This window comes from Mus musculus, chromosome X, assembly GCF_000001635.26.
Source record: "Mus musculus strain C57BL/6J chromosome X, GRCm38.p6 C57BL/6J".
NCBI classification, from domain to species: domain Eukaryota; kingdom Metazoa; phylum Chordata; class Mammalia; order Rodentia; family Muridae; genus Mus; species Mus musculus.
This window is the reverse complement of record NC_000086.7, coordinates 29,763,392-29,835,480: the sequence shown is the minus strand read 5'-3', so window position 1 is coordinate 29,835,480 and position 72,089 is coordinate 29,763,392. Positions and strand designations below refer to the sequence as shown.

Sequence of the window (72,089 nt, the reverse complement as noted above, 5' to 3'; positions counted from 1 at the left end):
AGTTATCAAAAAAGACAAGGAGGGACACATCATATTCATCAAAGGTAAAATCCTCCAAGAAGAACTATCAATTCTGAATATCTATGCTCCAAATGCAAGGGCAGCCACATTCATTAAAGACACTTTAGTAAAGCTCAAAGCACACATTGCACCTCACACAGTAATAGTGGGAGACTTCAACACACCACTTTCATCAATGGACAGATCGTGGAAGCAGAAACTAAACAGGGACACAGTGAAACTAATAGAAGTTATGAAACAAATGGACTTAACAGATATCTACACAACATTTTATTCTAAAACAAAAGGATATATCCTCTTCTCAGCACCTCACGGGACCTTCTCCAAAGTTAACCAAATAATTGGTCACAAAACAGGCCTCAACAGATACAAACATATTGAAAATATGCCATGCATCCTATCAGATCACCATGGACTAAGGCTGATCTTCAATAACAACATAAATAATGGAAAGCCAACATTCACGTGGAAACTGAATAACACTCTTCTCAATGATACCTAGGTCAAGGGAGGAATAAAGAAAGAAATTAAAGACGTTTTAGAGTTTAATGAAAATGAATCCACAACATACCCAAAACTATGAGACACAATGAACGCATTTCTAAGAGGGAAACTCATAGCTCTGAGTGCCTCCAAAAATAAATTGGAGAGAGCACACACTAGCAGCTTGACAACACATCTAAAAGCTCTAGAAAAAAAGGAAGAAAATTCACCCAAGAGGAGTAGACATCAGAAAATATCAAACTCAGGGGCTAAATCAACCAAGTGGAAACAAGAAGAAATATTAAAAGAATTAACCAAATGAGGAGTTGGCTCTTTGAGAAAATCAACAAGATAGATAAACCCTTAGCTAGTCTCACTAGAGGGCACAGGGACATCATCCTAATTAAAATCAGAAATGAAAAGAAACACATAACTACAGATCCTGAAGAAATCCAAAACACCATCAGATCCTTCTACAAAAGGCTATACTCAACAAAACTGGAAAACCTGGACGAAATGGACAAATTTCTAGACAGATACCAGGTACCAAAGTTATATCAGGATCAAGTTTACGATCTAAACAGTCCCATATCCCCTAAAGAAATCGAAGCAGTCATTAATAGTCTCCCAACCAAAAAAAAAAAAAAAAAAAAAAAAAAGCCCAAGACCAGATGGGTTTAGTGGAGAGTTCTACCAGACCTTCAAAGAAGATCTAATTCCAGTTCTGCACAAACTATTCCACAAAATAGAAGTAGAAGGAACTTTACCCAACTCATTCTATGAAGCCACGTTTATTCTGATACCTAAACCACAGAAAGATCCAACAAAGATAGAGAACTTCAGACCAAATTGTTTTATGAATATCAATGCAACAATACTCAATAAAATTCTTGCTAACCGAATCCAAGAACATATTAAAGCAATCATCCATCCTGACCAAGTAGGTTTTATTCCAGGGTTGCAGGGATGGTTTAATTTACAGAAACCCATCAATGTAATCCATTATATAAACAAACTCAAAGACAAAAAAGACATGATCATCTCCTTAGATTTGGAAAAACATTCGACAAGATTCAACACCCATTCATGGTAAAAGCCTTGGAAAGGTCAGGAATTCAAGGCCCACACCTAAACATGATAAAAGGAATCTAGCAAACCAGTAGCCAACATCAAAGTAAATGGTGAGAAGCTTGAAGCAATCCCACTAAAATCAGGAACTAGACAAGGCTGTCCACTCTCCCCATACCTATTCAACATTGTACTTTTAGTCCTAGCCAGAGCAATTCGACAGCAAAAGGAGATCAAGGGGATACAAATTGGAAAAGATGAAGTCAAAATATCACTTTTTGCAGATGAAAGGATAATATATATAAGTGACCCTAAAAATTCCACCAGAGAACTCCTAAATCTGAAAAACGGCTTTGGTGAAGTAGCTGGATATAAAATTAGCACAAACAAGTCAATGGCCTTTCTCTACACAAAGAATAAACAGGCTGAGGAAGAAATTAGGGAAACAACACACTTCTGAATAGTGACAAATAATATAAAATATCTCGGCGTGACTCTAACTAAGGAAGTGAAAGATCTGTATGATAAGAACTTCAAGTCTCTGAAGAAAGAAATTAAAGAAGATCTCAGAAGATGGAAAGATCTCCCATGCTCTTGGACTGGCAGGATCAACATTGTAAAAGTGGCTATCTTGCCAAAAGCAATCTACAGATTCAATGCAACCCCCATCAAAATTCCAACTCAATTCTTCTACGAATTAGAAAGCGCAATCTGCAAATTCATCTGGAATAACAAAAAACCTAGGATAGCAAAAACTCTTCTCAAGGATAAAAGAACCTCTGGTAGAATCACCATGCCTGACTTAAAGCTATACTACAGAGCAATTGTGATAAAAACTGCATGGTACTGGTATAGTGACAGTCAAGTAGACCAATGGAATAGAATTGAAGACCCAGAAATGAACCCACAAACCTATTGTCACTTGATCTTCGACAAGGGAGCTAAAACCATCCATTGGATAAAAGACAGCATTTTCAACAAATGGTGCTGGCACAACTGGTGGTTATCATGTAGAAGAATGTGAATCGATCCATTCCTATCTCCTTGTACTAAGGTCAAATCTAAGTGGATCAAGGAACTCCACATAAAACCAGAGACACTGAAACTTATAGAGGAGAAAGTGTTGAAAAGCCTCGAAGATATGGGCACCGGGGAAAAATTCCTGAGAAGAACAGCAATGGATCGTGCTGTAAGATCGAGAATTGACAAATGGGACCTCATGAAACTGCAAAGGTTCTGCAACAGATTAGGAAAGGATCTTTATATATCCTAAATCAGATATGGGACTAATATCCAATATATATAAAGAACTCAAGAAGGTGGACTCTAGAAAATCAAATAACCCCATTAAAAAATGGGGCTCAGAGCTAAAAAAAGAATTCTCACCTGAGGAATACCGAATGGCCGAGAAGCACCTGAAAAAGTGTTCAGCATCCTTAATCATCAGAGAAATGCAAATCAAAATAACCCTGAGATTCCACTTCACACCAGTCAGAATGGCTAAGATCATAAATTCAGGTGACAGCAGATGCTGGCAAGGATGTGGAGAAAGAGGAACACTCATCCATTGTTGGTGGGATTGCAAGCTTTTACAACCACTCTGGAAATCAGTCTGGTGGTTCCTCATAAAATTGCACATAATACTACCGGAGAATCCTGCAATACCTCTTCTGGGCATATATCCAGAAAATGTTCCAACTGGTGAGAAGGACACATGCTCCCCTATGTTCATAGCAGGATTATTTATAATAGCCAGAAGCTGGAAAGAACCCAGATGTCCCTCAACAGAGGAATGGATACAAAAAATTTGGTACATTTACTTAATGGTGTACTACTAAGCTATTAAAAGGAATGAATTTATGAAATTGCTAGGCAAATGTTTGGACCTGGAGGGCATTATCCTGAGTGAGGTAACACAATCACAAAAGAACTCACATGATATGTACTCACTGATAAGTGGATATTAGCCCAGAAACTTAGTATACCCGAGATGTGAGATACAATTTGCAAAACACATGAAACTGTAGAAGAATGAAGACCAAAGTGTGGACACTTTGCCCCTTCTTAGCATTGAGAATAAACGCCCATGAAAGGAGTTACAGAGACAAAGTTTGGAGCAGAGACGAAAGGATGGACCATCTAGAGACTGCCATATCCAGGGATTCACCCCATAATCAGCCTCCAAACGATGACACCAATGCATACACTAGCAAGCGTTTGCTGAAAGGAACTTGATATAGCTGTCTCTTGTGAGACTAGGCTGCGGCCTAGAAAACACAGAAGTGGATGCTGACAGTCAGCTATTGGATGGATCACAGGGCCCCCAATGGAGGAGCTAGAGAAAGTATTCAAGGTGCTATAGAGATCTGCAACTCTGTAGATGCAACAACATTATGAACTAAGTAGTTCCCTGTAGCTCTTGACTCTAGCTGCATATGTATCAAAAGATGGCCTAGTCGGCCATCACTGGAAAGAAAGTCCCATTGGATATGCAAACTTTATATTCCCTAGTACAGGGGAACGCCAGGGCCAAAAACTGGGAATGGGTGAGTAGGGGAGTGGGGGGAGGGTATGGAGAACTTTTGGGATAGCATTGGAAATGTAATTGAGGAAAATACTTAATAAAAAAATGAAAAAAAAAAGAAAGATACTGGTGAAAAAGGATGATAAACCTTATCCACGTTTCTTCAGACACTTTGCTTTACTGATCTTAACATGGGTCCCAGTGGCAGCAGGGATCACTGACAACAATGTTGCCAAAAGAAGTATGGACTATGGGCAATATATACCATGGTGTCTATTGACAGGTATATACATGTGACATCAGCATAAATTTGGTGAAAACAAATTTATGGGCATAAACTTCTTCTCCAGTGGCAGGATTGGTAGTAGACATCACTACTAATTCTAGGGGCAGTGGCGATTTTATATACTACATGATCAACAGGAGGAAGTACATGCATGCATCAGGAACATCAATTGAATTTCCTGTTAAAGATAGGATGTGACATCAATCTGATCTCCATTGCCAGCTAAGAACACTTACCTCAGTATGCCTTCAGCATTAATTAGTAGGGACCTTGGAATTTTTCAGATTCTCAAGTAGCAACACAGATCATAGTCATCACCAGGATCTCCCTCACCAATAGGAATAATGGACTTCTGCACAGTTGTTGTCCAGAGAATGCACCACTGACATCAGCAAGGCTTCTTGTTACACGTATAATCATAGGCATCAAAATAAATTATATGTTTGACTTTGGTGACTATATGCATGGATAAGGAACATCAACAGAATTCCCTTTGACACTTTGGATCTCCAGTGCCAATTCTTAATACTTACCTCAATATGACCTCTTGTGTCAGTACAGACCTTGGAATTCAGCATGTTATCCAAAATCAAGATAAATCATAGCCTTTACCAGGGTCTCCATCACTAATAAGAACAGTGACTCCATCATGATTGCTGATCACAGCTCCAGCACTTACATAAGAATAGCTTCATGTTTTAGGTAGGGTCACAGGCATCAAATTCCTCTCCAGTAGCAGCACATAGCACTTACATCATTGTGATTTAGGCAGCACTACTGATCATGAATTACAGAAAAGACTCCTCTGGTTCAAAGATCTCACATATCAAGGAGCTCTTCCAGGACAACACTGACTTTGGTTCTTTACATGGGGACCAGTGGCCTCACTGATGAGTGACACCAATATATTTCCCTTAGCAGTTGGGATGTGGTCCAAAGTGGCAGTAAGGTCCAAAGTGGCAGTAAGGGTAACTCATGACCTTGGTGCCTATGGCAGCATTTATCTGGGTATACCATCTTATCTTTGCCAGGAAATATCATGCACATTCAGACATTTTCAGATACCTAGTAGGACCTTGTAGAGAAACCTCTTCTCTAGTGGTAGGATGCATCATGACATCAAAATGGTTAGGCTGGGTGTACTCTTCATCTAAAATTGACAGGAACATGGATAACTGATGTAAGTAAATTTCCATTGATATTCAGAGACACTCATATTATTATGGTTCCACATGGGAGCAGGGATAACTGACATCATACCTGCTGAAAACCCTAAGTCTAATGGATATACAATGGTGATAGTTGCCACTATATATGTTACTCAAAATAACATCTCAGACCCCAAAAATAAAAATATTCTGAGAAAACTGTATTGTTAAATTCTCTGTGGACGTTGCTGGCCTCAGGGATCCTTGACATTAACAATCTCCCCAGAATCATCATGTACTATGGGTTTAAACGGGGTTTCTGGATGATGATTGACATCAACATAGTTTCTGTAGGCACTTTGGATTACTGTTATTAAAATGGCTCTCAGTAGCACAGTGATCACTGACAAAGTGGTTGCCAATGACATCGTGTCATGGTATCTGTTGCCAGGTATACAACACTATGTTTAATATCGATTAAGAGTGCAGAAGATATTATGGCCATGCACATCCAGTGGCAGGATAGTTTTTTTTTTGTTTGTTTTTTGTTTTTTGTTTTGTTTTGTTTTGTTTTGTTTTTGTTTTTATTTTGTTTTGTTTTATTTCTTTTTTGACATCTCTGTCTCTTTTGGTAGTAGTATAGATCTTATAAATTACATGGTTAACTATGGGCCAACATGAATGTAGTAGAGTCTTCAACAGAATTTCCTGTGGAATGCTTGATCTCAAACATCAATTGGATTGCAAGTGCTAGCTCAGAGTTACTTACCTCAATATCAACTTGAGAATCAGGATGGACTGTCAAATTCACCAGATCGCACCAACACAGATCACCACCATAAATTAGGTCTCCATCATCAATAGGAATAGATTCCATCATTATTGCCATTCCTATCATGCCACTCTGACATTAATATAGCTTCATGTTTCAGGTAGTAACATAGACATCACAGTACATTTCATTTTTAACATCTGGGGCTATATCCATTCATCAGTAAACATAAAGAGAATTTCCTGTATCAGGTATTATCTCAGACATCAGTCTGATCTTCAGTGCCATCTAGGAAAATTTACCTCAATATGAATTCAAGCATCAGTAAGGACTTTGGAATTTATCAGATTCTCAAGCAGCAACACAGATCATAGCCATCATCAGCATCTCCATCAGCAATAGATATAATGGACTCCTGCCCAATTTCTGTTCACAAAATGCATCACTGACATCAGTATAGCTGCTTCTCACAGGTAGGACCACAACATCAAAATACATTGTTTGCTTGAAATTTAGGGTGAAATTGATAAATCAAGAACATCAACAGGATTCCTTATGATATGTAGAATCTCAGCCACTGATCTGTTATCCAGTGCCAGCTCAGAATACTTACCTCATAATGATCTTGTGTATCAGTATGGACCATGGAATTCAGCAGTTTCTCCAGAAGCAGTACAGATCATAGTCATCACCATGATCTCCATCAGAAATATTAAAAAATAGACTCTATCTTGTTACTGGTGACAGCATCCAGCTGGTATGACCATGACTGAAACCTCTTATCTAGTGACAGAATGAAAATGGACATAAAAAAGTTTATAAATGGCAGAACACTTATCATGAATGTGGCAGAATTATACATAATTGACATCAGTAATTATTCTAATTCAGTACAAGACTGTCATATTAATTTGGTCCAATAATGCTGCAGGGATCACTGACATGATTGCTGCTAAAGGCCTAAAGTATCATGGCCATACATTGTCTCTTGCCAGTATATATGTGACCTCAACAAAACATATCTCAGAACATTTAACTCAACATGACCTGAGGGAACAGTACTGACTGTGAAGTTCACTGTAAATTCTGATGGTTTCTGGGATCCTTGACATTAACAATATCTTCAGAAGCAACATGAAATGTGGGTTTCAATATGCTACTGATGGCAGCATGGATAATTGTGATTGTCATAATTTCTGGAGACACTTTGGAGAGTCAGGTTCTAATGAGAAAGATTAATGTAGAAGGAATAGGGAAGAAGGTAAGATAAACTAAGAATATCTGCAAAAGTCATAAAAATCTCACTACTAACTTCATAAAATCCTATACCTCACATAAGCTATAAGTAAATGAGCATGCACAGTTTAATTAGAACTTTACAGTTTCAATTTACTTATTAAACCAATGTATGCAATTGTTTATGTATCTTTTATTTCAAATTATATAACATTTTCTATTTATATATGTTTTGCTTCAAATAATAAAATTAGGTTCATATTAGTGCTAAATATTACCCAAATATGCACGATGCTTTTTGATGTGGGGATTTATTGATACTGTATACATATAGCTAAAAATAATAACAGTAGGTTCTCCCCTATGTCCTATCACACCCTGAGCTATTGCTTTTTGGTCAATTTTGCATTAATGAGCATGGTTCCTCTCCTGTGTAGTGAGTCTTGAATCTAATAAGAAGCTTAATATCTATTGACTAAAGTTACTTAATTTTCTTATTCTGAGGTCAAGGGTGTTTAGGTTCCACTCCCTGTTTTATCCTTACTATTCCTTCCATATCCCTGTAGGAGTAAATGTCTCCTTCATATTTCATGTGTTCTTTCTGTTAAACCCAATATTAGTTCCTTTCCAGCTGCTATGATAAAATAACATGACCAAGGCACCTTACAGAAGGAATAGTTTTTGACCATAAACTTTCAGATAGAAAAGACTTCATGATGGTAGGATTGTATGTCAGCAAGTGTCAGGAATAGAATGAGGAGGAAACACTGAGCCCTCTTCTTTAACAAGCACAAAGAAGGGTACTAAATTGGAAATCCAGCAGTGTTAAGTATTCTCAATGCCTGCCTCCAGTTACACACTTCTTCAGCTTCTTCAGGCATCACCATAAATAACTGCACATCCGCAAATACCAGAAACAAAGTAGGATGAAGTATTCAAATGCCTAAGCCTATAGGAGACATTTCTCATTTAACCCACCATATTGAGGTTCTGCTGTCATTAGGTGCATGCTTCATATCCTGAAAAAAAAAAAAAAGCTAATTTCCATCTCCCAATAGTGACCAGAAAAATAAAAAGTGGTTACAATTCCTTAGCTAGCAGTGGGATGTTCTAAAGATCTCACCCCTAAATGCTGGGCTTTGTCTGGCTTGATGTTGAATTTGTCTTCTACATATAATTATAGTCACTATCATTTCACATGTACAAATGCCTTATTGTTTCTGGAAAACAGACTTTCTTTGTAGTCATTCACTACCTTTGGTTCTTGCAATCTTTCAACTATCTTCTCCATGGTGACCTCTGAACCTTGAGAGAAGAAGGTAGTGTTGTGATTTAAGTAAGAAATATTTCCCATAATCTTTAGAATTTATACAATTGGTCCCAAATGGTTAATGTTGCTTGCAGGTTTAGAATAGGGGTTTGGAAGGAGTACATTATTGCAGGCTGAATATCAGGGCAATTATCATCTCACTACCACGAATTAATTCTCTCTGCTTTCTGCTTTCAGTTCATGATATGAGCTCTCACTATCCTGATATAACGTGTATAAGCAAATGAACCTAAGAAGCAACTTGGTTTATCCATTCTAATATCAAAGAGAGAGAGAGAGAGAGAGAGAGAGAGAGAGAGAGAGAGAGAGAGAGAGAGAGAGAGAGAGATTTCAAACCAAAATAAAATAATGCAAACACAAAAAGATACTTCATATTCATCAAAAAAAAGTTTCACCAAGGTAATCTTTTAATTTTTAGCATCTGTGCCATAAATTCAAGGGTACTGGCATTTGTAAACAAAATGAACAGCATTAAAGCTTAAATTATACAAATTCTTATCAGACTGCTAAAGGACTGATAATGCCAATACTACTGGAATCCATTCACAAAATATAAACAGACAGAATATTTCCATGTTCATTTTATGAGGCAACATTTATCCTGACACCTAAACCACACAAATATTTAACAAAGAAAGTATATCACAGAACAATTTCCCTCCTGAACATTAATGCAAAAATACTCATAATAAAATACTCACAAAACAAAAAGACATTATGTCACGCATCATGATAAGGTACATCTCCTCCCAAAGATGCAGAGGTGATTCAACATACAACAATCAGAAATGTAATCCATCATATAAAATACTGAAACTGTCATGGTTCCCTGTGAAGCAGAAAAGATTCTGTAAGGCAGAGAAAAACACCGAGTGGCAAAACAGTAACCCACAGAATGGGAAAATATTTTCATCAAGCCCAAATCTGACTGAGAGCTAATGTATAAGAAACTCAAGGAACCAGATATTAAGAAACCTATTAATACAATTAAAAATGGGTTACCTTACCTAAAATGAGAATTCTCAAGAGGATATCAAGTGGCCAAGAAACACTTAAAAATTCTCAATGTCTATAGCCGTCAGGAAAATGCAATTTAGAACTACTTTGTGATTCCATCTTACACCTATCAGAATGCCTAAGTTCAAACCACAAGGAATAGCAGATGGTGGCAATCAGTTGGAACAAGGGGAATATGTCTCTATTGCTGATGGAAGAGCAAACTAGCACAGTCACTATGAAAATCAACATAATGGTTCTTCAGACTGTTGGAAATTGTTTTGTCTCAAGATCCAGATATACCTATCTTGAGCATACACCCATAATACTCTCCATATTACCACAAGGACACTTCCTTAATCATCTTCATTGCAGCTATACTCATAGTGGCCAGAAATTGTAAACAACCTAGATGTCCCTCAACTGAATAGTAAATAAAGAAAAAGTGGTGAATATACACAATGGAACACTATTCTGTGAGGAAAAAAAAAAGATACCATCCTTAAATTTGAAAACAAATGGATGGAACTAGAAAAAATTATACTGAATGAGGTAACCCAGACACAGGAAAACACACATGGAATGTACTCATTTATATTTGAACATTCGTTTTTCTTTAAAGGAAAATAATACTACAATCCTCAGATACAGCGAGCCTAAGCAAAACATTAAGAGCTCAAGGAGGGAGAACTTATTGATCTCCTTAGGAAGGGAAACAAATTTTGTAGGTAGATTTGAGTCAGGTGCGGATGAAAACAGGAGGAATGAGTGAGTGCATGAGAAAGATGGAGGAACAGAGTACCAGGAGAGAAACTGATAAAAATACAAGAAAAATGAACACCATTGAAATCATTTGACAGTAATGAAAAATGAAATGTCATTAAGGTACTTTGAAAACCAAAGGATACTTAATACTACTCTTACACTAATAAGCACTTATGGGAAAACAATTGAAGTAATATTTATCTAAATTTAATTCTTAATAAAGATATGTATCTTAAGGTAGCAGGTTCCACGAATAAATAATAAAGCTTATATTGATAAAACCAAACCAACATTGCATATATTATTATATTCAACATGTACATTAAAACCACGAAAAGAACTTCATTGGTAAATAAAATATAAAAGTTTATATAATAAAGGAGTGGGGGTAGGGGAAGAATTGGCACAGTTACACAACAATGGGCAATTTAAACATCAGAGAGTAACTATAAAGGGAGGGTGTTTATCTTGGTGGGCAGGACATCTGGCTAAGCTCAAACCATATCAGCAGGTGGTCCACTACTCATCTTGAGCTTGTCTGGGGGATTATCCTTGCATGCCTTTCTTACCTCAAAGGCTAGTTGGTTCCTGGGATGACTTTACATCCTTTGTTCTTTGCTCTAAGCCCAAAAAGCCCTCCTAACTAGCAAGCTGCATGAGACATGGACCTTGAATAAACTTTCTGGGTAGGGCTTTAAAGTCTTGAATTTAGTTTTCTTTGTTTCAATAGGAACCAAATTTGAGATATTAACATAGTCTTTCCTTTTATGGTTACATTATAATTGGCTATAAAGGAGTCTCCATTCTTCTGCACAAACTTGATAAAACATTTTACCATGAACAAATGTAACAATTTTTTTTAAAAAATTACAATTATAAAAGAAGCAAGAAATATATATATATATATATATATATATATATATATATATATATATATATGTTTGTTTGGGGTGACCACAACATAAGGAACAGTATTAAAGGATTGCCAGCATTTGGAAGGTTGAGGACAACTGCTATAAATGGTACAAATAAGCTACCAGATGCAAGGTAATAACAAGTGAGTTTATAGTAATAGTCCTCTGAAAATACTACAGGCCTTGATACAATGGTCAAAATATGATTACATATTTCCTAATAAACAGACTAGTTTTATCTAGTTGAAGTAAGACTACACACACTAACATTTTCTGTACCTTGCTTTTTGTCTTGTTGACAGTGTCCTTTGCCTTACAGAAGTTTTGCAGTTCCATGAGGTCCCATTTATGGATTGTTGGTCTTAGAGTCTCAGCTATTGGTGTGTTATATTCAGGAAATGTCTCACTATGCCATTATATTCGAGTTTATTTTCCACTTTCTCTTCTATTAAATTCAGTGTATCTGGTTTCATGTTGAGGTCCTTGATCCACTTGAATGTAAGCTTTGTTCATGGTGATAAATATGAATCAGTTTGCATTCTTCTACAGGCAGACTGCCAGTTAGACAAGCACCATTTGTTGATGCCTTATTTTTTTCCACTGTATGGTTTTAGCTTTTTTATCAAAGATCAAGTGTCCATAGGTGTATGTGTTTATTCCAGGGTTTTAGTTTTTTATCTCATTGATCAACCTGTCTGTCTCTGTACCAACTCCATGTGGGTTATTATTATTATTATTATTATTATTATTACTTTTTCTTAAGTGATTCTTCTAGATATTCTTTTATTGTTCAGAATTGTTTTGGCTATCCTGGTTTTTTGTTTTCCCATATGAAGTTCAAAATTGTTCTTTCCAAGTCTGTGAGGAATTATATTGGAATAGTGATGGAAATTGTATTGAGTCTATACATTTTCAACCTAACATTGTTCTTATGTAAAAGAAATGCAGGGGGAAATGGAGTAATAACTAAAGGAATGGCAGACCAGTGACCAGCCCAACTTGGGATCTATCCCATGGGCAGGTACCAAACCCTGACAGTATTACTGATGCTCTGTTGTACTTTCAGAGAGGAACCTAGCAAGGATGTCCTCTGAGATGCTATACCAACAACTGAATGAGACAGATGTAGATGCATATATCCAACTACTAGACTGAGGTCAGAGACATGTATGGAAGATTTAGGGGGAGGAATGAAGGAACTGAAGGGGTTGGCAACATGGAAGACCAACAGTGTCAACTAATGTGTACCACTGGGGGCTCCCAAAGACTAGTTCACCAATCAAAGAGCAAATAAGTCTGGTCTGAGGCCACCAATATATATGTAGCATTGGACTGCCTTGACTGGCCTTAGTGGGAGAGGTTCTGCCTAATCCTGTAAAGAGTTGCTGACCCAGGGAAGGGGGATGCCCATGGTGATACCCATCTCAGAGGCAAAGTGAGAGGGAATAAGGTGAAGAACTGTGCAAGGGGGTGCAGGAGCAGGACAATATTTGAGATGTAAATAAAACAATGATAATGGTAATAATAATAATAATATGCTCTTTAAATAAAGATGAAAAATAACATTTTTCTGACTTCACTGGATCTCAGAACAAAGGAAAAAAAGGACCAATGAAAAAAGAATAAGAAAATATTATGGAAACATAGAAAGACAGACTATGTGTGAAAGAGAACTTGTTTGGCACAGCTGGAGACATTGAAGTCTCAGTATATTTCTACTGTGTCATATTTGATCATTTCTGGGGGAATCTAATCTTCACCTTTATCCAACAGAGTCCTTTGAAAATATAAAAATTATGCCTTTTTTAATAATAATAATCACATAACATATATGCACAGTATGTGAATAAATAGAACCAATTGATATGAAATAATGATTATTAATTTTTAGGCGGATAAGGTAACAAAAGACCAAACAGTTAAAATAGTGTGTTCCTGGAGACATTAAAGCCTGAGTACCCTTGGCCTTAGGAGGATTGCATCATAATACATTGTGACTGGTGCAAAAGCTAGAAGGGAAATTGGGGTTGGTATAAAATAAAAATAGATGATAAAAAGATAGTAGGGGATAAAGAGGGAGTATCCAAATACCACTCATGCATTTTGCTTACTGAGAGATTAGACCATGATTGATAGAGATTACACAGGGATTGTCAATCTTCTCCAATTTTTAAAAAGCACCACAGAAAGACATAGGAATCATTGATAACTTGTGAGTTTGGACATTTGATGGAATTCACTTTGGGAGTTGAAAGTGTAGTGTGTACATGCTAAGTGTATAGTTCCATGAGAGAGATAAACAAATAATGCAAGAATAAAGCCAAAGCTCCTGAACAACAAACTATATTAACTATTCTGCTTCTAAGTAACTAACAAAATACACAGGCTTGATCTAGGCCTCTCAGCTTAAAGGTAGTAGATGTACAGCTTGGTCGTCATGCGGGTCCTGAAGAACTAGAGTGGGGGTTATCTCAAAAGAAACAACAATTTGAAAATTCATTGGGAATAACAAAAAACCTAGCACAGTGAAAACTATTCTCAACAATAAAAGAACTTCTGGTGGAACCACATTCCCTGACCTCAAGTTGTATTACAGAGCAAACGTAATAAAAAAAAAAAAAAACTGCATGGTATTGGTACAGAGACAGGCATGTAGACCAGTGGAATGGGATTGAAGAACTAGAAATGAATCAACACACATATGGTCACATATTCTTTGACAAGGGAGCTAAAAATAATCCAGTAGAAAAAAGACAGCATTTTCAACAGATGGTGCTGTTTCAAGTAGAAGTTAGCTTGTAGAAAAATGCAAATTGATCCATTTTTGCCTCCTCGTACAAAGCTCAATTCCAAACGGATCAAGGACCTCCTCATAAAACCAGATACATTGAAACTAATAGAAAAGTAAGTGGGGAAGAGTCTTGGGCACATGGGCACAGGGGAAAAATTCCTGAACAACAAGAGTTAACAAATGGGACCTCATAAAATTGCAAAGCTTCTGTAAGGCAAAGGACACTGTCAATAGGACAAAATGGAAACCAACAGAATGGGAAAAAAATTTTAACAATCCTACATCAAATAGAAACCTAAAATCTAGTATATACAAAGAACTCAAGAAGTTAGATGCCAGAGAAAAAATGACCCTATTAAAAATGGGGTACAGAGCTAAACAAAGAATTCTCAGCTAGGGAATATCTAGTGGCTGAGAAGCACCTAAAGAAATGTTCAACATCCTTAGTCATCAAGGAAATGGAAATCAAAACAACCCTGATATTCCACCTCACACCATTCAGAATGGCTAAGATCAAAAACTCAGGTGACAGCAGATGCTGGCAAGGATGTGGAGAAAGAGGAATACTCCTCCATTGCTGGTGGGGCTGCAAGCTGGTACAACCATTCTGGGAATCATTTTGGTGGTTCCTCAGAAAATTGGACACAGTACTACCTAAGGACCCAGCTATACCACTCCTAGGCATGAACCCAGAAGATGTTCCAATTTGTAATAAGGTCACATGCTCCACTATGTTCATAGCTGTCTTATTTATAATAGCCAGAAACTGGAAAGAACCCAGATGTCCTTCAACAGAGGAGTGGATAAAGAAAATGTGGTATATTTATACAATAGAGTACTACTCAACTATTAAAAATTAATTTATTAAATTCTTAAGCAAATGGATGTCTCTGGAGGATAACATCTTGTGGGAAGTAACCCAATCACAAAACACATGATATGCACTCACTGATGAGTAGACATTAGCCCAGAAGTTCTGAATGCCCATGAAAAAATTCACAGACCACATAGGTGTAGATGAGAATGAAGAATTTCAACTTAAAGATCCAGGAAATATCATCAAAAAATATATAAGAAAACTTCCCATACCTTAAGAAAGAGATGGCCATGACCATACAAGAAGCATACAAAACTCCACATAGACTACACCAGAAAAGAAATTCCTCCTGACACATAATAATCAGAACAACAAATGCACTAAATGAAGAAAAAATATCAAAAGCAGTAAGGGGAAATGCTCAAGTAACATATACAGGCAGAACTATTAGAATTACTCCAGACTTCTCACCAGAGACTGTGAGAGCCAGAAGATCATGGACAGATGCTATACAGACACTAAGAGAACACCAATGTTAGCCTAGGCTACTGTACCCAGCAAAACTATCAATTACCATAGATGGATAAACCAAAGTATTACACGACAAAAACAAATTCACACAATATCTTTCCACGAATCTAGTCCTTCACAGGATAATAATGGGAAAACAACAACACAAAGATGGAAACTACACCCTAGACAAAGCAAGAAAGTAATCCTTCAACAAACCTAAAAGAAGACAGCCACAAGAACAAAATCGCAACTTTAACAACAATAATAACAGGAAGCAACAATTACTTTTCTTTAATTTCTCTTAGCATCAATGGACTCACTTCCCCAATAAAAGACATAGACTAATAGACTGGCTACAAAAACAGGACCCAACATTTTGCTGCTTGCAGTAAACCCACCTCAGGGACAAAGACAGACAGTAATTCAGAGTAAAAGGCTGGAAAACAATTTTCTAAGCAAATGGTCCCAAAAACAAGATGGAGTAGCCATTCTAATATGGAATAAAACTGACTTCCAACTCAAAGTTATCAAAAAAGACAAGGGGGTGGGAATCATACTCATAAAAGATAGAATCTACCAAGATGAAATCTCAATTCTAAACATCTATGCTCCAAATGCAAAGGCATCCACATTCATAAAAGATATTTTAGTAAAGCTCAAAACACACATTGCACTGCACACTATAATAGACTCCAACAACCCTCTCTCATCAATGGGCAGATTCTGGAAACAAAACCTAAACAGACACACAATAAAAGTAACAGAAATTATGAAACAAATGGATTTAGTTGATGTCTATAGAACATTGTATCCTAAACCAAAAGGATATCCCTTCTTCTCAGCACCTCATGATGCCTTCTCCAAAATTGACCATATTATCAATCACAAAACATGCATCAACAGATATAAAAATATTGAAATAATCCCATGTATCTTATCAGATCACCACAGACTAAGGCTGATCTTCAATAAAAATACAAATAATAGAAAACTCACATACACGTGGAAGGTGAACAACAATCTACTCTATGATAACTCTGTCAAGTAAGAAATAAAGAAAGAAATTAAAGACATTTTAGAGTTTAATGAAAATGAAGCTACAACATACCCAAACTTATGGGAAACAATGAAAGCAGTCCTAAGAGGAGAACTCATAGCTTTGAATGCCTCTAAAAAGAAACTGGAGAGAGGATACAGGAGCAGCTTGACAGCACAACTAAAAGTTCTAGAACAAAAGGAAGCAAATTCTCCCAAGAGGAATAGAAGGCAGGAAACAATCAAACTCAGGACTGAAATCAACCAAGTGGAAACAAAAAGAACTATACAAAGAATCAACCAAACCAGGAGCTGGTTGTTTGAGAAAATCAACATGATAGACAAACCCTTAGCTAGACTAACTACAGGGCACAGGGACAGTATCCAAATTATCAAAACCAGAAATGAAAAGGGAGACATACCAAAAGAAACTTAGGAAATCCAAAAAAATCATCAGATACTACTACAAAAGCCTATACTCAACAAAACTGGAAAATCTGGATGAACTGTACAATTATCTAGACAGAAATCACGTACCAAATTAAAACCAGGATCAGATAAACCATGGAAATACTCCCATAACCCCTAAAGAGATAGAAGCAGTCATCAATAGTCTCCCAAACAACAACAACAAAAAAAGCCCAGGATCTGATGGGTTTAGTATAAAATTCTATGAGATCTTCAAGAAGACCTAATACCAATACTATTCAAAATATTATGCAAAATCAAAAGAGAAGGAACATTATTCAATTTGTTCTATGAAGCCAGAATTACATTTATACTCTAAGCATGCAAAGACCCAATGAAGAAAGGAAACTTCAGACCAATTTCCCTTATGAATATCAATGCAAAAATACTCAATAAAATTCTTGCAAACTGAATCCAAGAATACATCATGATCAAGGAGTAGTCTTCATCCCTGCGATGCGGGGATAGTTAAGTATACAGAAATCCACCACCTTAATCTACTAGAAAAACAAACTGAAAGACAAAAACCACATGATCATCTCATTAGATGCTGAGAAAGCATTTGACAAAATACTACACCATTTATAGTAAAAGTTGAGGAAAGATCTGGAATTCAAGGCCCATACCTAAACATAATAAGAGCAAGAGACAGCAAACCAGTAGCCAACATCAAACTAAATGGTGAGAAACTTGAAGCAATCCTACTAAAATCAGGGACTAGACAAGGTTGCCCACTTTCTCCCTACTTATTCAACATAGTACTTGAAGTCCTAGCCAGAACAAATCAACAACAAAAGGAAAACAAATGAATACAAATTGGGAAGATGGCAAAATATCACTATTTCCATAAGATATGATAGCATGTATCCGTGACCCCAAAAATTACACTAGATAAATCCTAAACCTGATACACAACTTCAGTGCAGTAGCTGAATATAAAATTAACTCAAACATGTCAGTGGCCTTTCCCTACACAAAGAATAAAGAGGATGAGAAAGAAATTAGGGATACAACACAATTCACAACAGTCAAAAAATATAAAATACGTTGGTGTGACTGTAATTAAGGAAGTGAAAAGTCTGTATGACAAGAACTTCAAGTCTCTGAAGAAAGAAATTGAAGAACTCAGAAGGTAAAATGATCTCCCATACTCATGGATTGGCAGGGTTAATATAGTAAAAATGTCTATTTGCCGAACAAAATCTACATATTCAATGCAATATTCATCAAAATTATAACTCAATTCTTCACTGAGTTAGAAAAGGCAATTTGCAAATTCATCTGGAATAACAAAAACAAAAACAAAAAACAGACAAAAAAAACAAAAACAAAAAACTAGGATAGCAAAAACTATTTTCAATAATAAAAGAACTTCTGGGGGAAACACCATGGCTGACCTCAAGCTGTACCACAGAACAATTGTGATAAAAACTGCATGGTACTGGTACCGCAACAGACAGGTAGATCAATGGATTAGAATTGAAGGCACAGAAATGAATCCACCCTGAGATTCTACCTCCCACCAGTCAGAATGGCTAAGATCAAAAATTCAGGTAACAGCAGATGCTGGCCAGGATGTGGAGAAAGAGGAACACTCCACCATTGTTGGGTTTGCAAGCTTGTACAACTCTGGAAATCAGTCTGGCAGTTCCTCAGAAAATTCGACATAGTACTACCAGAGGATCATGCAATTCCTCTCCTGGGCATATATCCAGAAGATGTTCCAACCAATAAGAAGGATACATGCTCCACTATGTTCATAGAAGCTTTATTTATAATAACCAGAAGCTGGAATGAACCCAGATGACCTTCAACAGAGGAATGGATACAGAAAATGTGGCACATTTACAAAATGGAGTACTAATCAGCTATTAAAAAGAATGAATTTATGAAATTCCTAGGCAAATGGATAGACCTGGAGGGCATCACCATGAGTGAGGTAACCTAATCACAAAAGAACTCACACAATATGTACTCACTGATAAGTGGATATTAGCCCAGAAACTTAGAATACCCAAAATATAAGATACAATTTGGGAAACACATGAAACTCAAGAAGAATGAAGACCGAAGTGTGGACACTTTGCCCCTTCTTAGAATTGGGAACAAAACACCCATGGAAGGAGTTACAGACACAAAGTTTGGAGCTGAGATGAAAGGATGGACCATCTAGAGACTGACATACCCGGGTATCCATCCCATAATCAGCCTCCAAACACTGACACCATTGCCTATACCAGCAAGATTTTGCTGAAAGGACCCTGATATAGCTGTCTCTTTAGAGACTATCCCGGGGCCTAGCAAACACATAAGTGGATGCTCACAGTCAACTATTGGATGGATCACAGGGCCCCCAATGGAGGAGCTAGAGAAAGTACCCAAGGATCTGGGGGTATCTGCAACCCTATAAGTGGAACAACAATATGAACTAACCAGTAACCCCCGGAGTTCATGTCTGTAGCTACATATGTATCAGAAGATGGCCTATTCGGCCATCAGTGGAAAGAGAGCCCATTGGTCGTGCAAACTTTATATGCCCCAGTACAGGGTAACATCAGGGCCAAGAAGTGGGAGTGGGGGAGGGGAGTGGGGGGGGGAGTGGGTTGGGGAGCGTTGTGGGCGACTGTTGGGATAGCATTGGAAATGTAAATGAAATAAATACCTAATAAAACTTAAAAAAAAAAGAAATGAACCTACACACCTATGGTCACTTGATTTTTGACAAGGGAGCTAAAACCATCCAGTGGAAAAAAGACAGCATTTTCAACAAATGGTGCTGGCACAGCAGGTGGTTATCATATAGAAGAATGAGAACTGATCCATTCTTATCTCATTGTACAAAGCTTAAGTCAAGTGGATCAAAGACCTCCACATAAAATCAGAGACACTGAATTTTATAGAGGAGAAAGTGGGGAAAAGCCTCGAAGATATGAGCATAGTGGAAAAATTCCTGAACAGAACGGCAATGGCTTGTGCTGTAAGATCAAGTATCAACAAATGGGACTTGATAAAATTGCAAAGATTCTGTAAGGTAAAAGACACTGTCAATAGGACAAAAAGGCCACCAACCGATTGGGAAAAGGATTTTTACCAATCCTAAATCTGATAGGGGATTAATATCCAATATATACAAATATCTCAAGAAGCTGGACTCCAGAAATTCAAATAACACAAAAAAATTGGGTACAGAGCTAAAAAAAAATTCTCAACTGAGGAATACCGAAGGTTTGAGATGCACTTGAAAAAATGTTCAGCATCTTTAACCATCAGGGAAATGGAAATAAAAACAACCCTGAGATTCTACCTCACACCAGTCAGAATGGCTAAGATCAAAAATTCGGGTGACCGTAGATGCTGGCGAGGATGTGGAGAAAGAGGAGCACTCCTCCTTTGCTCGTGGGATTGCAAGCTTTTACAACCACTCTGTAAATCTGTCTGGCAGTTTCTCAAAAAATTTAACATAGTAATATCTGAAGATTCAGTAATTCCTTTCCTGGGCATATACCCAGAAAATGACACCTGCAGTAGTATGTTCATGGCAGCCTTTTTTATAATGGCCAGAAGCTGGAAAGAATCCAGATGTCCCTGTACAGAAGAATGGATACAGAAAATGTGGTACATTTACACAATGGAGTACTACTCAGCTATTAAAACAGTGGATTTATGAAATTCCTAAGCAAATGGATGGACCTGGAGGACATCATCCTGAGTGAGGTAACCCAATCACAAAGAAGTCACTTGAAATGCACTCACTGATAAGTGGATATTAGCTCAGAAACTTACAATACCCAATATACAATTTGCAAAAAAAAAAAAAAAACACAAGAAAATCAAGGAGGAAAACAACGCATGGACACTTCATACTTCCTTAGAATAGGAAACAAAATACCCATGGAAGGAGTTACAGAGACAAAGTTTGGAGCTAAGTCAAAAGGATGGACCATCCAGAGACTACCCCACCCGGGCTTCCATTCCATAATTAGCCACCAAATGCAGACACTATTGCGCATGCCAGTAAGATGTTGCTGAACAGACTCTGATATAGCTGTCTTGTGTGAGGATATGCCAGTGCCTGGCAAATACAGAAGTGGATTTTCACTGTCATCTATTGGATGGAACACAGGGTCCTAATGGAGGAGCTAGAGAAAGTATTCAAGGAGCAGAAGGGGTCTGCAACCCTATAGGTGGAACAACAATATGAACTAACCAGTATCCCCAGAGCTTGTTTCTCTAGTTTCATATGTAGCAGAAGATGGCCTAGTCAGCCATCACTGGGAAGAGAGGCCCGTTGGTCTTGCCAACTTTATATGCTGCAGTATAGGGGAGTGCCAGAGCCAAGAAATATGAGTGGATGGGTAAGGGAGCAGGACGGGGAGGGGAAGGGTATAGCGGACTTTCAGGATAGCATTTGAAATGTAAATGAAAAAAAATATCTAGTAAAAAAATTGAAAACAAACAAAAAACAAAGAAAAGGAATACACCTCACAAGGAAGTTGTACAAGTCGTGAAATAGGACAAAAGGAGTTATAGAGAAATATGCAAATTAAAAAATATCAGTGGTTTTTGTGTGTGTGTGTGTGTGTGTGTGTGTGTTAGGTCAACATAAATTTAAACACACCAGATGCATGCCTGGTACCTGAAGAGGCCATAGGAGTGCAAATAAGTGCACAAAACAGTGGTTGTGAAAGACCCCCGAAGGGAGACCCTCACTCAAGCCTCGGGACAGCCGCGGACCCAAGAAGACACTGAGACCGAACTCAAATTTTAGTTGGCAAGGTTTAATAAAGTAACAGCAAGAAAGCACATAGACCAGAGCTCTGGGGTCGAAACTCATACACCTAGTATGGTGTAGAGGAGAATCGACCTCAAGCCAAATTTTTCACAGGCTTATATAGGAAAAACTCAAGGGGGGAGAGCAGGGCAGGGAAAGTACAAGTTTGCAAAACTAAGGGGTTCTGCCAAGGGACAAGGGGTTCTGCCAAGGGAATTCTACGTAACTAAGGGGTCATGTCCTATTATTTGGCAATGTACCCGGTTCATTCTGAGGTTGTTCCAGGAGGCCCTTATCTCAAAAATGTTCTTGGAACAGTCTTTAGTTGGGAGGGTTCGAACTCTAGGATGAGGAGTTCAGGAATGCATTCTGGGGTGAAGAGTTTAGGAGTGTTCTGGGAACAATCTCTAGATGGGAGGGGTCGGGCTCTGGGGTGAGGAAGAGTTCAGTAATTTTTTATCTTTATTCTTCATTCCCCACTCCTTTTAGAAAATAGCTCTAATCTTAGAGCCAGTTTTCAACCTCTTGGAGGACCCGATATTGTTGCCTTAGTACCATAACTTGTACTGCATTTTTCCTTTCTCTAATAAAAGCTACCAACTTAGTAAGGATGCAGGGGCCAAAAGTAAGCAAAAGCATAAGTGTAATTAAAGGTCCTGCTATGGTGGAGAGGAGAGTGGTGAGCCAAGGGGACTTATTAAACCAGCTTTCGAACCATCCTTGTTGGCTTTCTCTTTCTCTTTTACGTATATCTAGGCGTTCTCTAAGTTTGGCCATAGAATCTTTGATTACTCCTGAATGGTCAACATAAAAACAACATTCTTCTTTTAGGGCAGCACAGAGTCCTCCTTCTTTAAGGAATAATAAGTCTAATCCCCTTCTATTCTGTAGCACCACTTCGGACAGGGAAGTTAAAGATTCTTCTAATTTGGTTATAGACTGTTCTATAGTTCTAAGATCAACATCCATAGCTGCACGTAGTTCTTCATAGTATTGGGGGGTCTTAATTAAGGCAGCGGTTCCTGTACCTACTCCAGCCGCTACTCCCAATCCTAATAGAACTGCCAAAGTTAAGGTAACGGGTTCTCTTCTTCAGCGGACCCGATGCTCAAATTTGTCTAAAAAGGAGCTATCATCATGATACAGGAGTCTAGGAATAAGCTGAACCAAAATGCAGAAATCTTTGGAACTATTAAAAACAGACATAGACACACAAGGAGTGAGACTGGTATTGCAAGCCCACACTGTGTCTGGGGGGGGGCACTAGATACTGACCACTTTGACTAGACTGGATGTTCTGGGTCTGATTACAGAGGTGCCCTTTATCCTGAGGTACCTGGCCCAGACAAAGCCCTCTTCCTGAAACTGCTGCTAGAGTCAACTTTCTGTTTTCTCCCCAAAGGCATTGAGAATGATCTGAAGTAATATGATAAGTCCTGATCTGAGCTATTCCTTCATAATAAGGGGGGCTCGAGGCATAGCATAACCAGCATGATTGAGTCATATTAGGGTTAGTCCTATTTAAAGCTAAAAACCTCCCTGGACTAGACTGACCAGACGGCTCTCTGTATCTAGGGGTGGTGGGGAAGCCAAGGTAGGCTTTATGAGGGGAGTATTAGTCCCTAGGAAGGGTACCACCGTGTTGGGCTGTGGAGTTGGTGGAGCTGGTACGGCCGGGACCTTTAGGGGAGCCGGTACGACTGGGGGGCTTGGTTCTATAAGGACCTTGTTGGGCCCTACGAGTGTCACCGCCGGGACTCTCACTGTCAGTCTGATCGTGAAAATGAACCCAGGATCTCTTAGTGGAATGTATACTCGCCAACCCCACCTATTTCCTTTAAGCCAACTCAGACGGTGTTGTTTCCCTTTCTCGGTGAACTTTATAAGTAGGGGGTTGCAGTATTTACCTTTGCATGATCCTGGGGGGCTGTTTTTAAAAGCGCACCCATTCTCTGGATATTTATAGGGGTTTCTTTCTCCTTGGTTTGACTTATCATAGCCACTACTTCGTTTTACCGTGATTAGGTCCCAGTCAGAGGAGGGCTTCCAGTAAGCTTCCCCTGTCGTTTCACATGTCCATTTACCACAAAAGTAATCTGATGCCCCCCCCCCACATTCTTGTTGAAGCCTTTTGCTCCGACCCTGACCAGGGCAAACATAAATTGTGCAGCTCTAAGATTAGCTCGGTAGAACTGCCCCGAACATCCATACGAGTTCCCTATCCCGCCTGGGACACATCGCTGTTCAGAGGGTGGGTTACTAAGATCAGTATGATCGGGGAGGTCCCAATTGGGGGATCCTGCCGCTAACTTACAGATGTCAGGTGTGAGATCAGGCCACCAAGTCCAGAGGGGATGGACTGCAGTGGTTGCCCATACAATGTTTCCCTCCTCATTAAGCACTTCCCAGGACTGTTGAATTAGAGCATGAGGGTTGTGGTTCCCTAGGCTCAGGGTGGCACCTACGGTGCAAACGAAGCTTAAGAGGATTGTCAGTGGCTGCCACTGTCCAATTGTCTTCGTGGTTTTCTTCATCTTGACTGGCGGCCCTCTTGACGTGGGAGGCGTGGATCCAGGAGGCAATCCCGTCAACTTTTACCGCAGTAGGGGTTGTCAGTAACACCAAATAGGGTCCCTTCCACCATGGCTCGAGGCTGCCGGTTCGATGCCGTCTGACCAAGACTTTGTCTCCAACTCGGAACCCGTGGGGTACTGCGGTTGTCCCTGGGGTATAGGCTGCCTTCAGTTGGTCCCAAATTTGGGTCCTAATCACTTCTAGGGCCTTTAAATGAATAAGCAAAGAGGAGGGTAAGACAGGGTCAGAGTCGGAAACCAATGTTCCACCAGCTTCCATTAAGGGGGGAGGTCCTCCATACAGAACTTCAAAAGGAGTGAGCCCGAAACGTCCAGGGGTGTTTCGGGCTCGGAAGAGCGCAAGAGGGAGGAGAGCCACCCAGTCTTTCCCGCCGGTCTCAATGGCTAATTTAGTCAAGGTCTCTTTTAAGGTCCTATTCATCCTCTCTACCTGTCCTGAGCTTTGAGGGCGGTAAGCACAGTGTAATTTCCAATCGATGCCCAACTGAGTGGCCAAGCCCTGACTTACCTGGGCAACAAAGGCTGGTCCATTGTCAGACCCGATTACCTTAGGGATTCCAAATCTTGGCAGGATTTCTTCAAGGATCTTCTTGGCCACAATCTGGGCAGTCTCAGTTTTAGTGGGAAACGCCTCAACCCATCCTGAAAAGGTGTCTACAAATACTAACAGATACTTGTTACCATACATTCCAGGTTTAACTTCAGTAAAATCTACCTCCCAATACACTCCAGGACGGTCTCCCCGTTGTCTCTTTCCAGGTTCTTTGTAGGCTCTAGTCGCATTAGTGAATGCACATGGTTTGCAGGAGTCTATAATCTTTTGAGCCACTGACTTCAGGTTGGGGACTTGGTATCGGGAATTTTTAATTAGTCTCATCATCTTTTCAACTCCCAGGTGGGTGAATTGGTGTAGTCCTTTCACAAATTTTATTCCTTCTTCGGGAGTCAATTCTATTTTCCCTTCAAAAAAGTATGGGAGGGGATCACTGGTCCACAATAGCTCTTTTATGTTATACCTCTCATCCTCAGGGCTTTTGGGCAGATCACCTTTTTCAGTTAAGATCATGGCCCCTTGAGCAACTTGTTTTGCCACTGAGTCTGCCATTCGGTTGCCCTTGGCCACCAAGTCTTCTCCTCTTTGGTGGCCGGGGCAGTGGATGATGGCTACCTTCTTAGGTGCATGTATGGCTTCCAACAGGGCCAGAATTTCTTCTTTGTTTTTAATGTCTTTACCAGCCGAAGTCAATAGCCCTTGCTGCCTGTAGATGGCCCCATGGATGTGTGTGGTAGCAAAAGCATAGTGGCTGTCAGTATAGATGTTAACGATCTTACCTTTAGCCTCTCGGAGGGCTTGTATAAGCGCTATAAGTTCAGCCTTTTATGCCGATGTTCCTTCAGGCAAAGCGCTTGCCCAAATTACCTTTTTCCCGTCCACCACCGCAGCTCCAGCCTTTAGCTTCCCCTCTATCAGGAAACTGCTGCCGTCCGTATACCAACTGGGAGCTCCAGGCCAGGGTTGGTCAGTCAGGTCCCTTCTGGTCCCAGTTTCTTCAGCGAGGATGTCTGTACATTGATGTACTGGGACTGAATCATTTGTTAGAGGGAGAAGGGTAGCTGGGTTGAGGATGGCAGGGGGGCGCAAAGGTTACACGCTCATTTAGCAGCAGGCTCTGATAGTGTGTCATTGGGGCATTTGTCATCCATCTGTCAGGTGGCTGCCGCATGATACTTTCCAGGGCATGAGGGGCTACAACAGTCACCTGCTGTCCCATTGTCAATTTGTCAGCATCTTTGATCAGCAGGGCTACTGCTGCAATAGCTTTCAGACATGTGGGCCATCCACTAGCAACGGGATCTAATTTTTTTGACAGATAGGCTACAGGTCTCTTCCAGGGTCCCCGTGCTTGTGTCAACACTCCCCTGGCTACCCCCGCTCTCTCGTCCACATATAGGACGAAAGGCTTAGTCAAGTCTGGTAATGCTAGCGCGGGGGCAGTCATTAGAGACGACTTGATAGCCTCAAAAGCTCTTTGGTGCTCTTCTTTCCACTCAAAAGGAAGCCCTTCTTTAGTCAAAGGATATAGAGGTGCCGCTAGGGTTGCAAAGCCTGGAATCCAGAGTCTACAAAAGCCAGCAGTCCCCAGAAACTCATGTACTTGCCGTGGGGTGGTTGGCGATGGGATCATCATAACAGTCTTCTTCCGGGCTTCTGTGAGCCATCTTTTACCCCCTCGGAGGGTATACCCCAGGTAGGTTACCTCAGTTTGACAAATTTGTGCCTTTTTAGCCGAAACTCGATACCCCAAGTCACTCAGTTCTGTGAGGAGCCTCTCAGTTCCCTGGTGACACAGCTCCTTCGAGGCCGCTGCGACCAAGAGATCATCCACATACTGTAGTAGGGTAAGCTGAGGGTTTCGAGCGCGAAAAGGCGCGAGATCCCGATGGAGGGCCTCGTCAAACAGGGTGGGGGAATTTTTGAACCCCTGTGGTAGCCTAGTCCAGGTTAGTTGACCAGTCTGTCTTCCCTCTGGGTCCCTCCATTCAAAGGCAAACAGGAGCTGACTCTTAGGGTGCAAGCGCAGGCAAAAGAAGGCATCTTTTAAGTCCAGGACTGTATACCATGTTCTCTCGGGTGGGAGAGAGCTTAATAAATTGTACGGGTTCGGGACTGTGGGGTGAATGTCCAGGACCCTTTTGTTAACTTCCCGGAGGTCTTGCACCGGGCGATAGTCATTGGTCCCTGGTTTTCGAACTGGCAGAAGTGGTGTATTCCAGGGGGACTGACAGGCCACTAAAACTCCTTGGTCTAGCAACCTCTGGATATGAGGCCGGATGCCCTCCCTAGCTTCCTTGCTCATGGGGTATTGTCTTACCGAGATGGGGGTGGCATCAGCTTTAAGTTCTACCACAACCGGAGGCACTTGTTTAGCCAACCCCATTCCTGCTTGTTCTGCCCAGACATTGGGGAACGCAGTTAGCCAGCCTGAAGAGACTGCATTTTTGGGTTGCTCTTCATGCAACCGGTACTCTTCCTCTGTGTTGAGGACAAGGCAGGCAACGGGGGCTTTTCCCCAGCTTACTTGTGGGCCTTCTGAAGTAAATTGGACTTGAGCCTTTAGTTTGGTTAGCAAATCGCGCCCCAAGAGGGGAGCAAGACACTCAGGTATCACCAGGAAGGAGTGGGTCACTATGTTCTTGTTTATCTGTAGGGCTCATTCGGTCGTCCAGGGGTAAAATTTACTACCAGTGGCTCCAATCACCATGGTCTTTTTAGAGCCTAGCTTGCCTCGGGGGCTAGTGAGTACTGAATGCTCTGCTCCGGTGTCTATCAGGAAGTTGACGGGGGTCCCCTCCACGGACAAAGTTACCCTAGGCTCAGGGAGGGGGTCTGAGCCCCGACTTCCCTAATCATCTTCTAGGGTCAGGACCTTGGATTGCTCCCGGTTTTTAGGGCAGTCTCTAGCCCAGTGTCCTTTCTCTTTGCAATAGGCGCATTGGTCTTTTTCCAGTGGTATCTTTCTGCCACCTGGCGGTTTCACTGCCCTGTTGCCCAGGAGCCCTGTTTTACCTTTTCCTGACTGTCTATCATTTACAACTGCGGCCAAAATTTTACTCAAATTTCTCTCCTGACGGCGATCCCGTCTATTTTCCCTCTCCTCCATTTCTTTCTTCTCTCTCTCCTGCCTCTCTTCTTCTGTTTCCCTCTTATGATAGACTTTCTCTGCTTCTTTTACTAAATCTTGGAGCGTATGATCTTGGAGCCCCTCCAGCCTTTGCAGCTTTTTCTTAATGTCGGGAGCGGACTGACCAATGAAGGCCATGGCTACAGCGGCTTTCTGCCCCTCTGACGAGGGGTCAAAAGGGGTGTACCTCCTATATGCCTCCATGAGACACTCAAGGAAGACTGAGGGTGGTTCAGTCTGCCCCTGCAAGACCTCTCTTACCTTAGCCAAATTGGTGGGCCGTCTAGCGGCCCCTCTGAGACCTGCCACTAGAGTCCGGCGATAGACAAGGAGGCGTCCCCTACCTTCCGCGGTGTTGTAGTCCCAGTTGGGGCGGTTCAAGGGGAAAGCCTCGTCCACAAGATTAGGGAGGGCAGTGGGTGTGCCGTCCTCTCCTAGAACATTTTTTCTCGCCTCCATCAGGATTCTTTCTCTTTCTTCTGTGGTGAAAAGAACCTGCAAAAGCTGCTGACAATCATCCCAAGTGGGTTGATGGGAGAACATAAGTGACTCAAGGAGCCCAGTAAGCCCAGAGGGGTTCTCAGATAAGGGAGGGTGGTTAGTTTTCCAATTATATAAATCAGAAGAGGAAAAAGGCCAGTATTGTAAAGGAATGAGATCATTAGGTCCTGACGCTGGCCCTCCCACATGTGCTCTAAGTGGCAAGGCAACTGTTGAATCCGGCCCCCCTTCCTCCCCGGGGCTTCGGCCTCGGCGGCTGCGAGTGCCTCCCGCCGGTCCCTGAGCCCCTCTCGCTATTGGTCCCTGTGGTGGGGCGGCTGCAGGTGGCTGCTGGGGCAGGGGGTAAGGGGGAGGTTGGGAGTCCATCCAGAGGAGGTCGTCAATCTCTGGATAAATCTTGGGGGGTGCTGACGGGCCGGACTTTCCAGCTGCATCAGACTGGGCAACCACGACCGTCAGTTTCAAAGAATTTGGGGTCCAAGGCTTGACCCATGGAGGTGGGAATTGGACGAGATTCTGCCAGGTCACAATGTAGGGGATCTGATCAGGGTGACCCCCTTCCTCCTGAAAAACAATTCGCCTGACGGCGGCGATTAGTGACAAGTCAAAAGCACCTTCTGGTGGCCAGCCCACTCCAAAGGTCGGCCACTCGGAGGCGCTAAAGTTCTGCCACGGACCCTTTCTGACCTCCACCGACTGGTTGAGGGCTCTGACCTGCACCTCCTTCCAATGCTCCAGAGTTAGAGAAAGGGGAGTGGACACAGATTGTCCCATTTCTAGAATAATAGTAGACACAACAAGAGCGAACACAAGACTAAGACAAAAAAGAAACCAAAAACGGCGGCGACTTTGCGTCAACCACAAGCAACTCAAAGAATCAGATGGCCTTTCTAAGGCCGGCCGATTGAGACCCTCTGCGCGAGGTGGGACTCGAACCCACGATCTCGCAACAAAACACGAGGTGGGACTCGAACCCACGGTCTCGCAACAAGGCGCGAGGTGGGACTCGAACCCACGATCTCGCAACCCCAGATGGTCTCTTGGCCTCCAAAGGGGTCCACCAGGCGTCACTGGTCCTACCCTGTTCCTCCTGGGACGTCTCCCAGGGCAAACGGACGGTGGACACCTGGACACGTCTATCCTTATCCACCCCGCGTTCCCTCTCGGAGCGCGGTCTCACTGAGCGTCCGCAAAACCGAAACTGCGATCGCACCAAACTTAGAAACAGAACACAGACACCAGACCAAGGCAGGTCAAAGAATCTTACCTTAAAGTAGGTCTATGACCTCTGGGTGGTCGCGCTAATCCCGGACGAGCCCCCAAATAAAAGACCCCCGAAGGGAGACCCTCACTCAAGCCTCGGGACAGCCGCGGACCCAAGAAGACACTGAGACCGAACTCAAATTGTAGTGGGCAAGATTTAATAAAGTAACAGCAAGAAAACACATAGACCAGAGCTCTGGGGTCGAAACTCTTACACCTAGTATGGTATAGAGGAGAATCGACCTCGAGCCAAATTTTTCACAGGCTTATATAGGAAAAACTCAAGGGGGGAGAGCGGGGCAGGGAAAGTACAAGTTTGCATAACTAAGGGGTTCTGCCCAGGGACAAGGGGTTCTGCCAAGGGAATTCTACGTAACTAAGGGGTCATGTCCTATTATTTGGCAATGTACCCGGTTCATTCTGAGGTTGTTCCAGGAGGCCCTTATCTCAAAAATGTTCTTGGAACAGTCCTTAGTTGGGAGGGTTCGAACTCTAGGGTGAGGAGTTCAGGAATGCATTCTGGGGTGAAGAGTTCAGGAGTGTTCTGGGAACAATCTCTAGATGGGAGGGGTCGGGCTCTGGGGTGAGGAAGAGTTCAGTAATTTTTTTATCTTTATTCTTCAGTTGGAAAAATGACTCATCTGTTAAAAGCACCTGTTCTATGCAGATGACCGGGCACAAAACACCCACATCGTGGCTCACAATTTATGCACAGCTAAAGTTTCAGAGAATCAGTGCACACTTCCAGCCTCTGTAGGCAACAGAGGCATAAGTGCGAGAGAAGGCCAGAAGGGTCTAGCACGTTCTTGTAATCAAGGTCAGTACTAGGAAGGTGGCGACAGGAGGGTACCAGGGGATATAGGGGATCTGGATGCTCCCTTCTGATCTCTTAGGACAGAATAAACTCTTGTGGTGTGCGTATGTACATTCAGAAAGAGTCCACACACATTCAATGTTACGCACATGAATAAATACAAACCAAAATGGCATGCAAGAGACTCTACAGTTGAAATAAAGTAGTGCCGTTTGCAGTGTTTCATGTTTCACGTTTGTTCAAGTTTTTCAAGTATGTAAGGGCTTATGAACCTAGAATTTGTCTTAAAGCCAGTAGTAGCTCATTCCCACCTCCTGAAAACTCCCTTTGAAGCGATGGTGCCTGGTACTCCATGTACGCATGAGCAGGATATATTCAGCCAATCAGCACAGACCTGATTTCTCCAGCTTGCATCACAAAGGGTCCTAAGAATCCTCAGTCCAGGCATCTCTGCTGACAAAGGTTTTTATACCATTGAGGAGTTGAGCATGGAAGGGTGCAGTTGTGAAGGTGTTCACCTCTGAGATAACCTGTAAGTGATAATCGGCTCTGCTCAGGGTTGTTGGACAGTTAATCAAGGTATGACAGGGTGGGGCATATCAGGCCCAGGTTGCCACTAGGTGAGAAAATGCCTCATGATCGCCATTTCCTATGGCTTCTGATTGTTAAGTGAAGGTGGAGGACCATATTCATGGCAGAGGATTGAACAGGTCAGGGCCTTAGAAGATTGTGAACCCTTGGAGGACACAATCATGGGGCCTTGGAATAGGATCAGAGAGCTGGCTGCAGGATTGAGGGTCGGGGGAGCATGGGGCTGTGAGTGAGGATCCTTGGCGCTTGTCCTGTGTGCTGTAAGGAGCCTTAGGGTCCAACTTGGCGCTTGTCCTGTGTGCTGTCCGGGATCCATTAGAAACACACTGAGGATTCCTCCCTCTTCATTGTCTTCTCTATGGTGTGTTCCTTTGGTATAGACTGTATGGACATTGCAGAGAGGGGAGTGACGTAGGAAGAATGAATGAAAAGAAGAAGAGGAGACATTACAAGAGATTAATAAGTAATCTGGGAAGGATTCTGAACAGGGATCCTCCTGTCTAATCGCCCATGTATTGGGATTAAAGACTTGGACCACCAAGTTCAGGTTTTTCTCTCAGTTTTTGTTCTGTAGGATGGGATCTTCCTTTGTAGCTCAGGCTGTTCTGGCTTGGGCTGGCCTTTAACTTACAATCTTCAGATGTTTGAAATCCTCGGCTTCCCCCAATCCCAAATTTCTCCAATATAAGGATTTTCTGTGTGGGTAATGGTGGTGAGTGTTTGTTGTAGACTGAGCATTGGGTATTCTTGACATGAATATATAGTTACCATGTTCATCATCTTTCTGGATAGTACTATGAATTTACTTTAAAACAGAGATATACTGAAAATCGGAATTGCTGATGTTTTGTTTAAAAAGAATCTTTGGGAGATAGTACCAAAATTCAGATGCCTCAAAGTTTAAATGCAAACACATTTTGCTCATCATTTTTGGTGAGAAAGGGAGGACTCACGTATTAAAGGCTGACCTGTTTTTGCCTTTTTTAAACTGAGAAATGACAGATTGTTAACTTGGGTTCTAAAGAAGGATTTAAAATAAGTAAGTTAAAGAAGATTTTAAAACAAAGTTGGGAGGGAGAGGGACATGATAAATGGGATACATGAAGGAAATTGTAAGGGGAAGCATATATATATATGTGTGTGTGTGTGTGTGTATGTATATATATACATATACATAGACACATACACATACATATACACATACACACACATACACATATACACGTGTAACCATATTGAATATGTATGCAAAACTCTCTGATAAAGACAAATTATTAAAAATATAAGTGTTAAAAAACAAAAGAAACAATCTTTCAATGAGCTAAAATAATTATTTGACTTTTTGACATTTTTAACTATTTAAATGATACCTTTGGATTTAGATAACTATTTTTTTTTCTTTTTTCCTTTTTATTTATATTTTTTAACTAAGAAGACAACTGAGCGCTTAATAGAAAAATGTCTATTAAGAAACTGCGGGTGATACCAAAGGAAGGTTACTTATTACTTTTTGACTTTGATTCAGATGAAGAAGAAGAGCAGGCTCATTCTGAAGGTATCCAGTCTTCAGTATTGATTGTGTCCTGCAGTTCATTAGACTTTTCCCAACTCACCTGCAATGGAAGAAGTCTTTTCTAAGTTTTCATGTACTTCATTTCTAATTTTACCTATATCTATATATTCCTATACCCGAGTTTTACCAGTGCATATACCTACTCTTGGCACTTTAGACATAATATGTTGAGAAACAATAACTTGCTATGATTTTACCCCAGAAAAAGATCTGAACGGTGTTCCTATATGTTAGCAAAACATGAATTTATTTCATAAAACCTGCAAATAAATTATTTCATTCCTTTTTTCTATTATATATTTTCTTTATTTACATTTCAAATATTATCACCTTTTCTATTTCCCCTCTGCAAATCCCCTCTCCTCTCACCTCTCCCCCTGCCCCCAACACACCCACCCCCAATTCCTGGCCCAGGCATTCCTTAATACTGGGGCATAGGACCTTTACAGTACCAAGGGTCTCTCCTCCCGTTGATGACATACTAGGCCATCCTCTCCTACATATGCAGCTGGAGCCATAAGTCCCACCATCTGTTTTATTTGATTGGTGCTTTAGTCCCAGGGAACTCTGGGGGTACTGGTTAGTTCATATTGTTTATCCTCCTATGGGGCTGCAAACCCCTTATGCTCCTTGGGTACTTTCTCTAGCTCCATCATTGGGGACCCTGTGCTCAGTACAATGGATGTCTGTGAGCATTCACTTCTGTATTTGTCAGGCACTGACAGATCCTCTCAGGAGACAGCTATATCAGTCTCCTGTCCCCAAGCTCTTGTTGGCATCTGCCATAGTGTCTGGGTTTGTTGGTTATTTATTGGATTGATCCCTGAGTGAGGCAGTCTCTGGATTCATTCAGTCTCAGCTGCAAACTTTGTCTCTTTAACTCCTTCCATGGGCATTTTGTTTCCCATTCTAAGAAGGAATGACGTATCCACACTTTGGTCTTCCTTCTTCTTGAGTTTCATGGGTTTTGCAGGTTGTGTCTTGGTTATTGTGAGCTTCTGGCATAATATCCACTTATCAGTGAATGCATATCCTGTGTGTTCTTTTGTGATTGGGTTATCTCCCTTAGGAAGATATCATCAAGATCCATCCATTTGTCTAAGAATTTCAAGAATTCATTGTTTTTAATAGCTGTGTAGTATTTCATTATGTAAATGTACCACATTTTCTGTATCCATTCCACTGGGGAGGGACATCTGGGTTGTTTTCAGCTTCTTGCTATTATAAATAAAGATGCTATGAACATAGTGAAGCATGTCAGTATTACAAGTTAGAATATCTTCTGAGAATATGCCCAGGAGGAGTATTGCTGGATCTTCCAGTAAAACTATGTCCAATTTTCTGAGGAAACACCAGACTGACTTCCAGAGTGGTTTTACCAGCTTGCAATCTCACCAGCAATGGAGGAGTGTTCCTATTTCACCACATTCTCGCCAGCATCTGCTGTCATCTGAGTTTTAGATCTGAGCCATTCTGACTGGTATGAGGTGGAATCTCAGGTTTATTTTGACATGCACTTCCCTGATAATTAAGGATGATGAACATTTTTTAGGTGCTTCTCTGCCATTCGGTTTTCCTTAGTTGTGAATTCTTTGTTTATCTCTGTCCCCATTTTTTAATGGGGTTATTTGATTTTCTGGAGTCCAGATTCTTGAGCTCTTTATATATATTGGATATTAGTCCCCATCTGATTTTGGATTGGTAAAGATTTTTTCCCATCTATTGGTTGCTGTTTTGTCCTATTGACAGTGTCCTTTGACTTATAGAAGCTTTGCAATTTTATAAGATCACATTTGTCTATTCTTAATCTTACAGCACAAGCCATTGCTGTTCTGTTCAGGAATTTTTCCCTTGTGCCCATGTCTTCGAAGCTCTTCCCCACTTCCTCCTCTATAAGTTTCAGTGTCTCTGGTTTTATGTGGAGTTCCTTGATCTACCTAGACTTGAGCATTGTGCAATGAGATGAAAATAGATCAATTTGCATTCTTCTACATGCTAACTGCCAATTGAGCCAGCACCATTTGTTGAAAATGTTGTCTTTTTTTCCACTGGATGGTTTTTGCTCCTTTGTCAATGATCAAGTGACAATAGGTGTGTGGGTTCATTTCTGTGTCTTCAGTTCTATTCCATTTATCTACCTGTCTATCAGTATACCTGTACCATGCAGTTTTTATCACAATTGCTCTATAGTACAGCTTGAGGTCAGGCACGGTGATTCCAGGAGAGATTCTTTTATTGTTGAGAATAGTTTTTGTATCCTAGGTTTTGTTCTTATTCCAGATGAATTTGCAAATAGCCCTTTCTAACTCAGTTAAGAATTGTGTTGGAATTTTCATGGGGATTGCATTAAATCTGTAGACTGCTTTCGGCAAGATAGCCATTTTTACTACATTAATCCTGCCAATCCATGAGCATGGGAGATCTTTCCATCTTCTGAGATTTTCTTTGATTTTTTCTTCAGAGACTTGACACTTTTATCATACAGATCCTTCTTTCACTTACTCAGTTAGAGTCACACCAACGTATTTTATATTATTTGTGACAATTCTGAAGGGTGTTGTTTCCCTAATTTCTTTTTCATCCTGTTTATTCTTTTTGTAGAGAAATGCCATTGATATGTTTGAGTTAATTTTGTATTCAGCTACTGCACTGAAGCTGTGTATCAGATTTAGGATTTCTCTGGTGTAATTTTTGGGGTCACTTATATATACTATCATATCTTCTGGAAATAGTGAGATTTTGTCTTCTTCCTTTCCAATTTGTATTCATTTGTTCTCTTTTTGTTGTCTAATTGCTCTGACTAGGACTTCAAGTACTATGTTGAATAGGTAGGGAGAAAGTGGGCAGCATTGTTTAGTCCCAGATTTTAGCGGGATTGCCTCCAGTTTCTCACCATTTAGTTTGATGTTGGCTACTGGTTTGCTATCTATTGCTTTTATTATGTTTAGGTATAGGCTTTGAATTCCTGATCTATCCTGGACTTTTACTATGAATGGGTGCTGTATTTTGTCAAATGTTTTCTCAGCATCTAATGAAATGATCATGTGATTTTTGTCTTTGAGTTTGTTTCTATAGTGGATTAAGTTGATGGATTTCTGTATATTAAACCATCCCTCATCACAGGTATCAAGTGTACTTGATCATGATGGATGATCATTTTTATGTATTCTTGGATTCAGTTTGCAAGGCTTTTATTGAATATTTTTGCATCAATTTTCATAAGGGAAATTGGTCTGAAGTTTCCTTTCTTCATTGGGTCTTTGTATGGTTTGAGTATAATTGTAATTCTGGCTTCATAGAACAAATTGAATAATGTTCCTTCTCTTTAGATTTTGCATAATGGTTTGAAGAGTATTGGTATTAGGTCTTCATGAAGATCTGATAGAATTCTGTACTAAACCCATCAGATCCTTGTCTTTTTTGTTTGGGAGACTATTAATGACTGCTTCTATTTCTTTAGGGGTTATGGGAGTATTTCTAGGGTTTATCTGATCCTGAATTATATTTGGTACCTGATATCTGGCTAGAAAAGTGTCCATTTCATCCAGATTTTCCAGTTTGGTTGAGTATAGGTTTTTGTAGTAGGATCTTATGATTTTTTGGATTTCCTAAGTTTCTGTTGTTATGTCTCCCTTTTCATTTCTGGTTTTGTTAATTAGGATGATGTCCCTGTGCCCTTTAGTGAGTCTGGCTAAGGGTTTACCTATCATGTTGATTTTCTCAAACAACCAGCTCCTGGTTTGGTTGATTCTTTGTATAGTTCCTTTGTTTCCACTTGGTTGATTTCAGTCCTGAGTTTGATTGTTTCCTGCCTTCTATTCCTCTTGGGAGAATTTGCTTCCTTTTGTTCTAGAGCTTTTAGTTGTGCTGTCAAGCTGCTCCTGTATCCTCTATCCAGTTTCTTTTTAGAGGCATTCAGGGCTGTGAAGTTTTCTCTTATTACTGTTTTCATTGTGTACCATATGTTTGGTTATGTTGTAGCTTCATTTTCATTAAACTCTAAAAAGTCTTTAATTTCCTTCTTTATTCCTTCCTTGACCAAGTTATCATTGAGTAGGTTGTTGTTCACATTCCACATATATGTGGATTTTCTATTATTTATATTATTATTGAAGATCAGCATTAGTCTGTGGTGATCTGATAGGATGCATGGGATTATTTCAATATTTTTATATCTGTTGAGGCATGTTTTGTGACTGATTATATGGTCAATTTTGGAGAAGGCCTCATGAGGTACAGAGAAGAAGGGATATCCTTTCGATTTAGGATAAAGTTTTCTATAGATATCAACTAAATCCATTTGTTTCATAACTCCTGTTGGTTTCACTGTGTCTGTTTTTAGTTTTTGTTTCCAGGATGTGCCCATTGATGAGAGAGGGGTGTTGAAGTCTTCCACTATTATAGTGTGCAGTGCAATGTGTATTTTGAGGTTTACTAAAGTTTCTTTTATGAATGTGGCTGCCCTTGCATTTGGAGTATAGATGTTCAGAATTGGGAGTTCCTCTTGGTAAATTTAATTTTGATGAATATGAAGTGTTCCTCCTTGTCTTTTTTGATAACTTTGGGTTGAAAGTCAATTTTTTTTGATATTCTAATGCCTACTCCAGCCTGTTTCTTGTGACCATCTGCTTGGAAAATTGTTTTCTAACCTTTTACTCTGAGGTAATATTTGTCTTTGTCTGTGAGATTTGTTTCTTGTATGAAACAAAATGCTGGGTCATGCTTACACATTAAGTCTATTAGTCTATGTCTTTTTATTGTGGATTTCAGTCCACTGATATTAAGAGATATTAAGAAATAGTCGTTGTTGGTTCCTGTTATATTTGTTTTTAGAGATGGAATTTTGTTCATGTGGCCATCTTCTTTTAGGTTTGCTGCAAGATTACTTTCTTGCTTTTTCTAGAATGTAATTTCCCTCCTTGTTTTGGTGTTTTCCCTTCATTATACTTTGAAGGGCATGATTTTTTGGAAGATATTGTGTAATTTTGCTTTTGTCATAGAATACCTTGGTTTCGCCATCTATGGTAAAAGAGTTTTACTGTGTATAGTAGCCTTGGTTGGCATTTGTGCTCTCTTAGGGTCTGTATGTCAACTGTCCTGGATCGTCTGGCTTTCATAGTCTCTGGGGAGAAGTTAGGTGAAATTCTGATAGGTCTGCCTTTATATGTTACTTGAACTTTTTTCCCTTACTGCTTTTAATATTCTCTTTGTTGTGTGCATTTGGTGTTTTGATTATTATGTGATGGTAGGAATGTCTTTTCTGGTCTAAAGTATTTGGGGATCTGTAGGCTTCTTTTATGTTCATGGGCATCTCTTTCTTTAGGTTAGGGAAGTTTTCTTCTATAATTTTGTTGAAGATATTCACTGGCCCTTTAAGTTGGAAATCTTACTTCTCATCTATACCTATTATCCTTAAGTTTTGTTTTCTCCTTGTATCCTCAATTTCCTTGATGTAATTATTTCATTTATAAAAGCTGTTTCAAAAACTCACGTGGGCAGTTTTTCCAGAGAAATGCAAATTGAAAATACTTTATTAACTATTACTTATATAGCATACTTTCAAATGTTTCCATTTTCTATTGTCAATATAGTAAAAAGGCCAGCATTTGGCAAACATGAGAATATGCCGCCTCACGTAGAAGCAGATGAAGATATAAGGTAATATTTTCAATTTTTCCCAGTTCAATAGAGTACTTCAAAAGTAGTGTTTGTGATCCCTTCACTGGAGGAGTAGATTCAGGAAAATCAACAATTCATGGTCAGATGCAACTATATATTGAGTTCAAGCCCTGCTTGGGGTCCTTAATTCCTTGCCATCACAAACACATAGCAACTTGGACAATATAGCCACCTGCATGGGATCTTCCCAGAAATAAACACAAACAAAAGGAGAAACATCATAAAAATAAGAGGGGGACCATCTGGGAAGAAGAAGGGTCTCAGCAAGTGTGGGAGAGTTATGAATAAACTACTGTGGGGTATAAATGTATGAATTGTTAAAAGTAAATAATTCAGGTTCACTTTGGTTGTCTACCATGTATTTTATATGCATATGACATTTGTTCCAAACCACACATTATATATCTATTCTAAATAATTAAAAGAAGTTCCTGTGTAAAGTTTTTTTGTGTGTGTGTGCTAGGCAAATGCTCTACCAGTCCACTATATTTCTAGCTTTAAAATTTTATTGTCCTTTCTTCACAGAGATGAACAAGACAGTATGTTGGATAAATCTGGAGGTAGGTGTTTTTGGAGATATTTGCCTGTTGTTTGAAGAGGACAGAAGATGGCATCAGATCTCTATAAACCCTATAGCATAGGAGGATAATTTTAGGTTTCACAATAATTGTAGTTTTCTTTAAAACACATACAGATGACTACTCACCCAACATTCAGAAACAAAGATTAGCTGAAGGTGTACCTCAGTGGTACAGCACCATGTAAAAGCTATGAGTTTCATCTTCAGTGGTGAAAAAAAAAACCCAACCAACACACGAAATTAACAAAACACCTACCAAACAAACAAAAAACAACAATAAGCCTCGCAAATGAAATGTTAGTTTTTCCAGTTTGCCCAATTAACTGAAAAGTGAGCAAGAAATGCAATTGGCTATTGTAAGGAAACAAACAAAACCAGCATTAAGCATTTTAGGAACTTAAATTTAGGCATGATTAGAGAAATATGCACCCCCCCCCCAAAAAAAAAAGACAGTGGCTACAGCAACATAACAAACCCTGCAGAGGGGCTAGAATTATGGCTCATTTGGTAAAGTGCTTTCCTTGAAAATATATGGACTTAAGGTGGGGGCCTAGAATCCACTTTAAAAATGCAGGCTGCAGTCCAGTGCTGAGTAGGTAGAGATAGCTAGCTGGCTAGCCAGGCTAGTGACGTCGGTGAGCTGCAGATTCAGAGAGACCCTGTCTCTGAAGATTTAAGTTGGATCAGGCAGTGGTGGCGCATGCCTTTAATCCCAGCATTTGGGAGGCAGAAGCAGGGGGATTTCTGTGTTTGAGGCAACCCTGGTCTACAGGGTGAGTTCCAGGACAACCAGGGCTATACAGAGAAACCCTGTCTGGAAAAACAAACAAACAAAAAATGTAAGTTGGAATATGATTGAGAATACAGTCTTCTTCTGCACACATATACTGAAATGTATACACATCATTTTTGCTGAATCTCTTTTTATGATTTACAGAATCCTTTAAAATTATGTTTTTTTTTTTCTTTTTCTGGAAATAGACAATATGAGGAAAGTGTCATATTTCTATAATCTCCACTGTATATTAAAAATAAACATCTATCGAGAGAAATGATCCAGCATACCTTAAAACACACACAGGACAGGGATGGAAAGATAGCTTTGAAATTAAGACCACTTGTTGCTCTTGGGGAAAACCAAGGTTTAGTTCCTAGGACCCATATAATGGCTCACAACCATTTGTAATTCTAGATCCCGGGGATTTGGCATCCTATTCTAGTTTCTATGAGCACCAGACATGCATGTTGAACAAATACAAACATGCAAAAGCACGTTAGTTAAATAAATAAAACAAATCCGAAATACACATAACAGCCCCTTCAACTGAAACAAAGTAGGAGAGTCTTCTTTGGGGTTCATTTTATTTTAACTTTCAAGTTAGTATTGCAAACTTGGAAAATGGAAAACTTCTGGGTAGTAGTGGCAGCTAAAATACTATCTCTTATTTGCTGCTTGGATGACAGATGACTGATAGAGCCTCTCTCACTTTAGTAAGCATGTGCAAACACGGCCAATCAGCAAGGGGCTTGGCTGAGATTGTTTTCCAGCTGCCCAATCCCTGTTACCCAGTATGCTTTGTGGTGGCCACGAAGCTGAGTTCTTGAGGAAGGGAAGTTTCTTGAGGAAGCATGGTAGGGGGAAGTCTCTGTGGAGGTAGTCAGTGACCTGTTAAAAGATGGTTAATAATGGTTCAGGTGGGGGTCCGGATGGGGTGAAGGTGGAGGGGCAGAGGTGTTACTTCCAGAGTAAGGAGAGGAGATGACCCTCCCTGGACTCCAGATAGCACTGCTGCTGGGTTCACAATCGACTTTACCCACTTAGACCTCTGCGGTGAAAAACGGAGAACTTCACTAAGGGCAGGAGTTTGAACAGCCTAGTATCTAGCAGAAAGCAGGAAGGCCAGGGAATTGGAGACCCCGAAAGTCATCCTTGGGCCTGGGGATGTGAAGTGTGAGTAAACTGGGGGTCAGTTAGTGGCAGAAACAGACTAGAACCTTTTCTGTGCTGCTGCTACCCGCCAGAAATTCATAAAAAACAAACTGAAGACGAGTCTTCATTTTCTTCTACCTGGTGTTGAAAGGCCAGATTGCCAAAATTTGTATATATAGGATCCAAACGGCCTCAAAATCCCGAGGCTCCTCTCAGCCTCTGAAGTGCTGGAACTTCAGACATACTTCAGGCCAGGCTGTGTTTATTTATGTATTGTTTTGGTTTAGGAAAGTAAGCTCTAACTCTGTATCTCAGGAGTGTCTGAAACCTCATGTGCAGCTTGAACTGGCCTTGAAACTGAAGTCCTCAGCCTTACAAATGTACTGGGGCCTGAGGAAACATGCTTGTTTTATTTTTTATTTTTAAAATTTGTGGGGGTTTTTCATAGTTGAAGATTGAACCCAGAGCTTCTTGCTGTAGCAGTGAAATATATGTCCAGACAGACAGAACTTTATAATTTAGACTTGTATTTCGATGAAAAAGATTGAGGAGCTTGGTTGTGATAATAGCAACTATGATTTTACTTGGAGATTGAGATGCAGACACATTTGCTCTAACTCATCAAAAACCTTGCAGGAATGGGACCAACATGCAGATCCTCTTATGTTTAGATATAAACCCACTTGAAGTCACAGTTAAAGCCATCATAATGTGTGTGTGTGTGTGTGTGTGTGTGTGTGTGTGTGTGTGTGTGTGTAAGAGAGAAAGAGAGAGAGAGAGAGAGAGAGAGAGAGAGAGAGAGAGAGAGAGTTTTAAACTGAAAAATAACAAACCTCTATTCTTTTATAGTAAGGAAGACCAAGATACTTTATTCAACTTAAATAATTCTTTTTAAAAATGTGTACATATTAAAGTTAAGGTTATTAATGGCTATCTTTGAAGCCAACTATTATGTTCCATGTTTAAATACTAAAGTCTTTAGTATTAAATCAGAGGGTAATAGAAATATGGTTTTATCTTTAAACCCTTCATGCAATTATGAAGTGCTGTTTTTGTAAAAATCATTCCTTAATGTTATTTTATATTTCAATTTTATTAGTTTAAGTGATTTTTTTAAATTCAAATGGCTTGAGAAAATTTCTTTTTATTTTAAATCAGAAAACGTAAGTTTCTCAGAGGAATGGCAGCGTTTTGCACGTTCTGTAGAGACACCAATGGAAAACTGGAATTTGTTAAGTGGTGAACAGCAAGTTAGGAATGCTTCAGAATTGGACCTTATGGAAGGTACCAAATATTTAATGATGGGCATTGATGTTACACTTCCTTTTTTCTCAGTTGTTCTTCTTAGGCTTGTAAAGGAGATCAAAAATCTCATATTGTATCTCTTGTCTTTAATCACAACATATAAATAAACAGCTTAAAACATATTTTTAGATGACAATTAGACATTACTTGATTTTGTTTAACTTCTAGGCAAATAATAGATCTGCTTTAAAACCTAATGTTGGCACTATGCCTGAATGATCACAAAGTATTTCATTAAAATTTGCAAAATAACATAATTGTTTTAATATCTTGTTTTATTACGAACCCAGTACAGAATCCAGTAACTCATGATGATGGGAATGCAAATCCTGAAGAAGTAGTTGGAGATACATGGTAATGTGTTCAAACTTATTATTTCCTTCTTAGTGTAAGTACTTCCAGAAAAATTTAATTGATTGTATAGCAAGTAATGTATATTAATAATTGGAATATGATATATACTATAAACAATATTTCTATAAGATTAATCCTTAATTTGAATGGTTTTCTTGGAGGGTGTAATGTTGTGGGTCAAACTCTCATCGTCCTGCTTGTAGGACAAAAGCTGAGCAATCAAACAGTATCCCCAGCATCCTTACTTTGTAAAGCTTTAATTACTTCACAGATCTCCAGTACAAAATATACTGGGAAATTTTGAAGGTACATTTTTGGATATATAATTTGTTTAAACTATATAGTATTAACATAATTTATATATTAGGAAGTATTGATTAATATACTATATGACATCTTAATGACTTATTTATATGTAGTATTTTGTGAATATTTTTTTTAATTTAATTTATTTATTATGTGATATTATCTTTATTTACATTTCAAATAATAGCCCTTTCCTGGTTTCACCCCAGAAACTCCCTATTCCATTACCCCTCCCTGTGCTTCTATGAGGGTGTTTGCCCACCCACCCACTCCCACTTCCCCACCCTCGCATGTGGGTACACTGGGGCATTGAACCTTCACAGGACCAAGGACCTCTCCTCCCACTGATGTCTGACAAGGCCATCTTCTGCTATATATGCACTGGAGCCATGGGACCCCCTCTTTTGTTGATGGCTTAGTCCCTGGGTGCTCTGGGAGGTCTGGTTCGTTCATATTGTTGTTCTTCCTATAAGGTTGCAAACCCCTTCAAATCCTTCAGTCCTTCCTCTAACTCCTCCACTGGGAATCCTATGATCAATCTGATGGTTGGCTGTGAGCATCAGCCTCTGTTCTTGCCAAGCTCTGTCAGAGCCTCTCAGGAGAAAGTCATATTAGGCTCCTGTCAGCAAGCACTTGTTGGCATCCACAATCGTGACTGGGTTTGGTGTCTGTATATGGGATGGATACACAGTTTGGGCAGACTCTAGATGGTCATTCCTTCAGTCTCCGCTCTGTACTTTGTCTCCATGTTTCCTCCCAGGAGTATTTTGTTCCCCATTCTAAGAAGGACTGAAACACCCACACTTTTGTCTTCCTTCTTCTTGAGCTTCTTTTGGTCTGTGAATTACATTTTGGGTATTCTGAGCTTTTAGACTAATATCCACTTATCAGTGAGTGCATACCATGTTTGTACTTTTGGGATTGGGTTACCTCACACAGGATTATATATTTTAGATCCATCCATTTGCCTGTGAATTTCATGAAGTAATTGTATCTGTACCATTACCATACATTTTTATCATTATTTCTCTATAATACAGCTTGAGGTCGGGAATGATTCCCCCTGAAGTTCTTTTATTGTTGAGAATAGTTTTTTGATATACTGGATTTCTGTTATTCCAAATGATTTTTCAAATTGCTCTTTCTATCTCTATGAAGAATTGAGTTTGAATTTTGATGGAGATTGCATTGAATCTGTTGATTGCTTTTGGCAAGATGGCCATTTTTACTAAATTAATTGTGCCAATCTATGAGCATGGGAGATCTTTCCATCTTTTGAGATTTTCAATTTCTTTCTTCAGAGACTTGAAGTTCTTATCATACAGATCTTTCACTTGCTTGGTTCGAGTCACACCAAGGTATTATAATTTGTGACTATTGTGAAGGGTGTTGTATCCATAATTTCTTTTTCAGCCTGTTTATCCTTTGAGTAGAGGAAAGCTACTGATTTGCTTGAGTTAATTTTATATCCAACCACTTTGCTGAATTTGTTTATCAGGTTTAGGGGTTCTCTGTTGGAATTTTGGGGGTCACTTACATATACTATCATATCATCTGCAAATAGTGATATTTTGAATTCTTCCTTTCCAATTTTTATCCCTTTGACCTCTTTTTGTTATATAGTTGCTATGGATATAACTTCTAGTACTATAAAATACTACTATATTATATACTACTGTGAATAGGTAGGAAGAGAGTGGTCTTGTCTTGTCTGATATTAGTGGGATTGCATCAAGTTTCTCTCCATTTATTTTGATGTTGGATACTGGTTTGTTCTATATTGCTTTTACTATGTTTAGGTATGGGCCTTGGCTTCTTGATCTTTCCAAGAATTTTATCATGAAGAGTTGTTGAATTTTTGCAAATGATTTCTCAGCATCTAATGAGATAATACTGTGTTTTTTTTTCCTCAAGATTGTTTACATAGTGGATTACGCTGATGGATTTCCACATATTGAACCATCCCTGTATCCCTGGGATGAAGAACATTTGATCATGAAGGATGATCATTTTAACGTGTTCTTTGTTTGGGTTTACCAGAATTTTATTGAGTATTTTTGCATCAATATTCATAAGTGAAACTGGTCTCAAGTTTCCTTTCTTCATTTGGGTCTTTGTATGTTTTGGGTATAAGTGTAATTGTGGCTTCATAGAAAATTGAATAGTGTTCCTTCTCTTTTGATTTTGCATAAAAGTTTGAAGAGTATTGGTATTAGGTCTTCTTTGAAGGTCTGATAGAATTCTGTACTAAACCCATCCGATCCTGGGGTTTTATTTTTGGTGAGGGGGTGGGAGCCTATTAAAGACTGCTTCTATTTCTTTAGGGGTTATACGAGTGTTTACAGGATCTATTTGATCCTGATTAAAATTGGTACCTGATATCTGTCTAGACAGTTGTCCATTTCATCCAAATTTTCCAGTTTTGTTAAGTATAGGCTCTTATAGTAGGATCTGATAATTTTTTTTGGGGGGGGGGGTTCCTAAGTTTCTGTTTTTATGTCTCTCTTTTCATTTCTGGTTTTGTTAATTTGGACTCTGTGCCCTCTCTTTAGTCTACCTAAGGGTTTATCTATTTTGTTGATTTTCTCAAAGAACCAGCTCCTGGTTTGGTTGATTCTTTGTATAGTTCTTTTTGTTTCCACTTGTTTCATTTCAGCCCTGAGTTTGATTATTTCCTGCCTTCTACTCCTCTTGGGTGAATTTGCTTCCTTTTGTTCTAGAGCTTTTAACTGTGCTGCCAGGCTGCTAGTGTATGTTCTCTCCAGTTTCTTTTTTGGAGGCACTCAGAGCTATTAGTTTTTCTCTTAGAATGCTTTCATTGTGTCCCATAAGTTTGGATATGTTGTAGCTTCATTTTCATTAAACTCTAAAAGTCTTTAATTTCTTCCATGACCAAGTTATCGTTGATTAGACTGTTGTTCAACTACCACGTGTATATATATATATATATATATATATATATATATATATATATATGGGTTTTGTATAATTTATATCATTATTGTTGTTGTTGTTGTTGTTGTTATTATTATTATTATTATTATTATTTGGGGGGTTAAGACAGGGTTTTTCTGTGTATCCCTGGCTGTCCTGGAACTCACTTTGTAGACCAGGCTGGCCTTGAACTCAGTAATCCACATGCCTCAGTGTCCCAAGTGCTGGGATTAAAGGCATGTGCCCCCATGCCTGGCTTATTTATATTATTATTGAAGATAAGCCTTAGTCCGTGGTGACTTGATAGGATGCATGGGATTATTTAAATATTTTATATCTGTTGAAGCCTGTTTTGTGACCCATTATATGGACAGTATTGGAGAAGGCATCATGAGGTGTTGAGAAGAAGGCACATTCTTTTGTTTTATGATAAAATGTTCTATGATATCTATAGATATAGATATCTGTTAAAACAATTTGTTTCATAACTTCTGTTAGTTTCACAGTGTCTCTCTTTTGTTACTGTTTCCAGGATCTGTTCATTGCTGAGAGTGGGGTGTTGAAGTTTCCCACTATTATTATGTAGGGTACAATATATACTTTGAGCTTTAGTAAAGTTTCATTTATGAATTTGGTTGCCCTTGCATTTGGAGCATGGATGTTCAGAATTGTGAGTTCATCTTTGTTGATTCACCCTTTGACAAGTATAGTGACAGTCCTTATCTTTAAAAAACAAAAACAAAAACAAAAGAAAAACAATAAAAAAAACAAAAAAAAAAAAAAACAATAACAAAAACCTTTTGGTTGTAAGTTGATTTTATTCCATAGTAGAATGGCTATTCCATCTTGTTTCCTGGAAATATTTGCTTGGAAATTTTTTTCCAGACTTTTCCTCTGAGGTAGTGTCTGTCTTTGTCACTAAGGAGGGTTTCCTGTATGCAGCAAAATCCTGGGTTCTGTTTATGTATCCAGTCTATTACTCTATGTCTTTTATTGGGGAATTGAATCCATTTCTATGAAGAAATATTAAAGACCAGTGACTGTTGGTTGTTTCCTGTTACTTTTGTTGTTTGAGGTGGAATTATGTTTATATTGCTATCTTCTTTGGGGTTTGTTGAAAGAAGATTTCTTTCTTGATTTTTGTATGGTGTAGTGTTTCCCTCCTTGTGTTGTAGTTTTCCATCTATTTTTTTGAAGGTTTCGATTCGTGGAAAGATATTGTGTGAATTTGGTTTTATCATGGAATACTTTGGTTTCTCCATCTACGGTAATTGATAGTTTTGCTGGGTATAGTAGCCTGGGCTGGCATTTGTGTTCTCTCAGGGTCTATATAACATCTGTCCAGAATCTTCTGGCTTTTATAGTCTCTGGTGAGAAGTCTGGTGTATTTCTAACAGGTCTGCCTTTTTATGATATTTGACTTTTTTCCCTTACTGCTTTTAATATTTTATCTTTAGTGCATTTGTTGTTCTGATTATTATGTGTCGGCAGGAATTTCTTTTCTGGTCCAGTTTATTTGGAGTTCTGTAGGCTTCTTGCATGTTCATGTGCATCTTTCTTTAGGTTTGGGAAGTTTTCTTCTATAATTTTGTTGAAGATATTTGCTGGCCCTTTGACTTGGGAATCTTCTCTCTCTTCTATATCTATTTTCCTTAGGTTTTGTCTTCTCATTGTGTCCTGGGTTTCCTGGATGTTTAGGGTTAGGAGATTTTTGCATTTTGCATTTTCTTTCACTGTTGTGTCAATGTTTTCTATGGTATCTTCTGTACCTGAGATTCTCTATTCTATCTCTTGTATTCTGTTGGAGATGCTTGCATCTATGTCTCCTAGGTTTTGTTTCTCCAGGTTCATCTCTCTTTGTGAGTTTTTATTCTGTATTTCCATTTTTAGATCTAGATGGTATTTGTTCAATTCCATCACCTGTTTGATTGTGTTTTCTTTAACTTTTTAAGGGATTTTTGTGTTTCCTCTTTAAGGGCTTCTAGCTGTTTTCCTGTATTTCTTTAATGGAACTATTTTTGTTCTTAAAGACCTCTATCATCATCATGAGATGTGATTTTGAATCTGAATCTTTCTTTTCCAATGTGTTGGGGTATTCAAGACTTGCTCTGTTGGCCAAACTGGTTTCTGATGACACCGACTAGTCTTGGTTGCTATTGCTTATATTCTTGCACTTACCTCGTGCCATCTCATTTTCTTTGGTGCTACCTTCCCTTGCTGTCTCTGTCTGGAGCCTGTCCCTCCTGTAATCCTAGTTGTGTCAGAACTCATAGGAGTCCAGCTATCTCTGAGATCTTGGGATCCTGGGATCCTGATATTTTGGGTGTGTCTGAGCTCCTGGAAGTCATGCTGCCTCTTGGATCTTGAAATCCTGGTGTGACCAATCTCCTGAGATCCTGCTGTGTCAGAGCTCCTGGGGGTTAAGCTTTTTCTTGGTGTTGCAAGATTTGGTGAGGTGCCAGAGCCCTAGGTTTTCTCTAGACACAGTTGCATACTGCAAGGAACCTGTGCCTCTGGCCGGGAGGATGATTTTGTTTCCCTGGTTCTTGTGGGGGTCCCAGATACACAGGGTGTTGGGAAAGATATTGTGCCCTCAGCTCTGCTCTTCTGTCAGAACTCCAGTGTTCCTGGGTGTGTCTGATCTCCTGGGAGTCGAGCTTCCTCTGTGATCCTGTGATCTTTAGCATTTCAGAATACCTGAGAGTCGTGCTCCCTCTGGGTGTTTTAAGAGTGGGTGCAAAGCCAGTACCCCAGGTCTGATCCAGGTGCAGTTTCAGAACAGATGGAATCCATGCCACTGGAAAGGCAGGAGTTCCTGTGTCCCTGGATCCTTAGGGACTCAGTTACTCCTGATGTTGGGGCCATTCCTGTGATCCTGGGAGTGTTAGAGCACCTGGGATTTGAGCTTACTCTGGGTATTGTGGGACTAGGTCAGCACCCAAGAACTACTCATGACATGGACTCTTGCAAATATTTTTGATTTAGCATCATGGACTTATTTTTGCCTGTGGTACAGAAGTGAAAATGGTACTTTTTCAACAGGTGTGACATTAATTAAACTTAATTTTATTTTTTTCATATATTTCTGTCTGTGGTGCATATATACACATGTGGAGGGCAGAGGAGGATGTTGGGTTTTGCTCTATTTCTTTCCACCTTATTCCCGTAAGACCTGCTCTTTCACTGAACATGTAGCTAGATAAGCAGCCAGCAAGTCCTAGCAATTCTCACTCTGCCTACCACAGTGCTGCTATTGTAGAAGCAACCATCCATGGTTAGTTTTCTAAATGGGTACTAGAATCAAACTTGTGAACGTCCTCCTTTCACAGTAAACCCTATTTATTACTGAGGCATTTTCATAACTGCATTGAAGGGATTTTTAGAGGAAAAAAATGATGTAAACTTTTCTACATTCCATGTATTCAAAGCTAAGTGATATGTATACAAAATTCTGTACATGCAACAGTATTTCGTTGACCCAGTATTAATTTTATATTAAGTCAGTTTCTTTTCTAAAACTCCTCTGTGCTTTTCTTTATATGACACAATGGAAAAATGAATTCTTTAATATAACCCTTATTACTTATTTTTTTAAATTTTATTTTATGGGTATGTTTGTTTTGCTTGATTGTGTGTATGTACACAGCTTGTATGTCTTGTACCTGAGGAGGCCAGATGAAGGCATTGAATTCCCTGGAACTGGAGTTATAGGTTGTGAGCAACCTTGTGGATGCTGGGAATCCATTCTCAGATCTCTGGAAGGGAACCAGTGCTCTTAACTGATGAATCATCTCACCAATCCCCTCACTGATTTTTATAAAATGAATTATGTAACTGAAAGTGAAAGACAAATTTACTAACCAGTGAGGGAATGAAACTCAGATCCCAAAGAATCTATTTTAAATTATATGTAATTGAATGTTGCATGAGCTTTCTTAGAGGATAATAATTTGTCTTTGATATATAGTCTCACTATGTATGTCAGGCTGGCTGGAATTTTCCTAAGTAACCTATGTTGTCCTTTACACTGGAAATCTCCTGCTAAGCTTCCTAGACTAGGATCATAGACCCAAAACGTCTTACATGGCTTAAGAAACAATGCTCTTAATACCTATTTTTCAGACATATTTGTGTATTAGTGTTTTGCTTACAGGTATATATGTGCACCACATATGTGCCTGTTGCCCATACATATAAGATGATTATTTCAGACACCTTGGACCTGGAGTCACATAAAGAGAAAACACATGGAAACTTATATCAAAGATTCTTTCAAAAAAATGCAACCAGAAATTAGAATGACTTTGGCAAACGAACAAATGGGAGAGGTAGAGTTGTTAGTTTTGTAGTGTCACATTTGTATCATTTTAAAAATTATATGTGGCTGAAGTTGAAAAAAAAACATTACTGAGCTTTTAGTAAAAATGTGTGTCTTTGATTTTGTCTAAGCAGTTAACCATATAACTTCATGCCTTCAAGTAAACTAAATCTAATTCGTAGAAATCTGTGAAAATTTTTATTTTCTACTTTAAGTACCTGTTAATGAGATTTTAAAATTTGATTTACATTAATTGTGGAAACACAGAAGTCTTACACAAAATCTTAGAAATGTAATTTGTTGTTTATTATGTTTAACAATATGGAAAAAAATCAATTACATATGCAGACAATTTGTATATTTTAATTGACTTATGTTTTGCACTAAGTCTTAACTGAATCAATATAGGAAAATAAATTAGACATTATATTTGATAGAAAATAATGAAAAAATACTTTGAAATACAATTAATATTCTAAAATAAGATATATATGTATTAAAACTTCTTTAATTTTTGAAAAGCTAAAACATAAAAGAAGACTTCTCTGATAATCTTTCAGGGAAAAAAAAACTATAATGATTTCCCATTAGATAATTTTTTACTGCTGTTTTTCTTTTTATAGTATGAAATGGTCAATTTAATTTGTTTTGAGTGGTCTTTTTCATATCGGTATGAAATGTGACTGCTTTTATTACTGTGCTTTACAGAAAGAAGATCAACAACAAATTGTGTGAGCAGAAGTTTGATATGGATATACAGAAATTCAATGAAGAACAAGATAAATCAGTGGTTGGTATCATAACTAACTTCATAATTAACCTAGAATAACTAAGTATCAAGTAGGAATGGAGAAACTAGCCTTGTGTTGGGCACATGAAACGAAGTTAAGTTTCATTATCTATCTATCCTTGGTTCTGTTCTAGTCCTACTGAATTGTAAAGCAGAGAAGTATGATCACATACTATATCAATGAAAACCACTAGGTATTTTCTTGTAGACCAGATTATAAATTTTCAAGAGGCAGACTTTTGCTGAAAGATGAAGAGAGGATTACCAGTTTCTACAAAAGTAAGCACACTATGTCAGCCTCAGGTACAGTTGAAAGGAGAGAGAAAGCTTACTTACTGGTGTCATCTGGACTCTGTTGTTAATATTCGAAAGCCATCTCAAACTGGCAAATCAGTTCTTACAATCCTAAACTTAGTACAAATTTAGTAACAGTGGATAGAAACAACCTTTCTCAACAGCCCTGGCAGAATATTCCTGTGGAAGAATATCACCAAACTATTTTAGATCATCTCTCCATTACTGTACCAATGACTGTAGTCATCACATAGTTTCCAAGTAAGATCTGAGATGATGACCATATTAACTATTTTTTATTTGATTGGTTAATAGTTTGAGAAGTATTCAATTTGAAAAGAACAGGAGATCCATTCCTGCCTGGGAAGGCATTGAGGAAGCCGCCATTTTGAGTCAGTTCTGGAAAGAGATAGGGACTAAAGATAAAAAGTAAATAAATACTCCAATTGAAGGCAATTTTTAAACCTTGAACCCTGGATGAAATTTCAAGGGGGAGTAATCATCCATGTATATGAGGAGTCTAAAGACAGACTCCCAGAGTACTTCAATATTTGTAATTCTGCATGAGGTGGGGGTGAGGGGGTGAGAGTGAACCAGAAAGGGAAGAGAACAATTGGTACAAATAAAACTACTATGAGTGAAGGAAAACATTTAAGGAAGAAAAGTTCACTAACTTTGTCATATGCTGCTAATGGGTCAAATAAAATAGATTTGCAGGGCTTGAAGATGGTTTATTTGGTAATCTTTCTCACTGTAGGCATGGAGACTCGAGTTTATATTCCCTGAGTAAGCATGCACGCACACACCTCCACCACCATCACTACCACCAACACCACCAACAACAAAACAAACAAGCAAAACTAAAAACAAACCACCACAACAATAAAAGTTGGTGTGGTGGTGAGTATTTTAGAACCACCAAACTCAGATTTAGTTCAGAGATAAGAAGATTCCCAGAGCTTCCTAGCCACCAGTTGTAGCCTAATGGATGAATTCTAGGTTCATTGAGACCCTGTCTCCCAAACAGTGGGATGCAACCAAAGAAGACACCCAATATTAATCCTTTGTCTCCATATGTATGCACGTGTACATTTTTTAAAGAGAAACTTCACAAAGTGGAGGTCATTGTACTTAATCAGGATGATTTGAGTGGAAATGTGAGGTACAAAACTGATCACTGTGAATAAAGGACAAAATAGGAATGTAGTAGCAGAAGGAGAAAAGGTGTAAACAGCCTGTCTTAATTTTTTAAATGCAAATTATCATGGTTGTCTGCCAACATAAAGAATACAAAGAGAAATTTATATTACTACTTCCATTGTTACTTGAGATTGGAACCTAGATAAAACAAATCTACCACTAGATTGGACTTAGTAAAGAATAAGTATAAGGCATCCTTAAGAAAGGAAAAGAAAGTAGAAGACATGGCACATACACCTTAGGTGGGGGCTAGATACAGAGATGAGGTAGTGAACCACCTCCTGGGATTACTTCTGCTGGTTAGAAAAAGGAGGCCACCATATGGTAAAAGCATTAACACTAGCTAGAGTTAAACTTCCAGGGCTAGGATTTTACCAAGTTCATGTTTACATGGTGCATGCCTATAAACTTAAGTACTTGAGAGGCTAAGGCCAGTCTCTGCAGCATGGCAAACACTTTCTCATAAAAAAAAGTTTTATTAACCCACAATTGGTAGTATAATTGTATTTCATGTTACTTAAAAATATAAGTATATTTAGTCATAATAGTTGTTAAAATGTTAAATCACTTGGAAAACTATTCCTTTTACATTTCATATGGAATTATTTTTGCTCACGTAAATATTTTTGTATTGGAAATACATTAAGTGGTTGGTTGTTAGCCTAGCATTCATGCTGCATGGCAGTAAAAACAAAAATGAACAGAATTGTTACAGTAATGTTTTCCTTTTACATTTGTAGAACAATTATCAAAAAGAACAACAAGCATTAAAACTGTCCGAATGTAGTCAGAATCTGACCCTGGAAGCAATTGAAGACATGCATGAGAAGTCCATGGAGGTATGTTGCACATGGTCCATAAAATGTCCTTAGGAAACGAAATATGTTTTAGGAATCAAAAAGTTTAACTACTTGATATTTTGAATTATTTCTTACTGAAGTGACTGATATTATCTGTAAAATCCTAATGACTTTGTAGGAATTATTCAAGACATGAAATGATAAATTGGGAATTTGACCTCAGATGTACCTCATAGTTTATTAACACTATAATTATCCTGCTTAACTAAACATAGCACATCTATACATCATTTGCAGAGAATCTTTCATATTTGTATCCTTTGGAGTTTCTTTAGTAAGAAGTGCTTTTCTGTTTTAGGGTTTGATGAACATGGAGACCAACAACTACGATATGCTTTTTGATGTAGATGGTGAAGAGACATTATGAAGCATACTCTGAAGTACTCTTCTCCTTTCCCATCTTCAGACTAATGAAGCATACATATTTCTCACTTGCTGGTACATTTGTAACCAAATAAAAAATTCACTAACATTTTTGTCTCCTATGAAACAGAGTTTGAAAGGCTCTTTAATCCTTGTAATTCTGATGATTCTAAGAAGGAAGTTAACCCCCGTGAAGTGATTACAAAGTTAACTAGGAGGTATACCTTTAGAGTCAAAATAGAACTCCTTTATTTTTAAACATCTTTAATCATTTTCTTGTTTAAGTGTAAGAGCCTCTTTATATTAACTTCCAAACAAAATCTAAATGAATAAGTGAGTGGCAAATAGTCCTTTGTACCGAACTTCCACACACTAATGTAGTGAATTATTTAAAATTTATTCCTTAATCTTTTTTTAAAGTCCAGACTTTATCCCCCTCCTTGTCCACCCTCTGATTGTTCCACATCCCATACCTCCTTGCCTCATGCTCCCACACCCCAACTCCCCATCTCTAAGAGGATGTCCCCACCATCCTACCCCCACCCCACCAGACCTCCCTACTCCCTGTGGCCTCAAGTCTGTATATGTGTTGGGTCTTCATATCAGCTGGTGTATGCTGCCTGGTTGGTGGCTCAGTGTCTGAGAGATCCTGGGAGGTCCAGGTTATTTGAGACTGTTGGTCCTCCTCCTTCAACTCCTCTTCCTCAGCTTCTTCTAGCTTTTCCCACCACAGGGGTTCCCAGCTTCTGTCCATTGGTTGCATGTAAATTTCTGCATCTGACTCTTTCACCTGATGGGTGGGTCTTTAAGAGGGCAGTCATGATAGGCCCATTTTTGTGAGCACACCATAGCATCAGTAATAGTGTCAGGCCTTGATGCCTCTCCTTGAGCTGGATCCCAATTTGGGCCTGTCATTGGATCTCCTTTTCCTTAGGCTTTTCTCCATTTTTTTTCCAGTAGTTCTTTCAGACAGAAACAATTCTGGGTTAGAGCTTTTGACTGTGGGATGGCAACCCCATCTTTCCACTTGATGTCCTGTCTCTCCACTGGAGGAAGACTCTACAAGTTCCCTCTCCCCACTGCAGGGCATTTCATCTAAGGTCCCTCCCTTTGAGTCCTGAGAATCTCTCACCTCCCAGGTCTGTGGTATATTCTAGAGGGTTTTCTAACCTCCTACATATCAAAGATGCCTGTTTCCATTCTTTTTGCTAGTCCTCAGCGCTTCAGTCCTTTTTCCCACCCCCACAATACCTGATCATGTTCCTCTCCTCTTCTCCTTGTCTGCTTTCCCACCCAGGACCCCTCCCCCTCCCTGTAGTGATTTTTTTAACCTTCTTAACATTTCTAATTATTTTTATTCATAAGGATAATTGAAATTTATTTTTGATTCATTATCTTATTAGTTCCCGAAGGTACAAGTTACAAATATAGAAGGCACATTGGTTTGGTTTTATTTCATTTATTTTATTTTTGAGACAGGCACTTAGTATTTTTTTGTATGTCTAGTAAGGTCTAGAATGTTTTGGTTCAGCATTCCATGTAGGTGCTATACAGGAATGTGACAACATACCTGGCTTACACTGTTCTTAAGAAAATAGTCCCAAAAAATCTCCTATAAACACTATAAAATTAACACTGTCAGCTCTGAGAGATGAAAATATTTCCTGTTCACTTACAGAATTCATTGACAGAAAGTATATTTGTTTCTTGAAACAAACTAGACTGCTAACTGTGAGGCAGGATAAAAGAACTGATTAGCCCCATCTCACTGTTCCAGGCCCAGCCCCTTCTCTCTGTTCCCATTGTTCTTGTTTCTGAGCTCTCTGTCTCTGTCTTTGTTCTCAGCTTCCCCTCTATCTGTTCTCTGCCCTACTTTTTCTGACCGAATGACTTTGCTTCTTCTGTCTGTCTGCCTCTATCCCTTCCCCAGTTCCTCACTCTTCTCCCCTCCCCCAATAAATCCATTTTATACCAGGTCTGTTGCATGGTATAATTTCTCAGGGGCACACCTTGCATGAGCCCACCAAAGGTACTCCCTTGCCATGTTATATTTCATAACACTAACACATTAAATGCAACTGACAAAATCTATAAATATTAGTTTGAGACATGGATTTTTTTATTCTCATAAAGGCATCAAAACATCATTTCATTGTGCTTGGCCTTCAGATAAATGACACATAACCTTACCTAATGCTTAAGAATGCTTCACATGCCCTTCCGCTCGACTCGAGACTCGAGCCCCGGGCTACCTTGCCAGCAGAGTCTTGCCCAACACCCGCAAGGGTCCACACGGGACTCCCCACAGGACCCTAAGACCTCTGGTGAGTGGATCACAGTGCCTGCCCCAATCCAATCGCGTGGAACTTGAGACTGCGGTACATAGGGAAGCAGGCTACCCGGGCCTGATCTGGGGCACAAGTCCCTTCCGCTCGACTCGAGACTCGAGCCCCGGGCTACCTTGCCAGCAGAGTCTTGCCCAACACCCGCAAGGGCCCACACGGGACTCCCCACGGGACCCTAAGACCTCTGGTGAGTGGACCACAGTGCCTGCCCCAATCCAATCGCGCGGAACTTGAGACTGCGGTACATAGGGAAGCAGGCTACCCGGGCCTGATCTGGGGCACAAGTCCCTTCCGCTCGACTCGAGACTCGAGCCCCGGGCTACCTTGCCAGCAGAGTCTTGCCCAACACCCGCAAGGGTCCACACGGGACTCCCCACGGGACCCTAAGACCTCTGGTGAGTGGATCACAGTGCCTGCCCCAATCCAATCGCGCGGAACTTGAGACTTCGGTACATAGGGAAGCAGGCTACCCGGGCCTGATCTGGGGCACAAGTCCCTTCCGCTCTACTCGAGACTCGAGCCCTGGGCTACCTTGCCAGCAGAGTCTTGCCCAACACCCGCAAGGGTCCACACGGGACTCCCCACAGGACCCTAAGACCTCTGGTGAGTGGATCACAGTGCCTGCCCCAATCCAATCGCGTGGAACTTGAGACTGCGGTACATAGGGAAGCAGGCTACCCGGGCCTGATCTGGGGCACAAGTCCCTTCCGCTCGACTCGAGACTCGAGCCCCGGGCTACCTTGACAGCAGAGTCTTGCCCAACACCCGCAAGGGCCCACACGGGACTCCCCACGGGACCCTAAGACCTATGGTGAGTGGAACACAGCACCTACCCCAATCCAATCGCGTGGAACTTGAGACTGCGGTACATAGGGAAGCAGGCTACCCGGGCTTGATCTGGGGCACAAACCCCTTCCACTCCACTCGAGCCCCGGCTACCTTGCCAGCTGAGTCGCCTGACACCCGCAAGGGCCCACACAGGATTCCACACGTGATCCTAAGACCTCTAGTGAGTGGAACAGAACTTCTGCCAGGAGTCTGGTTCGAACACCAGATATCTGGGTACCTGCCTTGCAAGAAGAGAGCTTGCCTGCAGAGAATACTCTGCCCACTGAAACTAAGGAGAGTGCTACCCTCCAGGTCTGCTCATAGAGGCTAACAGAGTCACCTGAAGAACAAGCTCTTAACAGTGACAACTAAAACAGCTAGCTTCAGAGATTACCAGATGGCGAAAGGCAAACGTAAGAATCCTACTAACAGAAATCAAGACCACTCACCATCATCAGAACGCAGCACTCCCACCCCACCTAGTCCTGGGCACCCCAACACAACCGAAAATCTAGACCCAGATTTAAAAACATTTCTCATGATGATGATAGAGGACATCAAGAAGGACTTTCATAAGTCACTTAAAGATTTACAGGAGAGCACTGCTAAAGAGTTACAGGCTCTTAAAGAAAAGCAGGAAAACACAGCCAAACAGGTGATGGAAATGAACAAAACCATACTAGAACTAAAAGGGGAAGTAGACACAATAAAGAAAACCCAAAGCGAGGCAACGCTGGAGATAGAAACCCTAGGAAAGAGATCTGGAACCATAGATGCGAGCATCAGCAACAGAATACAAGAAATGGAAGAGAGAATCTCAGGTGCAGAAGATTCCATAGAGAACATCGACACAACAGTCAAAGAAAATACAAAATGCAAAAGGATCCTAACTCAAAACATCCAGGTAATCCAGGACACAATGAGAAGACCAAACCTACAGATAATAGGAATTGATGAGAATGAAGATTTTCAACTTAAAGGGCCAGCTAATATCTTCAACAAAATAATAGAAGAAAACTTCCCAAACATAAAAAAAGAGATGCCCATGATCATACAAGAAGCATACAGAACTCCAAATAGACTGGACCAGAAAAGAAATTCCTCCCGACACATAATAATCAAAACAACAAATGCACTAAATAAAGATAGAATATTAAAAGCAGTAAGGGAGAAAGGTCAAGTAACATATAAAGGAAGGCCTATCAGAATTACACCAGACTTTTCACCAGAGACTATGAAAGCCAGAAGAGCCTGGACAGATGTTATACAGACACTAAGAGAACACAAATGCCAGCCCAGGCTACTATACCCGGCCAAACTCTCAATTACCATAGATGGAGAAAACAAAGTATTCCACGACAAAACCAAGTTCACACAATATCTTTCCACGAATCCAGCCCTTCAAAGGATAATAACAGAAAAGAAGCAATACAAGGACGGAAATCACGCCCTAGAACAACCAAGAAAGTAATCATTCAACAAACCAAAAAGAAGACAGCCACAAGAACAGAATGCCAACTCTAACAACAAAAATAAAAGGGAGCAACAATTACTTTTCCTTAATATCTCTTAATATCAATGGACTCAATTCCCCAATAAAAAGACATAGACTAACAGACTGGCTACACAAACAGGACCCAACATTCTGCTGCTTACAGGAAACCCATCTCAGGGAAAAAGACAGACACTACCTCAGAGTGAAAGGCTGGAAAACAATTTTCCAAGCAAATGGACTGAAGAAACAAGCTGGAGTAGCCATTTTAATATCGGATAAAATCGACTTCCAACCCAAAGTTATCAAAAAAGACAAGGAGGGACACTTCATACTCATCAAAGGTAAAATCCTCCAAGAGGAACTCTCAATTCTGAATATCTACGCACCAAATGCAAGGGCAGCCACATTCATTAGAGACACTTTAGTAAAGCTCAAAGCATACATTGCACCTCACACAATAATAGTGGGAGACTTCAACACACCACTTTCTTCAATGGACAGATCGTGGAAACAGAAACTAAACAGGGACACAGTGAAACTAACAGAAGTTATGAAACAAATGGACCTGACAGATATCTACAGAACATTTTATCCTAAAACAAAAGGATATACCTTCTTCTCAGCACCTCACGGGACCTTCTCCAAAATTGACCATATAATTGGTCACAAAACAGGCCTCAATAGATACAAAAATATTGAAATTGTCCCATGTATCCTATAAGACCACCATGGCCTAAGACTGATCTTCAATAACAACATAAATAATGGAAAGCCAACATTCACGTGGAAACTGAATAACACTCTTCTCAATGATACCTTGGTCAAGGAAGGAATAAAGAAAGAAATTAAAGACTTTTTAGAGTTTAATGAAAATGAAGCCACAACGTACCCAAACCTATGGGACACAATGAAAGCATTTCTAAGAGGGAAACTCATAGCGCTGAGTGCCTCCAAGAAGAAACGGGAGACAGCACATACTAGCAGCTTGACAACACATCTAAAAGCCCTAGAAAAAAAGGAAGCAAATTCACCCAAGAGGAGTAGACGGCAGGAAATAATCAAACTCAGGGGTGAAATCAACCAAGTGGAAACAAGAAGAACTATTCAAAGAATTAACCAAACGAGGATTTGGTTCTTTGAGAAAATCAACAAGATAGATAAACCCTTAGCTAGACTAACTAGAGGGCACAGGGACAGCATCATAATTAACAAAATCAGAAATGAAAAGGGAGACATAACAACAGATCCTGAAGAAATCCAAAACACCATCAGATCCTTCTACAAAAGGCTATACTCAACAAAACTGGAAAACCTGAACGAAATGGACAAATTTCTGGACAGATACCAGGTACCAAAGTTGAATCAGGATCAAGTTGACCATCTAAACAGTCCCATATCACCTAAAGAAATAGAAGCAGTTATTAATAGTCTGCCAACCAAAAAAAGCCCAGGACCAGATGGGTTTAGTGCAGAGTTCTATCAGACCTTCAAAGAAGATCTAATTCCAATTCTGCACAAACTATTTCACAAAATAGAAGTAGAAGGTACTCTACCCAACTCATTTTATGAAGCCACTATTACTCTGATACCTAAACCACAGAAAGATCCAACAAAGATAGAGAACTTCAGACCAATTTCTCTTATGAATATCGATGCAAAAATCCTCAATAAAATTCTCCCTAACCGAATCCAAGAACACATTAAAGCAATCATCCATCCTGACCAAGTAGGTTTTATTCCAGGGATGCAGGGATGGTTTACTATACGAAAATCCATCAATGTAATCCATTATATAAACAAACTCAAAGACAAAAACCACATGATCATCTCGTTAGATGCAGAAAAAGCATTTGACAAGATCCAACACCCATTCATGATAAAAGTTTTGGAAAGATCAGGAATTCAAGGCCCATACCTAAACATGATAAAAGCAATCTACAGCAAACCAGTAGCCAACATCAAAGTAAATGGAGAGAAGTTGGAAGCAATCCCACTAAAATCAGGGACTAGACAAGGCTGCCCACTTTCTCCCTACCTTTTCAACATAGTACTTGAAGTATTAGCCAGAGCAATTCGACAACAAAAGGAGATCAAGAGGATACAAATTGGAAAAGAGGAAGTCAAAATATCACTTTTTGCAGATGATATGATAGTATATATAAGTGACCCTAAAAATTCTACCAGAGAACTCCTAAACCTGATAAACAGCTTCGGTGAAGTAGCTGGATATAAAATAAACTCAAACAAGTCAATGGCCTTTCTCTATACAAAGAATAAACACGCTGAGAAAGAAATTAGGGAAACAACACTCTTCTCAATAGTCACAAATAATATAAAATATCTTGGCGTGACTCTAACTAAGGAGGTGAAAGATCTGTATGATAAAAACTTCAAATCTCTGAAGAAAGAAATTAAAGAAGATCTCAGAAGATGGAAAGATCTCCCATGCTCATGGATTGGCAGGATCAACATTGTAAAAATGGCTATCTTGCCAAAAGCAATCTACAGATTCAATGCAATCCCCATCAAAATTCCAACTCAATTCTTCAACGAATTGGAAGGAGCAATTTGCAAATTTGTCTGGAATAACAAAAAACCTAGGATAGCAAAAAGTCTTCTCAAGGATAAAAGAACTTCTGGCGGAATCACCATGCCAGACCTAAAGCTTTACTACAGAACAATTGTGATAAAAACTGCATGGTACTGGTATAGAGACAGACAAGTAGACCAATGGAATAGAATTGAAGATCCAGAAATGAACCCACTCACCTATGGTCACTTGATCTTCGACAAGGGAGCTAAAACCATCCAGTGGAAGAAAGACAGCATTTTCAACAATTGGTGCTGGCACAACTGGTTGTTATCGTGTAGAAGAATGCGAATCGATCCATACTTATCTCCTTGTACTAAGGTCAAATCTAAGTGGATCAAGGAACTTCACATAAAACCAGAGACACTGAAACTTATAGAGGAGAAAGTGGGGAAAAGCCTTGAAGATATGGGCACAGGGGAAAAATTCCTGAACAGAACAGCAATGGCTTGTGCTGTAAGATCGAGAATCGACAAATGGGACCTAATGAAACTCCAAAGTTTCTGCAAGGCAAAAGACACCGTCAATAAGACAAAAAGACCACCAACAGATTGGGAAAGGATCTTTACCTATCCTAAATCAGATAGGAGACTAATATCCAACATATATAAAGAACTCAAGAAGGTGGACTTCAGAAAATCAAATAACCCCATTAAAAAATGGGGCTCAGAACTGAACAAAGAATTCTCACCTGAGGAATACCGAATGGCAGAGAAGCACTTGAAAAAATGTTCAACATCCTTAATCATCAGGGAAATGCAAATCAAAACAACCCTGAGATTCCACCTCACACCAGTCAGAATGGCTAAGATCAAAAATTCAGGTGACAGCAGATGCTGGCGAGGATGTGGAGAAAGAGAAACACTCCTCCATTGTTGGTGGGATTGCAGGCTTGTACAACCACTCTGGAAATCAGTCTGGCGGTTCCTCAGAAAACTGGACATAGTACTACCGGAGGATCCAGCAATACCTCTCCTGGGCATATATCCAGAAGATGCCCCAACAGGTAAGAAGGACACATGCTCCACTATGTTCATAGCAGCCTTATTTATAATAGCCAGAAGCTGGAAAGAACCTAGATGCCCCTCAACAGAGGAATGGATACAGAAAATGTGGTACATCTACACAATGGAGTACTACTCAGCTATTAAAAAGAATGAATTTATGAAATTCCTAGCCAAATGGATGGACCTGGAGGGCATCATCCTGAGTGAGGTAACACATTCACAAAGAAACTCACACAATATGTATTCACTGATAAGTGGATATTAGCCCCAAACCTAGGATACCCAAGATATAAGATATAATTTGCTAAACACATGAAACTCAAGGAGAATGAAGACTGAAGTGTGGACACTATGCCCCTCCTTAGATTTGGGAACAAAACACCCATGGAAGGAGTTACAGAGACGGAGTTTGGAGCTAAGATGAAAGGATGGACCATGTAGAGACTGCCATAGCCAGGGATCCACCCCATAATCAGCATCCAAACGCTGACACCATTGCATACACTAGCAAGATTTTATTGAAAGGACTCAGATGTAGCTGTCTCTTGTGAGACTATGCCGGGGCCCAGCAAACACAGAAGTGGATGCTCACAGTCAGCTAATGGATGGATCATAGGGCTCCCAATGGAGGAGCTAGAGAAAGTAGCCAAGGAGCTAAAGGGATCTGCAACCCTATAGGTGGAACAACATTATGAGCTAACCAGTACCCCGGAGCTCTTGACTCTAGCTGCATATATATCAAAAGATGGCCTAGTCGGCCATCACTGGAAAGAGAGGCCCATTGGACTTGCAAACTTTATATGCCCCAGTACAGGGGAATACCAGGGCCAAAAAGGGGGAGTGGGTGGGCAGGGGAGTGGGGGTGGGTGGATATGGGGGACTTTTGGTATAGCATTGGAAATGTAAATGAGTTAAATACCTAATAAAAAATGGAAAAAAAAATAAAAAATAGCAAAAAAAAAAAAAAAAAAGAATGCTTCACATATGTCTTCAAACATAAGTAATCAAGAATGCCTTCTATTTTCATGTTCAGCAAACATATAGAAGTTTGATTTTTAGATTCATTTTTTTTTTAGTATTAGTATTTTATTTATTCATGCAGATTCAACATCTTGCAAACTTTATATGTTTCAGTATGGGGGAACAACAGGGCCAAGAAGTGGGAGTAGGTGGGTAGGGGAGTAGGGGGAGGGTCTAGGGGGTTTGGGGGATAGCATTTGAAATGTAAATGAAGAAAATACCTAATTTTAAAAAAGAAATAATTCTGATAGGCCTGAATTTATGTGTTACTTGACCTTTCTCCGTTACTGCTTTTAATATTCTATCTTTATTTAGTGCATTTGTATTTCTGATTATTATGTGTCGGAAAGAATTTCTTTTCTGTCTATTTGGAGTTCTGTAGGCTTCTTGTATGATCATGGGCATCTCTTTCTATAGGTTTGGGAAGTTTTCTTCTATGATTTTGTTAAAGATATTTGCTGGCCCTTTAAGTTGAAAATCTTTTTTCTCATCAACTCCTATTATCCATAGGTTTGGTCTTCTCATTTTGTCCTGTATTTCCTGGATGTTTTGAGTTAGGATCTTTTGCATTTTTTATTTTCTTTGATTGTTGTGCCGATGTTCTCTAAGGAATCTTCTGCACCTGAGTTTCTCTCTTCCATCTCTTGTATTCTGTTGCTGATGCTCACATCTATGGTTTTAGATTTCTTTCCTATGGTTTCTATCTCCAATGTTGCCTCACTTTGGGTTTTCTTTATTGTGTCTACCTCCCGTTTTAGGTCTAGTATGGTTTTGTTCATTTCCATCACCTTTTTGGATGTGTTTTCCTGTTTTTCTATAAGGACTTCTACCTGTTTGTGTTTTCCTGTTTTTCTTTGAGGACTTGTAACTCTTTAGCAGTGCTCTCCTGTATTTCTTTAAGTGAGTTATTAAAGTCCTTCTTGATGTCCTCTACCATCGTCATGAGATATGCTTTTAAATCTCGGTCTAGCTTTTCGGTTGTGTTTGGGTGCCCAGGACCAGGTGGGGTGGGAGTGCTGCATTCTGATGATGGTGAGTGGTCTTGATTTCTGTTAGTAGGATTCTTTTTTTTTAATTAGGTATTTTCCTCATTTACATTTTCAATGCTATCCCAAAGGTCCCCCATTCCCACCCCCCCAATCCCCTACCCACCCACTGCCCCTTTTTGGCCCTGGTGTTCCCCTGTACGGGGGATATAAAGTTTGCAAGTCCAATGGGCCTCTCTTTGCAGTGATGGCCGACTAGGCCATCTTTTGATACATATGCAGCTAAAGACAAGAGCTCCCGGGTACTGGTTAGTTCATATTGTTGTTCCACCTATAGGGGTGCAGTTCCCTTTAGCTCCTTGGGTAATTTTTCTAGCTCTTCCATTAGGGGCCGTGTGACCCATCCAATAGCTGACTGTGATCATCCACTTCTGTGTTTGCTAGGCCCTGGCATAGTGTCACAAGAGAGAGCTATACCTGGGTCCTTTCAGTGAAATCTTGCTAGTGTATGCAATGATGTCATTATTTGGAAGCTGATTATGGGATGGATCCTTGCATATGGTAATCACTAGATGGTCCATCCTTTTGTCACAGCTCCAAATTTTGTCTCTGTAACTCCTTCTATGGGTGTTTTGTTCACATTTCTAAGAAAGGGTAAAGAGTCCACACTTTGGTCTTCATTCTTCTTGAAATTCATGCGTTTGGCAAGTTGTATATTATATCTTGGGTATCCTAAGTTTCTGGGCTAATATCCACTTATCAGTGAGTACATATTGTGCTAGTTCCTTTGTGATTGGCTTACTTCACTCAGGATGATACCCTCCAGGTCCATCCATTTGCCTAGGAATTTCATAAATTCATTTTTTTAATAGCTGAGTAGTATTCCATTGTGTAAATGTAGCACATTTTCTGTATCCATTCCTCTGTTGAGGGGCATCTGGGTTCTTTCCTGCTTCTGGCTATTATAAACAAGGCTGCTATCAACATAGTGGAGCATGTGTTCTCCTTACCAGTTGGGAAATCTTCTGGACATATGCTCAGGAGAGGTATTGCGGGATCCTCCTGTAGTACTATGTCCAATTTTCTGAGGAACCGCCAGACTGATTTCCAGAGTGGTTGTACAAGCTTGCAATCCCACCAGCAATGGAGGAGTGTTCCCCTTTCTCCACATTCTCGCCAGCACCTGCTGTCACCTGAGTTTTTGATCTTAGCCATTCTGACTGGAGTGAAGTGGAATCTCAGTGTTGTTTTGATTTGCATTTCCCAGATGATTAAGGATGTTGAACATTTTTTCAGGTGCTTCTCTGCCATTCGGTATTCCTCAGGTGAGAATTCTTTGTTCTGCTCTGAGCCCCATTTTTAAATGGGGTTATTTGATTTTATGGAATCCACCTTCTTGAGTTCTTTATATATATTGGATATTAGTCCCCTATCCAATTTGGGATAGGTAAAGATCCTTTCCCAATCTGTTGGTGGTCTTTTTGTCTTATTGACAGTGTCTTTTGCCTTGCAGAAGCTCTGCGATTTTATGAGGTCCCATTTATCGATTCTCGATCTTACAGCACAAGCCATTGTTGTTCTATTCAGGAATTTTCCCCTGTACCCATATCTTCGAGGCTTTTCCCTACTTTCTCCTCTATAAGTTTCAGTGTCTCTGGTTTTATGTGGAGTTCCTTAATCCACTTAGATTTGACCTTAGTTAAAGGAGATAGAAATGGGTCAATTCACATTCTTCTACATGATAACTGCCAGTTGTGCCAGCACCATTTGTTGAAAATGCTGTCTTTTTTCCACTGGATGGTTTTATCTGTCTTTTCAAAGATCAAGTGCCCATAGGTGTGTGGGTTCATCTCTGAGTCTTCAATTCTGTTCCATTGGTCTGTCACTATACCAGTACCATGAGGTGTTTATTACAGTTGCTCTGTTGTACAGCTTTAGGTCGGGCATGGTGATTCCACGAGATGTTCTTCTATCCTTGAGAAGAGTTTTTGCTATCCTAGGTTTTTTGTTATTCCAGATGAATCTTCTGATTGACCTTTCAAATTCGTTGAATAATTGAGTTGGGATTTTGATGGTGATTGCATTGAATCTGTAGATTGCTTTTGGCAAGATATCCATTTTTACTATATTGATCCTGCCAGTCCATGAGCATGGGAGATCTTTCCATCTTCTGAGATCTTCTTTAATTTCTTTCTTCAGAGACATGAAGTTCTTATCATACAGATCTTTCACTTCCTTAGTTAGAGTCACGACAAGGTATTTTATATTATTTGTGACTGTTCAGATGGGTATTGTTTCCCTAATTTCTTTCTTAGCCTGTTAATCCTTTGTGTACAGAAATGCCATTGACTTGTTTGAGTTAATTTTATATCCAGCTACTTCACTGAAGCTGTTTATCAGGCTTAGGAGTTCTCTGGTGAAATTTTTAGGGTCACTTATATATACTATCATATCATCTGCAAAAAGTGATTTTTGACTTCATCTTTTCCAATTTGTATCCCCTTGATCTCCCTTTGTTGTCTAATTGCTCTGGCTAGGACTTCAAGTACAATGTTGAATAGGTAGGGAGAGAGTGGTCAGCGTTGTCTAGTCCCTGATTTTAGTGGGATTGCTTCCAGCTTCTCACCATTTACTTTGATGTTGGCTACTGGTTTCCTGTAGATTGCTTTTATCGTGTTTAGGTATGGGCCCGAATTCCTGATATTTCCAAGTCTTTTATCATGAATGGGTGTTTGATTTTGTCAAATGCTTTCTCCACGTCTAACAAGATGATCATGTGTTCTTGTCTCTCCGTTTGTTTATATAGTGGATTACATTGACAGATTTCTGTATATTAAACCATCCCTGCATCACTGGAATGAAACCTACTTGGAATGAATGAATGATTGTATTGATGTGTTCTTATATTTGGTTAGGAGAATTTTATTGGGTACATTTGCATCAATATCCATAACGGAATTTGGTCTCAAGGTCTCTTTGCTGGGTCTTTCTGTGATTTAGGTATCAGAGTAATTGTGGCTTCATAGAATGAATTGGGTAGAGTACCTTCTGCTTCTATTTTTTGGTATAGTTTGTGAAGAACTGAAATTAGATCTTCTTTGAAGGTCTGATGGAACTCTGCACTAAACCCATCTGGTCCTGGGCTTTTTTTTTTTGGTTTGGAGACTTCTAATGACTGCTTCTATTTCTTTCTTTTTTAAAGATGTATTTATTTATTTTATGTAAGTAGCTGTCTTCAGACACTCCAGAAGGGCACCACATCTCATTACAGATGGTTGTGAGCCACCATGTTGTTGCTGGATTTGAAAACAGGACCTCCGAAAGAGCAGTCAGTGCTCTTAAGCACTGAGCCATCTCTCCAGAACTGCTTCTATTTCTTTAGGGGATATAGGACTGTTTAGATCATTAACCTGATCCTGATTTAAGTTTGGTACCTGGTACCTGTCTAAAAATTTGTCCATTTCATCAAGGTTTTCAAGTTTGGTTGAGTATAGCCTTTTGTAGAAGGATCTGATGGTGTTTTGGATTACTTCAGGATCTGTTGTTATGTCTCCCTTTTCATTTCTGATTTTGTTAATTAGGATGCTGTCCCTTTGCCCACTAGTGAGTCTGGACAAGGGTTTATCTATCTTGTTGATTTTCTCAAAGAACCTGCTCCTCCTTTGGTTGATTCTTTCAATAGTTCTTGTTTCTAGTTGGTTGATTATTTGCCCCTGAGTTTGATTGTTTCCTGCTGTCTATTCCTCTTAAGTGAAGTTGCTTCCTTTTGTTCTACAGCTGCTAGGTATGTTGTCAAGCTGCTAGTGTTTGCTCTCCCCAGTTTCTTTTTGGAGACACTCAGCGCTATGAATTTTCCTCTTAAATATGTTTTCATTGTGTCCCATGAGTCTGGCTAAGGGTATGTCTATCTTGTTGATTTTCTCAAAAAACAACCTCCTCATTTGGTTGATTATTTGAATAGTTCTTCTTGTTTCCACTTGGTTGATTTCGCCCCTGAGTTTGATTATTTTCTGCCGTCTACTCCTCATGGGTGAATTTGCGTCCTTTTTTCTAGAGCTTTTAGATGTGTTGTCAAGCTGCTAGTATGTGCTCTCTCCCGTTTGTTCTTGGAGGCACTCAGAGCTATGAGTTTCCCTCTTAGAAATGCTTTCATTGTGTGCCATAGGTTTGGGTATGTTGTGCCTTCATTTTCATTAAACTCTAAAAAGTCTTTAATTTCTTTCTTTATTCCTTCCTTGACCAAGGTATCATTGAGAAGAGTGTTGTTCAGTTTCCACGTGAATGTTGGCTTTCCATTATTTATGTTGTTATTGAAGATCAGCCTTAGTCCATTGTGATCTGATAGGATACATGGGACAATTTCAATATTTTTGTATCTGTTGAGGCCTGTTTTGTGACCAATTATATGGTCAGTTTTGGAGAAGGTACCAGACGATCTGAAAAGAAGATATATCCTTTTGTTTTAGGATAAAATGTTCTTTAGAGATCTGTTAAATTCATTTGTTTCATAACTTTTGTTAGTTTCACTGTGTCCGTATTTAGTTTCTGTTTCCATGATCTGTCCATTGATGAAAGTGGTATGTTGAAATCTCCCACTATTATTGTGTGAGGTGCAATGTGTGCTTTGAGCTTTACTAAAGTTTCTTTACTGAATGTGGCTGCCCTTGTATTTGTAGCATACATATTCAAAATTTGAAGTTCCTCTTGGAAGATTTACCTTTTATGAGTATGAAGTGTCCCTCCTTGTCTTTTTTGATAACTTTGGGTTGGAAGTCGATTTTATTTGATATTAGAATGGCTACTCCAGCTTGTTTCTTCATACCATTTGCTTGGAAATTTGTTTTCCAGCCTTTCATTCTGAGGTAGTGTCTGTCTTTTTCCCTGAGATGGGTTTTCTGTAAGCAGCAAAATGTTGCGTACTGTTTGTGTAGCCTGTCTGTTAGTCTAATTCTTCTTATTGGGGAATTGAGTCCATTGATATTAAAAGATATTGAAGAAAAATAATTGTTGCTTCCAATTATTTTTGTCGTTATAGTTGGGATTCTGTTCTTGTGGCTGTCTTCTTTTAGGTTTGTTGAGAGATTACCTTCTTGCTTTTTCTAGGACGTGGTTTCCCTCCTTGTGTTGGTGTTTTTTTCTTTATTATACTTTGAAGGGCTGGATTTGTGGAAAGATGTTGTGTGAATTTGGATTTGTCATGGAATACTTTGGTTTCTCCATCTATGGTAATTTTATGTTTGGCTGGGTATAGTAGCCTGGGCTGGCATTTGTGTTCTCTTAGAGTCTGTATAATAACTGTCCAGGCTTTCATAGTGTCTGGTGAAAAGTCTGATGTAATTCTGATAGGCTTGCCTTTATATGTTACTTGATATTTTTCCCTTACTGCTTTTAATATTCTATCTTTATTTAGTGCATTTGTTGTTCTGATTATTATGTGTCTGGAGGAATTTCTTTTCTTGTCCAGTCTATTTGGACTTCTGTTGGCTTCTTGTGTGTTCATGGGCATCTCTTTCTTTAGGTTTGGGAAGTTTTCTTCTATTATTTTGTTGAAGATATTTGCTGGCCCTTTAATTTGAAAATATTCCTTCTCATCTACCACTATTATCAGTAGGTTTAGTCTTCTCATTAAGTCCGTTTTTTCCTGGATGTTTTGAGTTAGGATCGTTTTGCATTTTGCATTTTCTTTGATTGTTGTGCCCATGTTCTCTATGGAATCTTTTGTATTTGAGATTTTCTCTTCCATCTCTTGTATTCTGTTTCTGATGCTCCCATCTATGGTTCCAGATTACTTTCCAAGGTTTTCTATCTCCACCATTGCCTCACTTTGTGTTTTCTTTATTGTGTCTACTTCCCTTTTTAGGTCTAATATGGTTTTGTTCATTTCTATCACCTGTTGGATGTGTCTTCCTGTTTTTCTTTAAGGACTTCTACCTGTTTGTGTTTTCCTGTTTTTTCTTTAAGGACTTGTAACTCCTTAACAGTTTTCTCCTGTATTTCTTTAAGTGAGTTATTAAAGTCCTACTTGATGTCCTCTACCATCATCATGAGATATGCTTTTAAATTCCGGTCTAGGTTTTCAGGTGTGTTGGGGTGCCCAGAACTAAGTGAGGTGGGAGTGCTGCATTCTGATAATGGTGAGTGGTCTTGGTGTCTGTTAGTAACGTCCTTACGTTTGCCTGATCATCTTTGGAGTTAGTTGTTATAGTTATCTCTGGTTAGACCTTGGTCCTCTCATGATTCTGTTAGCCTCTATCAGCAGACCCTGGAGATTAGCTCTCTCCTGATTTTCAGTGTGTAGAGTCCTCTCTGCAGGCAAGATCTCCTCCTTTAGGGAAGGTGCACAGATATCTGCCATTCAGTCCTGCTTCCTGACAGAAGATGAAGGCCTGACACAGGGCCTCTCCCAGAAGCTGTTAGCTTCTGTAGTCCACACTCTCATCTGGGCAGACTAGTCTCAGATGGATTCAGGAACCAATATGACTCCCCCAGGTGCTCTGGCAAAGCCCTGCCAGAAGGGGGGGACACCTCTCCTCTGGCAGGTAAGGTACCCTGATGTCTGGAGCCCGAAGTGGGGTTTTCCTCAGAAGCTATGTGGCTTCTGCCTGTCCCAGAAGCTATTAGCTTCTGTAGTCCACACTCTCATTTGTGCAGAATAGTCTTAGAGGTTTCCAGGAACCAAGATGGCTCCTCCAGGTCCTCAGGCAAGGCCCTCCCGGTAGGGGGGTACAACTCTCCTCTGACAGGGAAGGTGTCCTGATGTCTGTAGCCTGAAATGGGGTCTGCCTCAGAATCTGTCCTCTTGGGACCTTGGGAGTATCCGCTGACTTCATGCCCACGGTGACCAGGTACTGGAACCAACTGGAAGGGACTTGTGACTGCCTTCTGCTTCCATAATGCTGTCTCATGTCCCATGTGTTTGGATTGGAACAGAAGTTGTGTTCCACTCACCAGAGGTCCTAAGATCGAATTGAAAATCCCCTAGGGACCTTGGGGGTGTCTGCTGACTCTGCGCCAAGGTCACTCATTGCTGGCACCGAAGGGAAGTGCTGGAGCAGCCATTCTAATATCGAGTAAAATTGACTTCCAACCCAAAGTTATCAAAAAAGACAAGGAGTACCACTTGATAGTCATTAAAGGTAAAAATCTATGAAGATGAACTCTCAATTTTGAATATCTATGCTCCAAATGCAAGGGCAGCAACATTCATTAAAGAAACTTTAGTAAAGATCAAAGCACACATTGCACCTCACACAATAATAGTGGAAGACTTCAAAACCCTGCTCTCAACAATTGACAGATCCTGAAAACAGAAACTAAACAGAGACAATATAAACTAACAAAAGCTATGAAAGAAATGGTTTTAATATATATCAACAGATTGTTTTATCTTAAAACAAAAGGATATACCTTTTTTTCAGCATCTCATGGTACCTCCTCCAAAATTGACCATATAATTGGTCACAAAACAGTCCTCAACAGATAAAAAAATATTGAAATTATCCCATGAATCCTATCTAATCACCATAGACTAAGGCTTATCTTCAATAACAGCAAAAATAATGCAATGCCAATATTTAGGGGGAAACTGAACAACACTCTACTCAATGATACCTTGGCCAATGATGAAATAAAGAAAGAAATTAAAGACTTTTTAGAGTTTAATGAAAATGAATCCATAACATACCCAAAATTATGGGACACAATGAAGAGAGTACTAAGAGGAAAACGCATAGTGCTGAGTGCCTCCAAAAAGAAACTAGAGAGAGCATATATTAGCAGCCTGACAGCACACCTAGAAACTCTAGAAATAAAGGAAGTAAATTCACCCAAGAGAAGTAGACAACAGGAAATATTCAAACACCGGGCTGAAATCATCCAAGGGGAAACAAACAAACAAAGAAACAAACAAAACCTATTCATCGAATCAAACAAATAAGGAGCTGGTACT

The 72,089-nt window shown here is 39.6% G+C and overlaps 1 pseudogene; it reads left to right on the top strand.

The window, feature by feature from the left end:
- Positions 1-32,820: 32,820 nt before the first annotated feature.
- Gm3657 lies at positions 32,821-53,874 on the top strand (annotated as a pseudogene).
- Positions 53,875-72,089: the final 18,215 nt, after the last annotated feature.